Here is a 72089-nt window from a genome sequence, read left to right as displayed (position 1 = left end):
CACTTAGCTTGGGCTCCCGCAAAAACATTCACACACACACAGACACACAGACACACACATTCATGCACATACACACAGACAAAACAACCGCATACAATAATGGCATGGCCATGTGGTTTTCATTAACAGGCACTGTCACCACCATGCGGCAATGGAACAGCCACATATCCAGCACCTACACAGTCAAAATTACACACACGACCCACAGGGCCACCTCTGAAGCAGCATTTCCTCCATATTCATTTATGCGTACATCTAAATTCACATCATAAAGCAAAACATGTGGACCACACTGTGCGTGGAATTTCCCTCTGCCCATATGCACACTTGTGTGTGCGTGTGTGTGTATGCATGCATCTGTACTTGTGCATCTTCTCATATTTGGCAGGTATATTTGCAGGCTACAATGTGCCAAGTGTGCATGGATCTGCATTATATTTTGATGTGAGTCTGAGAAATGTTATATGCAGCTTGCTAGTGTTAGTGTATGAAGCCACTCCCACCTCCGAAGCACCCCACCTCCGAAGCCTATATTCTAGGTTAGAAAGGGTTTTATGCAAGAATATAGACAATTTATGTAAATCAAGTAGCAACGTAGGCTCATCGTCTTGGTCAAGATATCCACAACATGACTTCATCAGCATGTACAATGTATGGCAGTAACTGTTCCTGCTGGTTAATCCATCACAGTATGGCGTTAGCATGTTCAGCTCATAGCACCAAGGTCACACTGGGCACAGCCAAATGGCGGTGAAGGACGGGACAGAATGTCAATATTGTCAACTCATGACAGGGATTAGCCAATCAATAGTCAAGACACCAAGGCACAAGCTTCCACTGAGCGAAGACACAGAGTCAGATCTGTTTTCATCACTCAGCAGCCAGTAATGGCACTTGGGTAATCTGATCTTCGAGGCGCTTCTTAACCATAAACTCATTCCAAATTTGTCTCCCTTTCATTATGAGGAGCAAGTTTTAGGAACAAACTAACAATAAGAACAATGCAGTCCACATAATTTAAAGATTATGATGTAGTCAGCAGTACCTAACCGGCAGTCAGCATAATGGTGGTTTACCAAAACATATATACAAGCACGCAGACGCACAAATGCACACATGTGCACAGCTGGTATCAATATTATCCATGTGAGATGGTATTTTATTCCTGAACAGGCAATTACATAGACCACAGCAACCCATAGAGACTTGGAGTATTGTGTCTGAGTATCTGTTGAAATTTTTGTTTTGTACTTTGGCAATATCAGTGTTTATTTTTTTCCTTTTTTTTTTTTCAATATATGATCAACAGCTCTATGTCCTCCCAGAACTTGGATGAAATGATCAATCAAATGCTGTACATCTGCATTAGCAATTCAATACTTTCAGATGAATGAAATGTTCAATGAAGTGTGTGTGTGAGTGTGTGTGAGTGTGTGTGTGAGTGTGTGTAGGGGGTTGGCGTTGGAATGGGTGTCTGTCCTGGTCCCTGTCCCAGGCTGTGCTCGCTAGGGCCGTAAAGTTATGTCGCCACAGGACTATTGGACGGCTGTCAGCACGCTAAATTAAAAACCACAAGCACGCAGCGTTTAATTTCTGTGTTTTTACCCCAAATGGAGTGGGACTGCCTGCCGCCGTGGTGCTGGGAGGGGTGTGTGTGTGTGTGTACATGGGTGCGCGCATGTTTACGTGTGTGTGTGTTCCTGCTTACCTTTACAAAGCCCCTCTGTACTAAGTGTTCTGCTGTCTCTCCTGACTGTCCTCCCAGAGCCAGACAGAGCCGTCCACTCTAATAGAGTTATGTAAAACAACATGGTCAAATCATTTGTTTTGTTATCAAAGTGATTATTTTTATTATAATAACATAAACTGGATGATGAATGGTTGAACTGAGGCATGACCCGTTCCATCAGCAAAATCTCATCTAAATCAAATTAGTCTAAATGACAAGACAATTTACCCCGACCAAAAGTTGTGAGTCAAATGAAATTTAGGGGAAAGAACAGCCAAGAAACAGTAAGAAATCTTTAGAGATAATTATGTGTCGGTACAGATTAGCATACTGTTGGTGAACTTGGTAAACAACAGTTATTCAAGACTCCAATGTGATTAGTGGCTTAACAACAGAAAAGTAAGTTAGACTGTTTACAAGCTTGATATAAAACTTAATAGCCCAAATTGGAAACTGTAAAGCAGTTTAACTTGGAAGCACGGATTTTCATTAAAAGTCAGTGAATAGAGCCTTACTGAAAAACGAAGAGCTTCCAAAACTCAATTGATATGATTGGTGTTTTTTGAATGAGTGCAATGTTCTGTTTTCACAAGAAGCAAATGTGAGCTATTCTGCAGCCCGGTTTGTGAACCATAACAAACCCTTCACCAGTCATCAGGCATGGTAGCGTTCAGCCATTTCAAATAAATCACATTTCTCTGACCTCCACTGTAGAGAGCACTGTACAATTAGAGACACTGCAAATGACCTTTAATTACCTGCACCGTGGTAATGGAGAAGTGAAGAGAGAAATGAATGTGACCAGACAGTGATTAAAATAACGGGAATAAAATTCTGATGACAAATTCTGACCTTGTATTAGATTAAACCCAAGTGGGATGGGGTATGCAGTCTGGGGTCATCCTGTTTATATAGAAGAACAGCAGCTCCGAAAGGAAAATTCCACACACTGTAATATACCATCAAGCTCAACCTGCCTTGTCTACTTCTACTTCAATTAGTGGTTTCCTACATTTCCCAAAATTACATTTCAACAACCCCAAGACTTGCCTGGACTTGTTGCATCCAGTCGTTGGTTTTACATGGAGGAGAGAGCGATAGTGATAGCGATAATCACACAAGAGAGTGAGTTTTTCCAGTCGTGAAAAAACAACAGTTGCGTCCCTTATTCAAAACACAACATGTCTTGCAGCTGCGTTGCTTTATGAACTATTGAGGCTACTGTCAGTGAAGAAATCGGTATCTCCTCCTCTTCTACGATGGATTTCTTCCTGGGTGATTGTTGAACTTTGGTAAAAAAAAAAAAAAAAAGGTCTGTCTGGAAAGGAGTCCTTTGTCTTCACTTCTGAGGGACACAAGAACCTGGCATTCACCAATGTTTTAGATCGTTGAAAAAAAAATAGATATTGGAAATATCTCAACATGACATCACATCGTCTACATTTGGTCAGCTATCCATGGCAAGTGAGAAAAATACACCACCAAACAACAAAATGGACCCAGGAATGTGAGGAACATCACCAACGGCTGTTTTTAGTGTTTTAGGGTGGATTTTTCCCTTAAGGTGTCCAAGCAAGGCGACACTTACAGCACAGACAATCTTATGTAATGAAAAAATGATCAACATCTACTTCTCGTTGATGATTTCAGTATATTTCCAACAGCTTGAGTCAATGAGATATCCTGAATACACACTGCAGACTATGGCAGGCGGATTATTATCCAACATGGTAAATCTCTGACGAATTGCTGTATAATATATCCTGTATAATATATCCTCCCAAAATGTCTACACAGACATATCGGGAGTAGAGTCGGGCTTCAGCACATCAAACAGCCAGGGAGGAGATAGGGTTAGTCCTGTAGTTGACTAAAGTGAGTGGAACCATCTGTAAGGCATTAGAGCCTTAGTGCGGGGCCCCAGTCTTCTGCTGTAGGAAAATACACACGGGTCTGTCTGATCTGACCTGCCCAGCCTCGCCGTTTATTATTCCAACCTGAGAGGGAAATGTTTGGAAACCGGACCTGGACCGGACTGACGACTGCTGTCACAGTTATGCTGCATGGACTGACGGAGACGGTGTTGTGAAGAGCTTTAGCTAGGCTTTGTGTCTATAGGGTCTTTATTTATTCATCATCACTATATCATCCTCCTCTTCACCCTCTCCTCCTTCTTTTTGGTTCTGAATCTTCTCTGTGTTTGTGTGCGATTGCATATGATTAAGATGTCGTGCGTGCCTGCGGCTATGTGTGCCCATGTGTGATGTGTGTGACCCTGAATGTGGGAATGTGATTGATCAGGTGAATGTGTGTGGCTGGCAGACAATGGGAAAAGCAGCTGGACCACAGAGGGAGTGAGTGAGAGGGAGAGTGTCTTCGATTTGTCACAGCGCTACTGAGAAAGTGTCAGAAGGTGTCGAGGAGGCTGGTCAGCGGGTCACACACACCACACACACACACACATTCAAACACAATCTCACACAGGCGAAATTCAACAAAAAGGCGAATTTGCCTTCTGTTAAAAAAAACAACACTTTTTTCTGTTGTTTTCTCTGCACTCACTCTTGTTTCTCTTTCCCCCCTCAGTGTTGCTCTTACTCTGTTGCTATACACTTCTTTCCTTTTTTATTTCAAGTGTGGTGGCTGGTGGGGCAGCAGCTGTTTGTGACACTGCAGGCCAGGCACAGCTCAAACAGTGGAAATGTGCATGTGTGAGTGTGTGTGTACCTCTCACACGCACACACGCACACACACACACACACGTGATATGGAAAGTGTCTGAAGGCTCAGTCCCCTGGCACTGTTATTGTTATTCAGTCACTGATGAGTCACATGATGAGTGAGCAGCAAAACAAAAATGAAGAACATGGAATATTCTTGCTCTCCAGAAACCCCAACAAAATCTCTCTCTCTCTCTCTCTCTCTCTCTCTCTCTCTCTCTCTCTCTCTCTCTCTCTCTCTCTCTCTCTCTCTCACCAATGAGACCATTGTCACTAATGTCATATCTCTCTCTTTCTTTTGTACCTTTACTTTTTACCCCGTCAGTCTCTCTCCTTGAGACTTTTGTCACAGGTGGCCGTGCTGCACTTGTGTGAGCGACAAGGTGCTGATTTACACACACAGCAGGAGCTCCACATGGTAATCAAGACCAACCAGGAATGAGCAATAAAAACAGCACCTCAGGAGTGGCAATTGAATTAACTCTGTAGAGGAGATAGAGAGAGAGAGAGAGAGAGAGAGAGAGAGAGAGAGCATGATGGAATAACGAAAATATAGGGAGAAAGTTAAATAGAGTAAACATTTTCTTAGGAATTGGGGGGTGATTGGCACTCAGTGGGAATCTTAGCTGTCAACATACACATACACACACACACACACACACACACGCACACGCACACAGACTGACTTCAGGTCATCTGTCTGGCCTCAGCACCTGGTCAGTGAGAGGAAATGAGTGGTCAGCCATCTCAGGACAATGGCCACAGTGTCCAGCTCTGACCTCTCACACACACTCACAGCCAGCAGGGAGAAAACACTCAGAGCGCCATGGGAGGCCTGGACCAATCCCACAATGCACCGGCCTCTGTGACATTGTCCATGCATCCTGTTGCTGTCAGCACTCTCTCTCTCTCTCTCTCTCTCTCTCTTTCTGTGTCTGTCTCTCTTTCTCTCTCTCTCTCTCTCTCTCTCTCTTTCTGTGTCTGTCTCTCTCTCTCTCACCCCTCCCTTTTCTCTCACCCTCTTTCTTTTCCTCTCTCTCTCTCTCTCTGTACTTGCAAGCATGGGTGCATGTGTTTAACCCTCACTAGGAACAAGTCAGCACAATGAAAGACCTTCTGAGGAGAAACATACATTCCCAAGGACCCACCTTTGTCCACTATAGCACATTCTGCTTCACGAAAAAAAAAAAAAAAGTCCTGAAACCTCATCTTACATGGAATCAATCGCTTGCATGCACCTGTGCGTGTGTGTGCGTGTGTGTGTGTGTGTGTTTGACCGCTAACAGTTTCTGCTTAGGTTTAAAATACATAAAATAGAAAGACCAGTGCGAATGGTCTTTTTCCTGTGCAAATAAATACAAATAGAAGCAAACAATAGCGGCAGGGTCTGAGTTCATAATGGCATGCCCCCCCTAAATTGCTTTGTGCTTTTGATTTTCCCTTGAACCACATGCTCCGCCAAACCACATATATTTTGTTTTTCTAACCAAAGAGGGTGGGAGGTAAGAGAGAAGGGGGGGAGGGGGGGGGGGGGGGGGGGGGGGGGATGAGCAGGAGAAGAGGAAAGCAGAGGCAGGGAGTTGGGTGTGAAAACAGGTCATGTATGCTGTAGTGTGTATTTGCTTACAGCCCATTCACCTCTAGTGCAGGGCGGGGGTGAGCAGGCTCTATATATAACTGCAGAGAGGGTGCTTTGGTGTGGCTGCTCATCTCTCTGCCCTATAACTGACTCCCTCTTTACGGACTACAGAGGTGCTAATATGCAACCATGTCTTCCTGTGTGCTTTCATGAAATCCAAACTAAATAGAGATGGAAAGCTTTGCTCTTTTTTCAGACTAATTTATTAAAGGAGAAAAAAAAACAACATTTGATTCATTCTCTTAATTTGCTGCCCAGTGCTTAGAGTATTTGAGTAGGCAAGAGTGAGATTTACTGTGTAATACAAATATACCTTGACTTGAAACATATTACACCAAATATCCCATACACATGGCAATGAAAAATGTATGAACCTTGAAGGGCAAAACCACAACCTGAATGGCAGAGAAGCTGAAATAATACCTGAACCTGGAATATCTTCTGAGATGAATGGATGTGAACCTGACCCTGAACTTGATGGTGGACCTCCATGCTCTGGGGCACAAGGACGCTGCATACGAAGACCGGTAAAAAATACACACACACACACACACACACGGGGGCCTGTGATATGAATAGCTCATGTGAGGGTGGTGAGTGTGTGTGTACAGCCTGAGTCTCATTTCTACTTTCAGAGGGAGACGACTGCATTGTGATAGCGCTGGGTAAGTGCTTTAGACCATTTAGCTGGAAAATCTACCCATTTATCTGGGAGTAATCTTACTTGGCTTCAATACAAAACTGCAAACAAATGTTACACTGTCACTTTTGTTTGTTTCTCTTTTCTGGATGTTGTTATTCATGTTCAATTTAGTCTTGGTATTTTGGGATGGATGATTTATTGATACTTTGCATGAATGCAAACTATCCGTCCACGTAGATGCGGTGAGTGAGTGAGCAGTCTGTGGCTGCAGTAAAGCAGTTTGTCAGACTTCTCCTGCTGACCAGCCCATCCATCAGCAGCAGCCAGCCTGGCTCCAGGGCTCTGGGTCACCTTACACCACAATCCCTGTCCCCCTCTACCTTTTTACCTCTGTCAACTTCTTTCTTCCCTTCTCATTTTCACTGCTCCATTCCTCCTCCCTCCTTTCATCCTCTCAATCTCTCCCTCTCCTTGCTTCTTTTTTTTTTTTTCCCTTTCCTCTCTCCGGGCTTCTGTACTTCTTTTTCCTCCAGGCGCTATCACTCTTTCCCTTCCTCCCTCCCACAGGCTGGGCAGTAAAACAGGAGCAGGCTCATGGGAGGCCATTAACCACCAGAAACGCAGCATTACAGCTCTGCTGCAGAGCAGACGACTGCTGACTCTCTTACACACCCGCTGAACCCAGTCTGGTAGACCAGCTCTGTGCAACAAATGGGACTTGTGGCCCTGAAGTCATCCACTGTGAGAAGTGACGAGCAACAGATCAAATACAGATTCTGTACACTCCCACAGTACATTTGTGGTGATGACATATAGACCTGATTAATTATTAATTTATTTGAATGTGATCTCAGCCCTCTGGCTCCCCAGTTGATCAGCTACCTTCATTTTTTCTATGGAGAATACACATAAATTAGGCTTACAGTCACTAAATTTGATGCTAGTCGCTTTTAAGACGTCACCACAGGGGTCTGAAAAGTCACTAAATCTAGCAAAGATAAGTTGGTAACAGTTCCCAGAAGTAAGGCAATAGTATTTGAAGAGATTGTGGGAGATTAAAATTGTAACTAAGGGGTGAAGATACAGAAAAAGTAACATTTTCAAAATAATTAAGTTTTTACATTGTTGTATTAACCATATAACTCTCAAAAAAGACACACACACTATGCTCAGTGATGACACATAGGCTCCCTTCAGGATCCTCATGGTTTTGGTTTTACAAAGAACTCAAAATTTGCAAACATGCCTTCATCCTGCCATCCAGCCAAGACCTGTAGCTCATAAAGTACAGTATTTGTGTCAGGGTTTTCATGTGTGTAATGTGTGTGAAGGTGTCTGGGTGAGTGCAGTATTGGGTGGCCCTGGCCTGGGTCAGGACAGCTGCATTGAGGACCAAACCAGACTTCTGTCCCCTCCTCTGCCACAGAGACACATTGGAGGGATTTTCTACCCTCTGCAGGGCTTTAGCAGGGTGCCTGTCTTACGTGTGGTCTGTAAGGCAATGCCCTCGTTATGCTGTGCGACGTGCTCAAGTCGCTTACTTCAGGATTTACATGAGAGGGAAGTCTCGCCTGTAACACTGATGCAGACACATGCACACTCACACACACTCACAACTGCCACCCTGTCAAAAGCCAGGTGGTAATGCCTCGCTAACGAACACACGCAGGCTTATTCTCATGTAGCGTGCGGTGGGAATAATAAATTTGTCATAGAAAGTGGATTAAAGCCATGCACATCCTGTCTAAAAGGAGGATTGAGTTACCGCTATTAAGCAAGGAGAAGGAGAGGCTAGAGTTACCAGTGTTGTGCAAAGGTGATAGCATCGGTTTTTGTGTTGATGTGGCACAGGGAGAGTCGGCTGGGGACAGTTCCATATGAAGCTAGCTTAGATTACCCTTAACAGCAGAGACTAGTTGTGAAGAAAGAGCAAACATGTACGGACACATACATGCACACAGACACATTCACATACACACAGACACAGACACACACACACCACACACACATACAATTTAAGTTTGCAAGCTGAAACAACAGGGGAATGTGATCTGTTGTTCTCCAATGCTAGATGTAGGGTCTGCTTTCCCACCGCAAGACAGAAAAATCCTCAGAGACATGAACATGTGCTACCAAAATTTTAACAGACCTTCCAAAACATTTGTTTTCCAGTAAAACTAAAATCTGCAACATTGTTAGCATATAAAATATGTTGCCACTGCTAATTCACGCAAATGCTATTGATATTACTTTTGGATTTGAACCTGTTGGGTCTGTAATTCAACATGAATGTCAGCTCTCTCCATGAAAAAACATACATGCAAGAGATACATCAACTCCACATTGCTTGCTCTCTGTATGCTGTCAGAGAGGAGGCAGTCTACAGTAACATGTCAAGTGCAGGCGGCCTGCTAACGCAACCCAATCTGCACACCACTCAATTAATTGAGTTTTCAGTAGTGGAACATGAGCTCCGACTTAGAGGGCTGTTCTGCGAATTGGTTTCAGAGTTACAACGCTTAATAAAGATCAAATAGAGATGTCTCAAGAAACCTGTGTGTGCATGTGTGTGTGCATGTAGGTGTGTGTGTGTGTGTGTGTGTGTGTAACAGAGACACTTTGACTGCTCCCTGGAGACAGGCTTGACACAGAAGCTAAGAATAGGCCTGGCTGTATTACCACCAGTGAGGGGGAGAGAGGGGGTAAGTGGGGAGAAGAGGCAAGAAGGGGGCCAAGTGACACTATGCCTCATGGGAGATAACCAGTAGACACACTGCCTTCGACCTTGCTTCGACATCTCTATTACCTGACACACGTGTGTATCTTTACATACACACGCATGCACTCACCATGCACATACACACACACACATGCACACCTACACAAACACAGACCACTGTTGTAACTTCCATCTCAGGCATGCGAGGCATATGGCGTTTGGAGCCTAACCTCTTATTTTTAGACCGAGTAAACAGCGGTCTGTGCTTGAGATGTCCATCATCGCTGGGTGTGATGCCAGGGATCGGAGGAGGTGGGCGGGGAAGATGAAGTGGAGGTGGGGAAGGGGAAGAGCGGGCGGCAGAAGGAGGGAGAGGGAGGAGGAGATGGGTAATCATCAGGAAGTCAGACTGCTTAGACACATTCTTGACTCTTTTATGAAGACCTAGGGCCATTATCACTGATTACAGGACAGGGTTGCACTCCATATTACTGTATGGTTACCGCTGTCATTGCAAAGACCTTTTTATTTAGATGATGGCCAGACAGAGTTCCAGGCTTGTGCGGCTTGGATTTGAGGACAGACTGACGGACGGAGAGAGAAAGAGGAGCTACAAAAACAACATATGAGTGGATGTCGAACAATGTGACCTGCGCTGCTCACATGACACACACAAACACACACACACACACACACACACACACAAGCTCACCCACACAGTCTACTCACATGTCAGGTGAGAGGTTGTGACCCTGCGCTAACAGCTCTATTTCCTCTGCCATTGAATATGAGGTGCTTCGTCCAGGATCCCTGAATGGTGCAGAAAAGGAAACACTGCATTGAATGAGCTGCTGAAATAGGCCTGTGGCAGCAGCAGCACAGCAGGCTAGGGACTAACGTGTGTGTGTGTGTGTTCGTGTGTGTCTGTGTGTGTGTGCGCGTGTGTGTCTGTGTTGACACCAAGAAAATGGAGACATGAATAGCTATATTCAGGCCAGCAAAACAGCTATTCAAGAGTCTACGCTGCAGCAGCATTGGTGGTGATGTCTGATAATCACCCGTCATTTGACATAATTGGGTAATTGGGGTAATGGGTTTCACCGTGGCCCAATCTCATCATTACAAACAGGTATGGACTACTATATTATGCCATCCACACCACCACTGTATAATGGCAAAATAGGATGAACCAGAGGTAATTGGCTCCTTGTGTCTGTATTTTTATTTCAACTGGGAGGATGTTTCAGGTTTTCTGACAGTATGCAAGACAGAGAGAGCGAACTAAGAAAGAGAAAGAAGGGAACGAGAGAGAGAGAGAGAGAGAGAGAGAGAGAGAGAGGAAGAGGGAGAGAGAAAATGAGAGAAAAAAGCAGAGAGACAGAGTGAGCATGAAGCCAGGAAGAAAAACAAAAAAAAAAAAAACAGAGAGAGACAGATAGTTCTGGCAGGTGGTTAATGGTGGTTCAGGGTTGTTCAATGTAGAACAGGGGGACAGACATGGACTGCATTACAATAGCAGCCTAACATTATGGTCCCGCTGCCATTATAGATTTAATGACACACTGGGCAGTGTCCAACTACATTTAACCTGCTCATCTGCATAATAGGGCTGCCCTGACAACACTCGCACTTCCCTCTGATCAATCTCTCTCGCTTTATCCCTTTCTCTTTCATACACACACACACACACACACCTACACACACACACACACACACAAAGTAGAATAAGCATTAGCATGTACTTAGCATTAATGAAGCCAGTAAAAAGGGGACTGAGGACGTTTGTGAACGGAATGTAAAATATGATCCAGCCAAATGACCAGTTATGAATTACACCTCCACCATTAAATAGCTTGTCTTCTATATTACTTATTAATGTAATCAGCAATTACCTTACAGCATTTTTCCATTTAAACTGATGCTGACTAAAACGCCACGGAAATAGTGCAATGAAAATATGATAAATCTTTAATTCAAAAGTGTCCAAAGCGACATGATTACAGTACATACAGTAGTAAATGCTATTCTAATAAGGGGGGGAAAAAGCCCAGTTGAATGAAGTTCAAGTCCGTAGTCTTTTAAACTGTCTAGCGCTCTCCAGATATCGGACGCCACTGACAGGAACAGTCGAGCCTTGAATGCGGTGAGCAGACCTGAACAGCTGGAAGGGCTGAGTCTCATGAATCTTATGAAATGACACTTTCCACTGAGACTGTTTTACCATTCATCAAGCAAATCGTGACTTTTATTTCTTCTCTCTCTCTCTAACACACACACACGTACACACACACACACACACACTGAATGTGTAGGAAACTGAACCACCATAAAATTCATAGCAGTTTTGATGTGACCTCCGTGTCTGGTGTGAAATATATTCTATGCTTATTCTTTCACATATTTCAACTTTAAGCATGGCTGAAGGAGCCATAAAATGGCAGTGAGTGCGGTCATCTGTCACTGGCAGAAGGCTACTGAACATCTTCTGCTCTGATGATAGCAGTGCCCTTCATGCTTGGCAAAACTTGATGCCTTGGTGCCTCTCTCTATGCAAGCACTTTGCATCACAATCTTGTTTTTCATCAAACATAGTTATGAAAATGAAAAGGCAGGCACTGGACTATGCTGATCATGTCACACTGTCCCTATCTGTCATGAAAAAGACTGAAAAACTAATAATGGGTTCAAATTATAATGAAGTAAAAAGTTAATACTCTTTCAAAGGTCAAATATCTTATGCAGAAAAAAAAATTCTTTGCTTTAATGCCATGTGGAAAAGAGTATTTCCTCCTGAATATGTATTCTTCAAACTGACAAGTATTTCATACATTTTTCATCACACATCTGAGGCTTTTCTCATATATCAAATATTTCATGTTTAGTCATATCATACATCTGACTTCACTCTTTAGTTGAAAAGAGTTTGCTACACAGTGGGCATGAGTGTGTGAGTGTGTGAGTGTATGTGTGTGTGTGTGTGTGTGTGTGTGTGTTGGGAGGCTATCACACTCAGGTGGAAGACAGGAGTGACTGCCGTGAGGCACCATGACAACCAACATGCACATGGATCTGGGAAAGACATCAAAGACCCAGCCATATGGGTAAGGTTACCAAAACCATAGGGGGCAGCATGGTTCGAATGAGAAAGAGAGAGAGACAGAGAGAGAGAGAGAGAGAGAGAGGGAGAGAGGGAGAGAGAGAAAGAAAGAAAGAAAGAAAGAAAGAAAGAAGAGTGACAACATTAACATTAAAAATGCAGTCAGTTGCACAGTTTGACACAGATAATAACAATAATAGAGCGCCATGTGTCTGGTGACGATTAAGGAAAGTAATTAGCCAGCAATGAATGTAGAATGAGTTCATTAAGACAAAATGCTTCGGGACGCTGGGGCTTATCACAGGCAAAAAAGCACAGGCGGCTTCTCCTTTATGAAAGCACTGACTCATCCGTCATATAAATCAGTCTGAAATACAAGGAAGCTGCGTGAAGGTCTGCTGCCATCACCAGACCATGACATCAATTTTATGAATGATGATGTAATGTGTGGGATGTAGTGTTGCCGATGTCATTTTTCATTTCTAGAGGTATAATATATGGCCTGCAAACTGGTCCCCTTCTCCTCTGACTGGCATTCATTATTGGGACAGTTGAATGGGCCTTCATCTGAAAAGGAATTTCACGAGCATGTCCAATGCTTTCAATCCATCTTCAAATCTGATACTGATTAACACTGTGAATGTCAATACTCACTGACTTCACACTGCTGCAGCGTTGTTTCTTACTGGGGTGTCAGCACTGACTCTCCTTAGCAATCGTAAATCGAAATGTGACACCTGAAAATCCCATCTTAATATATCTCAGCCGGGTGATGACTCAGCTCTCCTCCGCTTTGCACGCAGTGTTTAGTGGGTAACCCTAAAGGTCATTATAGATCTGTCTGCTGACCTGAATAGTTGAATTTATGTCATTAATCAACCTCTTGAAATAGTTTCCACTTTCATTGCCTCCTCTGGTGGTAAACTTTCTGTGTTATATAATGGGACCTGGAGACTTCCACCGAATACCCCTGGTCTTAATAAACAGTTCTGTTTGGAGCCCATCCACATTAAAACAGAAAAGAACATTGTGTGTGTTGTTGTGAAAGAACAATAGATTGTTTGCAAAACAGCCAGTGTGGACCTTGTAAAATGAAAGTGACGAACAAAGGTAAGTATGAGGAAATTTCCAAATAGGATCTTACTCTTCCATTTTTTTTCTTTTGTGTGTGTGTGTGTGTGTGTGTGTGTGTGTCTGTGTGTGTTTGTCAAAGAAACCAACTGCAAATGCTTATTCATTCACCAGCGACTTAAGAATAGAGGCGTCTGAAGTCTTGACTGTGCTTAACAGTATCAAGTGGAAATCCACATTGCTGCAGCTGTTATAGCGACAAGCATTTCATCTAAGACTTTGATCTCCCAATGCTGGCCACTCATCACCCTTCACACCTCTCAAAAAAATACTTAGAACATACCAAGCATGACCAAACACACAGATACACACCCTCACACACACACGCACACACACACACACACATACACACATACACATTCTTAAAAACACCCATGACTGTCTATGCCACCTTGTTCGCTGATGTGTTAAATAGGCCTATGATACATTTCTACACAGCTAAAGTCACTCTCTGAGGGAGCCACAAACATTTGAACACTGTCACACCTTCTTATATGATTTGATATATTTTTAGAAATGTGAAGATCTCTTTATCTCATTACCTCTGCAATGTTTACTGCAGTGTATTGGTCCACAAGCTGGTAATGTTACATGGTAAACAATACTGAATTTACACAGTAAAAAAGGATGATATTCACCAAGAAATCCCACTTTCAAAGCCATTGTCACTAGTCATAATGGTTCACCAATGGGCCTTCAAGAGAGAAGGAATTTTTCTCACCTCGGAGTCAAGCAGAAGGAGCCGAGACTGAGGCCAGTGTCAGAGGGTGTTCTGATACCGGCGGGTATCAGCTGGCAAATCCTCAGCGGTATGACGTGACGTGGTACGACTGAGGGAGGAGGTAGTTTCCAAACACATGCCGTCGCATTCCATCAGGCTGCAGAAAGATACTAATCCCATTCAAGTATCCACTTTTCTCTCTCACCTCGCTCCCTCTCTCCCTCTCTCCCCCCTCCTTCCTCTCCTCGCCTAACATCTGATACCCTCTGACCACTTGCCAAGTATTCCACTTAGTCTCCCAAGATCAATATGATGAAAACCTCTCACGCTTTATCTCCGTCTCTTTTTCTGTCGCCTTATCTCTGTCCTACTGTTCTGTTATTTGTCCCTGCATCTGTCAGACCAGGGGCCTCGTTTGTAAAACTGTTCATTGACTTTATCCTACTGTAAACTCAATTGTACGATAATTTCAAAGAACAAACAAAGAAAAAAAAAAAATGATATCAATATATATCAAATATCAGTATTTATACCTTGGGTAATGGTAGAAATGTGCAGGAAAAACCAAGATCAGTTTGTCAAAAATTACAACTCAGGCTTGGATTTTGGTTGTAAGCGCAAATGTGTGCAATAACCTTTTCTAAATAAAGCCCCGCAAACCTTTGTCTGTGTGCAAAGGTCATAGATTGCTGCTAGCTTACCCTATGCTCCCTACCACCTCCCTCCAGTTCCCAAGAGCCTGGAGGGTCCCAACACTGAGGCTTCTTTCCCAGCTGAGGCAGGCCCTAGCTGGGGTGGAGCGGAGCGGGGACGGGGGGAACAGATGGAGGCTCTGAGGGTGTAATCTCTCTCTGGTGGGAGAACTGCTTCAGGACTCCTAATAGAGTCCAGCAGTGTCAATGTGCCAGAGTCTTAAAGGACACAAAAAACAGCGATTAACACAGATGAACTCTCAATGCACTAATTTTGACTATGAATAGACTAGCTATGAATAGACTAATTGACATAATTCAGTTTAGTATGATCTGATTTTAGTCCATCTGTTCCCAATCATATGAGTGTCTGTGTCTGACAGTCACTCTGTCACCACAGTCAGGACGGCAAAAGTCCTATGCCCTATCCTATCCTTCCTTATTCACAGTTGATATCTATTACATAAGTGAGGATAATATTTTCCAAATGAGATTAGTATATTCCATGTGGTTGCAGGGCGCAGTAAGGATAAAGTAACAATATGTGACCAATTGGAAAAACCGATTAAAAGGCTAAAGGTCAATGAGGTGTGGCATCAAACTGTACTGAAAGCCATATCCATTACATGGGTATGCACACAGCGCTTGCCCCTGGGATCTGTGGATGCCAGCAGCAATATGAGACACACATGCATGCATGTGCATGGACACACACACACAACGAGGCTTCTGCTCTGGCTCTGCATACACACACCCAGCTATTTCAACACAGTGTAATCCTTAATACAATAATCAAAAAACACTCCTTGTATAATTTGCATATGTTCTCTTAGACCTATCACGTGAGTAGAGGTAATACTTTATTTATGATGTCTCCTCTCTTTACTGATCTATGAAACTCTATGCTATACCTGTAGTAGCATTTGCATGGTATATAACTGAGACTAAGAAGTGTGAAACAACCATCTGGACATCAGCACACACAGTCAGTGTCTTTCACTGTTTCTCAGAATGTTGCCTCCATATCCAGGGAGTGATCCTCATACAATCTAAAGTAATCTACATTCCCACATTGAGCAAACACAATAATCCTTCAGATTGTTTTGAGAATGGACATTGAAATGACCATTCAGTCATATCTAATCCTTCATTTATTTTCAGACCTGAGTGCGAACTCTACGCAGCTCAAGGTTAAGCCAACACAGCACTGAAAGCTATACATACAACATACTGTAGGAATGGTCTATATGTGAATGTATGTCCATTGGAAAAACTTGCCAAGAATGTAGTGCTGTGTAATATATGCTTTCTATATTTTGATAGAACTGAACCCATTACACTGATGATCTGCCTGCAAATTGGCCTAACCTCAGACTGTTTTCAGAGGGATATTTTAATAAGGGAAAATAAGGGAAACAAAATCATGCTTGAAATTTCAGTATTTTCTTCACACCCAAGAATGGAAAATAGTTGAAAATCCTCTGTGGCCCACAATGTTCTGGAAGATTTCCATGTTTGCTGAGTCCATTAACCTTGATGTGGCCAAAGGTATTCTCCTGTGGGTTTGGGTTTCCACAACGCAGTGCAGACACGGGACAGCCAGCCAGGCAGGGTCACAGGCATGTAACCAAAACAGAAGCACTTCATATGAGATTGTTGCCAACTATGCAAGACACCTTGGCCACCCTCTCTCTTACCCCCCCTCTCTCTCTCTCTCTCTCTCTCTCTCTCTCTCCTTTATCCTTGCTCACTTTCCCATATCTTTCATCCACCTTGAGGATAGGAGAGAAGAGGAGAGAAGAGGAGAGGAGAGGAGAGGAGTGGAGAGGAGGGCTGTTTCTCTAGGCCAACAAGCCTTATTGAGGAGCAGAGTTCATCTGTGGAACATTGGCAGCCAGCAGACCTTATATAAACTAGACCACCTGGGGATGTAAGGCCACCAACTGCTAGAAGAAACAGAGTACCTGCCCCTCCTAGCATGACAGTGCAGCCACAAAGCCATCAAATCAGCCCAATCTGTGTTGTGTATAATACCTCACCATGGAAACCAGGTGTTGAGAGATGATAATGACTCTCTTTGAACATTTGGATTCTGAGAGGTAATATTTGACACTGCTTTTGTTTGGCATCTCAGTGCAAGTTACAATGCAGAAAAATATACTGTATATATTAGCTGAAAGGTATTATTCAATATCTCTAAAATATATATGATACAGCCAGGTAAAGTGTTATCTTTCTGTCGGCATGAACTCCAGTAATCTACTTTACCCCAATACTATACAGTACCCCAATAGGGTTTGTGTACATATATAGCCTATATTTTGGTTCCAGATGATTTTCTCACTTTTTTCAAATGGTGGATATCTAATTTTGCAAATAAACTCTTCATATATAATACAAACACACATACAAACATCATAATACAACATAATTATTGATAGTTATTAAAAAGTTTGTTGAACACAGCATGTAGCATGGAGCATGTATTTGCACTTTGAGACATCGTGCTCATTTCAAGGAAATTAAAGAAATTAGTCCCTAACCCTAACCCTATAAAACAGTGTAAAGACACACATTTTCCCAAAACCAACCGTGCGATGGGACTAATAGGTTTCTTCGAAGAGGGTCAAAGGAACATTAACACAAACATAGGATTTTCAGAAAATAATCTCCATGCTGTTATGATTAACTAGCCCAGCAGGAAAACCGGTCACTGTATATTGTTGCGGTCAGCTCTTCTGTAATCCATTTCACGCCTGTAGCATGTGAATTTTACAGATGACCTCCTCCATGACTAAATGGAAAATAATACAGTAAATTAGCAATAATGGCAAGATAATAGCATTTTAGTGAAATTATATATTTTTTCTTTATCAAAACAAATATAATTCAAATGTAGAGGAGGAAACCAAGGCCATTTCCCCTCAGGACTCTATATTATATACATGAAATATCACAAGTGTGACACACTAGTGACAAAGTACTACATCCTAATAGTGGCTGTTTCACTACTAACATAGATCCTGACATGACTAAAGAGATATCTGTCTCTATGGGATAAGAAACTTCTTTTCTTATCCCATAGAGACAGATATCGCAGCTCAGCCATGACACACAATCATCACAATCAGCCACAGTTTTTTTGCAAAGGATTTGTTAAGTTAAAATGAACTTGTATCAAATTATTGGGCGTCTTCATCAACCAATGAAGGATGTCATCATGTATGTTCTTGATGCCAACCCCATCCATCAGTGAGAAATGTCTTCATTCTTTACTACACTTATTAGTGTAGTAAGTTATTATTTTATAAAGTTATTATTGTAGTAATTGAAACATACCCTACACTTCTTCAAACACTCATTAAACACACAGTTTAAAGCTGTAGGGCTGAAACACCTCTTGAGATTTATGCATCAGGGATATATCTTCCTGATGCATCTCTTCGCCACAACTGTTTCCTGTTCGGAGAAAGTGAGAGAAGTAATTGATAGACTTTGACAGAGAAGGTAAATCATCACTAGGAATGTATTTACAGGCCATAAACTGTACCTTCAGTGGTTATATAATCAGACAGCTTTCTCGCTTATGAAATCCTCTTGCTAGGTTTGCGTCATTGACATTTCAATGTAATATAAAATAAGGAAATTTCCCACTTCCCCATGTCCCTGTAACCTTTAAAAAGAGTATTTCCTAATATCTGAGCCTGACGGTGTGTGATCCCTGCTGTACGCCAGGCAATCAGACACAGCTTTGACACCGGAGACATCTGAGCCGTTCCCAGCAGCCTCTCCTGTGACCCCTGACCTCTAATGAGAAGAACATGGGCATGATCAGAACCTGTGTGAAAGCAGATATGCATGGAAGCACAATGCCCCGTGACACCCGATATCCAATCAGCATTACTGCACTCGCATCCCAAGTCAGTCGCATACCACCACAGCTACAGACCGTTGACCACAGCAGGGGAGAACGACAAGGGAGGGAGCATTTAGAGTGGAAAGCAAGATCTCCTCTTCATCTGCCTTCATCCCATTCACCAATACATCTCCTACTCCTCCCAATACGCTTTAAAAAAAAATGTGCCAGATGTATAAAAATAAATGTGTCAGACGATTACGATCTTACTACTGGCAACCGCATAATGATGGTGTCATGTAATGAAAACTGTTACTAAACCATGACTCCAACACATCTTTCAGGTGAGTTACAAAGCAATTCTGAACATTTCACAAATGAAATCATCATCCATCAGACAGTGTGTGTGTGTGTGTGTGTGTGTTTGTGTTGTAGCCAGGCACCTGTGTGTGTGTGTTTAGGATATTCACTGCATCCTGCTTGTCCCGACACACATCCTCCAGCGAGGAGAGATCATGTGCGTCAGTAAATCAGGCAGAGGGAGCACAGGTAGTCATTACTCCTGGGGAACAACTGTTTCTAGCTCACACACACATACCTCCAGCCTTCCAATACCCCCGGGCAACCATCAATACCGCCCAACCCCGACAGCTCCCACACAACACTTTTGCTGTCTCTACCTGGGCCCAGAAGTTCACTGTCAACGCCTGACAAACACACACATCTGCACAGCTGTAAATACCCTGTAATATAGAAGCAGAAACACCTTGGCAGGCTGACATCTCAATTCCGCTCTCTTCCCCCTTTCCTCTCTTTTCTCCCCTCTCTAGTCTTCTTGTCATGTGGTTGTTTGATATCTTGATTCTGGCTTTGGGAGCTTTTGGAGTTCTGCTCTGGGACAGAGTGTTTATTGGAAAACACCTTTGCTTTGAATCCTTGCACCTGGGCACACTTGTATAAACTGACAAATATGTGCAAGCTGATGTCAAGATAATGGAAGCAAACAGATTGATGTATTTAGGTCACCGGATATTGGAATTTAACAATCTGTAAGATAATTTGTAAGTGTCAAGGTTGTTATTAAATTTAAAGACTGGAATGCTACATCTTTTCAAGGTAATTATCGACTTTAATGTGCCAAATTCAAATAAGATTGTGATCCATTAAACTAGTCAAAACAATGATTTTGTAATCAAAAATGTCCTCATCAATAATAGCAGATGTTTCTTGTGTCTGACCCCCTATGTGTGCCTTTGTCTATGTATGAATATCCTGTCAGACCTCTACGGGGGTCCAGACCAGACTCTCTTGCTCATTACACCAATCACATCAAATTAAGTACTTCCTTCCCCAAAATTTGGTCTCTTTCCCCGAACTTGTTTTCCTTTTTTGACCCCCGCTGCTTCAGTCTGCCTGTCTCTCTCACGGCAAGTCATCCTTACTCATTGGCTCCTATGCAGCCAAATGTGAAGGCCAAGTTGACTCTCTGGGTCAAATTAACAGGTTTTAAAGCTGCTTTTAGTCAAGCATAGAGTAAAGGTGCACAGTGGCATGCTGAGCAACGGCCTGACGCAGATCTGAATCTTCACTGTGAAGAGCACCCTGTGTGGAAGGAGAACATCTGACAATGGGCCTTTTATGTAGGGAAAGTACATTTGGGTCAAAGCGTACATGCAGATATGTGATTCCTGGAAGAGTAATAACCTTGTTGGTGAAAGTGCGCAGTTTAGGGCGATGGCATCACCAGCAGCAACACTGGAAGGTGGAGAAGTTCTTTCTTTTTCCGGTACCCACCCCCAGCTCTGCATGTGGTCTGCTGCCTGCTCACCAGTGCTGAATAGAACCATTCAGGAGTTCAGTGATGCGGCAACTGTTGACTTCAGGTAGGCCATATCTGGGATTTATGCAGGACCTCATGCTGCAGCGGGGCACACAGTTCTGTGGAGCCCTGCCTCACTGACTGTGCCCCATAAATGAAACTCCTATCAGCGAACCCGCTTTTCTCCCTGTCTCACATATCCATGTTCTCACTCCTTCCATTCACTCTGAGGTTTTTGCTCCATCTCTCAAACTCTCTCCAGCATCCTCCTTTTGTCTCAGCATCTTTTCATTCCCTCTCGTTTCACCACTCCACGTCTGGATTGCCCTCAAATCTCTTTTTTTTTAGCCCTCTCGCCCCATTTTCCCCACTCTCTCCTCTCACCTCAGTGAACTAATCGCCTAATAGCGTTTTGGACACATGAAAGTGGTGGGCAGTGGGAAAAGTTATTGAGGGGCAGGACTGGAAGAATGACTGGTATAAATAGACATTCAAGATCAACAGAGTGTTAACAGATTTAGAAACAAAGCCATGTGAAATGTTTCCAGCACTGATTTCTGCCCTAAGATTCTTCTATACCACCAATGCATAAAAATATATATATAGTTGCAGCTCTACCTCTCTGATGACACATTATATTGTGTTTTTTGCCAATGTGTGGATAATGCAAATGAGTGGGATAAAGCTAGTCACTTATGCTTTGTGATTTCTATGATAAAACCTGGTCTTGTCTTCTCCCTTTGCTGTTTCCTTTTTTGGGGAGATGTAGTTTGTTCTTTGCAGCTGTCTGATAAATAAACAATAGACATGGAAGAACTGCTTGAAATATTCATCGTCTTTGTTACAAGACAGCCAGAGAAATCACTGTGGAGATGAACAAAATGGAGATTTCCTGACTTTGAATAAAGTGCCAGTGTAACAAAAGGAAATAAATGAAAAAATAAATAATCAGTCAAGCAGAAAAAGACTGTTTTGCCAGTCAGGAAAAGGAGGTTAAAGTTTGTCTATATCTATATAGTGGTACCAGACACACATATAACCCAGTCTTACCTGAGGTACTGTATTTCACTAGTCTCACAAAAATCTAATTTGAGACATCAGCATTAAATCAGTTAAAACAGTGAAAACTCATGACTCTGATAAAACCTTGCCTGGGGGGGGGGACACAGAGAGATCCTTGTCATATTATTGTCAACGTTAGTCCTGACGTAGGCACTGTGCATCATATTACCTACATAGCTATGTAAGACTACAAATATGGTTCAGGCCAGCTGCATGGGGTTGCATAATGCCGGCATTCACAAGATGTCTAAAAGCACATTTTCATAATAAATATAGCATTGATGTGGCTGTCTTTAGAGTGTATCACTGTATTCTATAAACCTACAACTGAGTTTGAACACAAGCTTCTCCTGCAGTCACCCTCTCTCGTTCTCTCTCCCTCCCTCTCTCTCTCTCTCTCTCTCTCTCTCACACACACACACACACACACACACACACACACACAGACCAGGTGGACCTGAATCATCCTGACATCTGCATACAGTGCACAGGGACTACTGTTGCTATATCAGGATAGACTCAGCTGAACTCACCCTAACTCATTCTCAACCCGTCTCTCTCTGAGTCTGCTGTATGTTGGAGACTGTCTATAACACGATCCTCTATTTTCTATAGATTTATTGCATACTGTTTTGTTCTTTGACTCTCAACAGAAATTCAGCAAGCGGCAATTAAGGGCACACAGGCTCTTAGAAAATTTATTTAAATAATTTTCAAACAAGACAATAAAGAAACACAGACTGAACCTACTAAATACTGAAATTACTTTTGTACAAAAATATGTCACTTTTTCTGCCCACACATAATACATGGTTATCATTATAGTCATATAGAACAATAAGTAGCCAAAGTTGAGCATGCTGCATCTCCTGTACACGTTATATAAATATTTACAGTCTAACATGAATGCATCTCTCCTTATTACAAGCAACAACAACTTTCTGTTTTTCTTTTTTTTTTATATATATATATATGTTTCTAATATCACCAATATAACCATAGGTTTCAATATCATCAAATCATCACCTCTATTTGTCCTCTGTCTTATCAGCAGTGTCGTGAAACAACTTGTCAGAAGTGTCAGGTTTGAGTCTGATGACCTGATGGTTAGAGTGGCATCCTTACCAGTTTGCCTTTGTGTTCAACAAAAAAATGTCCATCCTAATAAGCCATTTAGTCTCATATTCAGACTTAAAATGTGTTAGTAGCTGCCAACTGAGTGGGATAATTTCACGTTTCCAGTGCAGTTTCATTTGTTTCAAGAATTTGAATATCTTGAAATAAGGCAGATAACTCCTGTCGTATGTATTCAAGGTAATGTTCTGTGATTGAAGAAAATCATTGAACAAGTTGTTTTTCATTGGAAACAATTGACATTTTCTCATCCCACTGGCAGATTTAGAAAAATATGATGAAACAATCTAATACTAAATTACTTGTTAAAATGGATATTTTTTTCAGTGAGCTCTTGCACTGTATATTTCAGCCAGTCTGTCATGTTCCATCAACTCTGTGCTGGTTCCTGATATCTGTGGCTTGAGGATTGATGCCAATGCATTTTCCACAGTTCTCTGTAACGTCTATCTCATCATCCAACCTCAGGATACACACCATATCGTCCCTAAAAACAACCTCTTAATGTATCCTTACTATCTCCCTCTCTCCTCTGCTGGCCTCTCCACCCTCCCTCGCTCCCGCCTCTCTCTGTGGTGTCTCCTGTTCCTACTCTTCTTCATTTCCTGGATGTGTTTCCATTTCCCCGCCCCCGTGCCTCTTCCTCGCCCTCTTGACGGCCTCTTCTCCAGCCACAGTGAATCGCAGTACTCCTCCAGAGAGCCGATGGGAGAGCTCATCACTCTCAGGTAGTCTTTGTAGCGCTGGCGAGTCTCCCCTCCGTGGCGTAGCTCCACCGCGGGGTCCTCGCTGGGCTTCGGTCGTCCGTCCAGGTGCCCGTGTGTGACGAGGCGCAGCGTGAGGCGGAGGAGCGTGTGGGTGAAGCGTGTGTGCTCCTGAGCTACACACACATACACACCGGCATCAGAGGAGTGGAGGGAGCGAATAAGGAGACCTCGGTCAGTGTGGACGACGCGGTCGTCTAGCCTGACCTGGAACAAAATAGAGAATTGCAATACGTTCACATACAATACAGAGAAGTCACCAACCTCAACACAAAGGAGATGGGTAGCTATATATGTATAGGATATAACACAAAAGCACACATGAAATATTACTATCCAAAGTGGCCCTTGCAAAATCCCATTGTATATCAACATTCAAAGCTTTGCAACAAGACTATAAGAAATTCTACGTGTATCATGATCCCTGACCAATCAATCAGTTTGATTGCCTTTCACAAAACACCTGCCTGATGCCTCCCAGCTGTTCACACACATATATTTTCACGTCTGATTTGTATCCAAGGTGAGCCAAGCACGGTAATGACCCTTGAAACAGGATGCATCCTGAATTGGGTGTGGAGAGTGTCACCCACAGGGTGGGGGGCCAGAGGTCGTTATGTGGTGCTGAGAGATCTTTAGATGCACGTTGAGTATCAGCATTAAGCACAGGCAAAGGAAGGAGTTTGGCTAAAGGTTAATGTGTGTGTATATTGGTATGTGTATGTGTGTTGGTGCATGTGTCTGTAGGTCCTGGGGTGAGCAGAGTACTAATGTTTATGGCCCTCTCTTTCCATGCAGACTAGCATCTCCCATGATTCATCAGGTGGCATGGCTGCTGTCAGGGCCTAAAACAACACAGCTGTGTTCAGAGAAGAGGGAGAGAGAGAATGTGTGTGTGTGTGTGTGTGTGTGTATGCCGTATGTCCATGCATGCATGCGGATGCTTCAAAAGCATACCTCCCAGGGCCTTGCTCTGACCCCCTAGTCAGAGGTGAAACTGATAAGCGAAAAAGCAAGGGAGCTCAGTCAAGGAGGAGAGTATCTGGCCCATGCATTAACTCCAGGTAGAAAACCATGTGTGTTTGCCTGTGTGAGTATTGTGGGTTTCTTCTCCTATATCCTTCTACATGTGAGTCTCTGTGTATGCATGTGTGTGTGTGTATGTGTGTGTGTGTGTGGCTCTGTGGTGGTTTTTAGGTCTGACACTGATGATGTGTTGTCCAGCCAGAGGCAGACCCTAAGGCACAGAGGCTGTTTGGACCTTGACCCTGACTCACATTAGACTTCCTCGTCTGTCTCCCATCACATTCTTCTTCACTGACACACTCTAACCAATGGACTGACTTGACAAATGACATGGGATCTGTGTTGAAGACACACATAAAATCACACTTATGTAATGTCTCTGCGGGAAACAAGGGCAATTTCTAAAATCATTTTATCTGTATTTGTGTATTTATTTGTGCGCCTTTGAAGCCGCTCTCTCTTTGCAGTCCAAAATCAAGGCATCTGTGACTAAACTGCAATGCCAAACATTTAAACTCACCCAGATGGTGTGCATTTATTTGTATGCATATGTGTGTGTGCGTGTGTGCCTTTGTGTCTTTGTGTATATGTCTGTGTGTGCATTTGAGCAAACAAAGTCCTGCATGGAAGATAGCAAGGAATAGCAAGGAAGCTTATGGGTGTATGTATGGAAGCCTGGGTGTGTAGGGACACTTATGTGTGTATGTGTGAGCAAGTGTGCATGTATGGGAACAGACCCAATGAAAGGCAGAGTTTAATGGTCTTTTAAACACATCACAGCTCTATAAAATAGAGCGGTTACGTATTTCTCAGGCTTTCAGGAAGACTGTGTGATCTTGAAGCTTGAGTTCAGGCTTTTGGAATGAGGGAATACATCTTATCTTACCTTATCTTATCTTATCTGTTATCTTACAGTCTTTTCTTACAGTCTTATCTTATCGTACTGTAGCGTAAAGTATCATAGCACATCGTAATGTATCGTATTATCATATCGTATCATATCGTATTGTATCGTATCATTTCGTATCCTTATCTTATCTTATCTTATCTTATTTCATAGTATCTCATCTTATCTTATCTTATATTATCTTGCAGGCATCTTGTTCTTTTCAGCTGTTTTCTGTCAGTGAGGCTTTGTTCTAATGAACACCGAGGACGAAATTCAATGTCATCCATGTTTTTCTCATTACTGATTTTGTAATGGGCCAGCGTTCCAGGCTCCAGGAGGTGCATGCACACACAGGAACAAACAAACACACACACACACACACACACACACACACACACACAGACACTGTGAGTGCAAAAAAGAGATCTCTCCCAGCTCACATCTTTAATAGCTGAGTTTTATGAGGGGATAAGAGGAGGGAATGTGTGTATGAGCGGATGAGGAGAATTGTATTGGAGTGGGCTGCAGGTGCTGTGAGCAGCTGGCCGGGGGTGCTTCTATCCAAGCCAGTCAGGGGGCAGAAAGGATGGAGAGAAAGACGGGGAAGGAGAGGAAAGGAAGGGAAGCTGGGAAGTCGGGGAGACAACAGAGGAAACAAAGCAAGAGGAGGAGGAGGAGGAGGGCATGGAGGCAGGACGTGAGGAGAGATCAAGGGACGATAAGGTGGGGCTGATGAGGGAGGCTGAGAGACAGGATGGGAGACGGGATGACAGACAGGAGGAAACAGGGTGGGAAGGAAAAGGACAGGGAGGGAGATGTTGAAACAAACCAGACGTTTCAGACGTCACCTGCTCTAACACCACGGGCCCAGCTGTGAGACCAGTTGGACCACCGTGGCCGAAGTGAACATAAAAACAAAAACCTACATCAACCTCATAACAAATAATCCAAACCCACCTGCGAGATGGAAGCCGCAGTAAATCAATAAACATTTTGTTCACAAATCACAATAAGCACAAGTGAGAGGCATTGCTCTGGGATGGGCATTCATCTCCTGAATGTGAGACAACAAGTATTTTTTCTCGGTGTGCTGTCACGGCCTCCGAAATAACATTTTCTGGACATTCAGCCCATACAAACCCTGCTGAATTCACCACTGATCCATCGAGTAACGCACATTCTGCTGTATTTTTTTAGCTTCCATTTCATAATAATCCTAAGGGAGGGAGAGCTCCTGCGTTCACTCCCTCATCACTTTGTCTAGAGTACAATAGGTCACATATTATTGCATGCCTAGACACACAAACACAGAAAACACCCCATTGTGTTCATTACCCCGAAAACACATGGCTGTCCCTAGGGAGCGCTATGTTATGATTTCCGCTGTAGGGGATCATAAAGAAACACACACATATACGCACGCACACACACACACACACACACACAGAGGGAAACACTGTGCTTTCTGCTGTTCGGGCCTATAAAGGAACACATGGGTCTTTAGTGGCCCCTGCACCTGTCAGTCTGTTTACATTCACCCCTGACAGGCAGGACAGGGGACCGAGAGTGGGAGTAAATAAGTGTAGTGGGAAGCGGGGAGGGGAGGAGAGGAGTGAGTGGGTGGAGTGGCAAGCCGGCCTGGTCGGAGTGGGTGCAGGACAAGGGGGGTGCAAGTATGTTTGGATAGGGGAGGGGTGGGCGCTGAGGTGCTGACTAAGCGAGTCTCTGTTGTCTCATTCAGGAGATGAGTGTCATCGTCAATGAGTTCCTTTCCACACCTCCAACACAAACACATTACCTCTCCGTCCCTCCCTTCATCCTGTCTGCAGGGTAAGAAATTATCTTTTTTGCCCCCTTGATCTGATTTGTAGGGGCATTTTGGTCCTTTTCAGGCCAAAATACTTTGCATATTTGCAAATGAATACGCAATTTGTACAACTAAGTTTTGTTTTAACTTTCTGACTGCTGGAAACTCACAGTAGGCCGTACATGACAGGATGGTTTCCCCCATTCTCTGTCCCCAACCAGTCCCTCTTCCACCCCTCGGGTTCTTTACAGTATTGGTTGGTTTATTTTTTGTTGACGCAGTGGTTTGTGTGGGGTCGGCATTTTCTCCTACTGCCGGCTGCCAAACTTTTCTGCTGGTTTGGGGTGTGTTTACTCAATCGGTTTCAGATCAAAAACCGCTCCGTTTTTCTCGCCCAAAACACACTAGAAGGAATCCCTGGTCGTTCGCTCCCACAAATCACTGATGGTGGCCTGAAGTTGCATTCATGCATGAATACTTGGCAGTTCAATGAAAAAAATATAAACAGGATGAAATGGAAAATAAATTATACTCCTAGTTATTGGGGGTATTTTTTTGCCCCCATTTTACGGGCATTTTAGGAACTTTAAAGGGCTTTTTTGCCCCTAACCGCCGTTAATTTTTCCCCATATTCTTTCACAAGCACACTCATGTCTCTCTCTCTACATCCCAAAAACCCTCACACAGTATATCTCCTTGCAGATCACCAAAAGATGTCTTTTTCTATGTTTTATCTGTAATACTCATTTTCCCATCTTTCATGTGAGATAGAAGCCATTCCATCCCTGTTTCCCAGCTTGTGTCTGGTCTCAGTCACTCCTCACCTTTCTCCAAGACAGAGGAGCTGTAGAAGATTTTAAGGAGCCCTGGATACTCATAAACATCAGTAATGACTTCATTCAAGGAACCGGTGAGACCCTGCGCTGCTCCTTCATTTCCTATGATTCCACAATGAATGTGACCTTTGGGTACTGACCCCACTGATCAGCTGTTAACGGTATCCCCACGCTCCAAACATTGTTTTTATCTTCCCTAAGACAAGCAGGACTAGCAACATTGTGATTTGCGGCAAAACGGTGGCTGAGGTTGAAGCAAGTCAAACATGATGGATGGAGAACCCCGTTTTAAGATGCTTTGAAGTTCTTATGTAAGGGAGGATTGCGATAATGGTGAACGTCTGTTTTTGGCCGTATAACATCCATGCCTTGTGACCTGCCCTGAGAAACATCTAACCCCTAAGGTATAGTAATCCCATGGAAAATAAAAATAAGGCCCACCTTCAGGCTTCAGAGAGAGCAGAGAGAGGAAGGAAAGGTGGGTAGAGACAGAGAGAGAGAGAGAGAAAGAGAAAGAGAGAGCTTTCGAAAAAATGATATTTTTTGTGTTACATAAGTATATGCGCATGTGTGGAGACGAGTGCACTCACTGACCTCCTCCCTGTGTTCAGATCCAGGTCTCTGTATGTACCAGCGGATCTGGGCCTGTTGAGATTTGGGGATGCACTCCAGGAAGGTGGAGTTGCTCTGCACCCCAAAGAGAACCCTCTCCTCCACCCGTCCTCCACCAACACCTGAAGAAGAGTAGAATCTCTTGTTATTGTACCAATAGTGGGCATCATTGTACTCTGCAAAGGTATGTCATGCAGGTTTCCCCTTGATTAGTGACTCTGGAAGTGCTCATTTCCCCCAGCTGACCAGACATCTGTTTTGAGCTTTCAAAACAAGCCCCTCTGAACTTCTGAAGGGATTAAAGTCTACGTACTGTCTTCTGAGTCCCAGCACTGACTGGCAGGGTCTCCGTGCTTAATGTCCTGTCTCCTGGCTCGCCTGGAGAGCAAACACACATGCGTGCACACACACACACACACACACACACACACACACACACACAGACACACATTTGAGTTCAAAGTTCAATGAGGTAACAAGTTCATGTCCTGTTGGTGTGGGTTTTGGTGTGCACATAAGAGAGAGTTGCCTGGTTACCGCCTGTGGGCGACCGTTTTTCAGCGTTGTTAAGCGCAGCATTTAAAATGTGATTTAAGCTGCCCTTCCATTATTGATAACCCACAATGTCTATGTCTTGTTGACACACATGAAGCAAACTACATTCCTCCAGAAATGTAATTGCGGAAATGTATTCAAAAGTTTGTTTGGACTCTGGCTTGGTTTTGTTCACTTGAACTCCTTCACTTCGTATCCATTTCACCTCCTCCTCCTTATCTGTCAGTCCTGTTGCGGGGGGTCATCTGTACCCTACACCCACTGACACTGTGAAGATCAGCTTTCAAAGAGCCCTCTAGACTAAAAGCAGGGCTTCCACTATCCCGCAAACCATAACAGCATCCACACTGGCCCATAATGTAGCAGTGTGACCCCCATCTGTAGGGCACAGCATGCTAGCTGTAGCCTAGATTCATGCAAGCAAGCAAACAAAACACACACGCACACACACACACACTTTTGCACCTCTAGAGATGTGAAATGACAGTAGCATTAATCATCTGAGGAACAGCATTTCTAATCAATGCCTCAGCACTCAAATGGACTAACACCCTCTGGCATGGAAAAATGCTGAAGAGGTGAAAAGAACCAAAATAGAAAACATATTTAGCAAGAACTATGAACTCCTTCTGACAGCCCCAGAATAAAGGACCAGGAGGCCTTGGAAACACACACACACACACACACACACACACACACACACACACACACATACAAGCCCTGGAGAAGTAGGCCGACAGACGGTCAGATTAAAGAACCACTTTTTTTCTTTAATTTTTTTTTCTTTCTTTGACACCAATATTCTCCAGGTTCATTACTGTAAATCAAACCACTGGACATCTCAATATTCCAAAACAGCCCAATGACAATGAGTAATGAATGTGCCTGGGAGTACCTGGGAGAAAAGTAATTAAAAGAGAGTGAAAGAGAGAGGGAGAGCTTTCGAACATCTCATGGTTTTTGTGCTTACGCATGTACGTCCATGTGATTGTGTGTGTGTGTGTGTGTGTGTGTGTGAGTGAGAGAGAGAGAGAGAGAGAGAGAGAGAGAGAGAGAGAGAATTGAATACAGCAAGTTTTTGGGAGATTGGCCCGTTGTTCAACCTGTTAAGTGATGAGAACAGACACCAAAATCACACAGCACATGTCCCTGGTAGATCACTGTGCTGCTTGCTAACACTCATGCAGACACTATGTTGAGTGAAAGTAGGCGACTAGCTTTATCTCAAAAATGAGAAATGAGAACAGCTTGTAGCAGCTCTAAAGCTAAAGGCTGAGTAATCTTAAATCATATGTGCCGAAGTCTGGCAGTTTTGAGTAGTTTGGTCAAATTCAAACAAAATATGAGAAATATGATGTATGAAAAATAACATACTCTTTTCAACTACCAGGAACGACTGTCTGTTTCCATAGGAAGCGATAAAAGCTACAGCTAAAAATCACTGTGCAGCAGATGAATATTGGCAAACTTGGCTACATCAGCTGTATTGAGTTAATGATATTTCATTTTTAAAAATCATGAATCTACAGAATGTATATTAAAAACCACTAACAACTTTTTATTAGTAAAAGGGCAGTCTTCAAACTTTGGATAATGCTAGTCGCCTACTACTATCACTAAACATAGTTTATGCTAAAGAGTTAGCATGGAGACAGGAGAGAATCATCTACTGGGGTCGCATGGGTGGTTTTAGTTGTCTATGTTCTCATGATTTACCAGGTAGGTTGACCAACAAATCAATCTCCCAAAAACTTTAACTTTTTAAAGTGGTGTTGGTAGTACCTTGGGTTGAGTAGCTTCCTGGACATGATATAACCCCAAAATCGTGATTTTCTGTTGCTCCAGTAGAGATGATTGGAGAATTGCATTTTTTTTCTTTCTGCATTCACTGCCATTATATGGCAAAACATGTCTCAAAATCATGCTTCCAGCACATAAACGAACATGAACAAAACAGATTCTGACAATATATAAAAAAAACTAGTCATTCTGCTTAATTTTTTTAAGTGAATCACTTTCTTTATGTTATTAAACCAACAAATGTAACACCGAAACCCGGTCTGAAGAATTTCAGTGTTACACTTATTCAAATTGAAAGCTCCTTCAAACTGAAAGACCTGTTTCACCATATAATGGCAGTGAATGGAGACAGAAAAAAATGCAATTCTCCAATCGTCTCTACCGGAGCAACAGATAACAGAGAATCGCCAGTTTTGGGGTTATATCATGTCCAGGAAGCCACACAACCGAAGGTACTACCAAAGCTCACCACCACTTTATGGGAGAACAAGAGCTTCACATACATACTGTACCTCTTGGATGCAGGGATGTATCGTGAGCATGTTTGTCCATCCCAGGCGCAGTAGGGGTCCCGTGCCAGGCAGCACTCAGCACACGCCTGGCCATACAGGTGACACCTACTGAGTGACACCTGGGCCAGCCCCTCACTGGAACCCACATACAGCTGTTGCTATGGAGAAACACACAACACTCAGCTTCAAAGGCGGTAACTACGGTTATATAAACAGCACTTTAATTAGCTGGCTTGGGTAAAAGATAAAATGTTTGTTTTGTATTGCCACTGTTACAATGAGACGGTTTGTTCTTGTGGAAAAATGCAGATTTTGTTTTGACATTTGCTTTTTTCCCCCCCTTTGCACACATCCAGGAAAATTTCCTCAGGGTCCCAACTTTGAATAAAGCTCAGTCAAAGAGGCATGACTGGGAGTCAAGGCATCATAACTCTAAGACTCATTTAAATGTCAAAACTTTAAACAAACATTTAAGTCCCTACAGACTGAGAAAGACTGAAGGAATTCTCAACGGGAGGAATTTTTAGGAAGGTAGTTCTAAGGATCTGCTCCGACTCGTCTGAAGTGAAGGAGATTCCAAAACAAAACTTCCAAACAAGCGCTGGAAATGCTAGCAAACATGCACACACACACACACACACACACACACACACATACACACACATAGGTCAGATGCTGCTGAAGATAAAGGGAGGCTGTGATTGGGGGTGAAGTGTCTACTGACACCCCTGACCCTCAGATAATGAGGAAGAAGGGGGAGAGAGCGCTAGATGGAAGAGGGGAAGGCTGAAGAGAGAGAGGAAAATCGATTAAACAAATGAAATGGGGATAAAAACTGTAGTTTCCATGCCTTGTGCCTCATACCGCATGTGCACACAGCTCGGTGCATGTGGCAAAAAAGAAGGCACGGAGGTGAAGAAGAGAGACAGGAATACGGAAGAGCGTGGGAATGAGGAGGATGGGAATGAGGTCTAACCTGTTTAGAGGACATCTCCATACTCAGGATGGGAGTGGGAACCTGCAAGAAGAAAGACAAACAACAATTAACCGACCTTTCACTTTCTGAGTGAAAACGACAGATGAGTCTGTTGATGAATGGCTCACATAAATCCATCAGCAGCTCTGCACAGTTTTTAGGATAGAGACATGATGAATATTTCACTGTTTGATGAGTCAACTGGCCCACCGTGGACCACTGGAGAACAGTTGGCTTTGTCTATCAAAAAGCAATGTTGGCTGTGTGTGTGTGTGTGTGTGTGTGTGTGTGTGTGTGTGTGTGTGTGTGTGTGTATACGCGTGGGTGTGGGTGTGGGTGGTTGTGTTCTGTACAAAACCTGGAACACTTGAAGCTCTTCTAGCACCACTTCCTCTGTGGACCAATTCTCTTGAGTGATGCTCACCACCTTCAGAATTGAGCCGGCATCTGACAGAGAGAGAGAGAGAGAGAGAGAGAAGGAGAGAGAGACACAAAAATGAAAGAGAGGAGAATATGATAAATCAAGCAAACCACAAGACATGTATTTTTCATCATGAGGTGAATAATGCAAATCAGCCAGGTATGAGCACTGTTTTCAAATTCAGTAAAGATGAGGCTTCCTAGTCCATGGACTCACTCCCTCCTCTAGGGCAGTCACAAAAGTTCAGCGTTGGACCATTCTCAAGCTCTTAACAATTTCAGTTCTTTAATTAAGTGTTGAAAATGCATGAGCGAGTCAGTGCTGAGGTTGTGTGTGTGTGTTTGAGAGTGTGTGTGTGTGTGACAGGTAGAAGAACTAAAACAGGATACTGGACGGAAAAAAAGAAATGTTCCGAGTGAAACCTTCCATTCACACTTTCCTCCAGCACCAATGTGAAGACCAATACATAGACAGCAAAATCATTTAGGACTGTTTGGCTGAGAACAATTTATGATGATCTAGTGCCCTCTGCTGGTCAAATTTAGAATTGCAGCAGACAGTTGGGCAGAGGTGTGTGTGAGTGTGTGTGAGTGAGTGTGTGTCTCTCATTCTCACCAGTTCCCAGGAACATGACCTCATACTGTCCATCCTCTGCTATGACTCTGTCCACCACTATCTGAGTCAGGGTGTAGTCCACCCGGACGCGGGTGAACACCGGCCGGCCAGTCAGAGGGACGACAGTGCGATGCATCAGGGGGTGGAAGCGAATGAAACTGACCACCTCATCTGGAAAGTCTTTGGTGGTCTTGATCCTTGGGTCATATGTCTTGCTGGGGCACTAATAGGGGACAGAAATAGCAAAATTTTAAATAAATGTACAGATCATTTTTTATCTCCTTTATATGTTTGCTGACATTTTTTCTATATCACTTTCTGACAGCAAGCTTATACTGCATTGACTGCTGCTTTCTGTTCTCTTTTTGTTTTTTTACTGGGGTATGTCTCCCTCTGGTGGTGTCTGGAAGAACTGCAGGAGGTAAAGAACATCTGGGACATCCGCCTTGGTCCTGCTCTCCCTCTCTATATCGGCTCAAACAGCGGTCAACTGTAAACCTGAACCCCAAAAGTTCTCCATACATCAGTACTGCCCTCTTGATTAACTTTTCAAACAAAGCGAAACAAAAATCTGATTAACATGTCAACCTATACTTACCTCATCAAATCCCAGGTCATATCATACATCATGAAGTTGCATGTGCAGATGTGAGCATGCATACCCTGCAGCATTTGACGCAGGAAAAAAAGTTTAACCCTTGAAACCACTTAGGTGAAATTAAATGTTTATTATTTTTAATTAGCAACAAAGCTGAGGATTGTGTTGATGTTATCTGTGGAAAAAACGACTTCATCCTTAGCTAGTAAAAAATCAGTGTGAGCTGCTAGTGTTTCTGTCTGCCTCTGTGTCCCTGTGTGTGGTGGCCAACGCACCGTTCCAGGACGGGGGTACGGGATCCTCCCCTCGTACTCCACCCAGCGGTGGTCGGGCCCCTCCTTGTGAGCGTAAGGTCCGTTAAACACAGCCCTTATGTCCGCCATGCTGTACACACACACGGCTGAGCCGCGGAAGATGGAGCTGGAAGAGAGGAGCAAATAAGAGACAAGGTAAGTAGACTCAGGGAAGAAGGAGATGACCGCAGGCGGGATCGATGATGGTGTGATGAATACTGAACATACCTGGAGGTGGTGAAGACGGCATACACTACAGGGTTCTTCTCATCTCTGGTGGGAAGCAGAAAGATGTCCTCTACAACACACAGAGGAAAGTAATACTTTTTTTTTACTGTTATCTATCCAGAGAACATGCTATTTTTCAGCAACCCCCTCTTTCATATTTATTCATATGGTGACACATATTCACACTTGGGAGCCAGTGCAATAGTCTACTACTTTGACTGTAATTATGGAGGGCTGGAACAGCATTACTATACTTTTGTGGCCTACATTTTCCCAGCTGGTCCAGAGTCTTGGTCCATTAAAACCAGTAACATTCCCACTCAACTAGTAACAGAGAGAGAGAGAGAGAGAAAGAGAGAGAGAGAGAGAGAGAGAGAGAGAGAGAGAGAGAGAGAGAGAGAGAGAGAGAGAGAGAGTATGTGTGTATGTAACAGTTACTTACGGAGCTCGTCAAAGTGTGTGTCCACCCCGTCCGGTCCGGGGATGGAACACACCAGTCTGGCTTTGAGGAAAGTGGTCCACTTGTTGGTCAGACTCCTCAGCCCACCCACATCATTCTGAAACACAACCACACACTCTGTGACGAATCCACAGTCAGCAGATCGCAGCTGTCTAACATGGCCAAAAGACAGCCGCAGTTCATTTTACAGACTTTGTTCTAAACCGCAGTCCAACTGTAATCGATCTAATAGACTTACACAGCTTGAAGACAATACACACGGTTCCAGTCTGACTCCTATTTCCCGGACTAATTAGGAAAATAAACAGGTGAACCACATGCCCCTAGTATGGATGTGCTTATTTAACTAGCACAAAGGAGACCCTCTTGTTACTATAATGACAGTCAGGACCAACTGAAACAGAGAGAGAAAGAGAGGGAAACAGAAAGAGAGAGTAGAAAGAGTATAAAAGGAGAAGAGAAAAAATTGAAGGGCAGATTGATGGAAGAGAGTTTTAACATCAAATGGGGTTGCTCATTAATTATGCAGGTTTCATGTTAGCATATGAATAGCTGTTTCAAGTAGTAACCTTTGATTGAGCTATGGCAAGAGTCCTCAAGTATACTTCTTTGTCCTGCAGAAAACTCTTAGAAAAACTTCCCCATTTAACTTGGCCTGGGCACTTACCAAACAATACAGAAAAAGACCAGTATGGGTCAACACACACAAAAACACACTTGTACTCGAGAGACGGAATAAATGAAAGCACTTAATGAGGATGTTTTCCAATGGCGATAAACTTCAAAGATGATAGAAGTGAAGTGCTGCTATTCTCATTGACCAGAAAGGAATCTAACTCCATTCTTTTCACATGCAGGCAGACACACTCAAACACCCACCCACCTGCAAACTCACACACACAGACAGACAGAAAGAAAGTGAAAGAAAAACACAAAGAGCAAGATAGATAGATAGATAGATAGTGTGAGAGAGAGAGAGAGAGAGAGAGAGAGAGAGAGAGATGTAATCTAGAGGAATCTCCTTCCAGTCTGCCTTACAGCTTACTCCTAAGTCATAAATACTCTGAAAGCTTTTCTCTAAGAATGTAGCAATAGACCTCTGAATGCTAATACAGCACTGCTGCGTGGGCGAGTCCCACGAGGAACCACTAATGATACTAACTATGATACATACAGTAGGCTATATAACATAAAATGGCGGCCCCTGTAAAGGTCCCCGATCATAAATCTATCAGATCCGCACTGCAGTGGCCAGCCCAGCCTATTATATTGTTGTTAAGTGCTGTAAAATGGGCGCTGTGTGGGCACTGTAACACATGACTTGTGCTTCTCAAATGTCTTGCACCTTCTTACTGCTGAAAAGCAAAGATTTGGGAATTTTCCCAAACAACTCATTTCAGGTATGAGCAAATTTGTGGCAGAAATTCACTGGTGTAAAAAGTAAAAAGTGGGACTTCGGTGATGGCACATGTACAAACTCACCAAATTAAATTTTAATTAAAGCCAAAGAAAATGAAAACGTCTCTGGCCATTATTTAACCGATGGAATCAGACAGGAGGACAGATTTGTTTCTTCATTTAACTCAAAAATATTATTTTTATTATTTCAATCTCACACTGTTAACACAGAAAACATGCAATCCCTCTGGGGAAGGAAATTAGCTGGGAACTGGTGCAGAGCTCTTTTGACTACATCTATCTCATGACTGTCCAGGGAGCAGCACTTGAATTGCCCTGTCAGCAGAGCACAAAGGGGTTAAACCATGATTTACCTCTCCTGACAGTAGCGGCCCGCTACTCTTTCAGCACACTACAAAAGAGGAATGTACCAGGAAGGCCTCTCCCCGGGGGGCATGAAGCACATCTGTGGTGGCCGACACTGAGATCTATCCGATCAGATCACTCTAAGAGATATGACTCCCCCAAACCCTGTAAGGGATCTTGCAGTCCTGCTGCCTCTCTCTCCTAGTCCCACTATGTCTCACCTACTCTCTCTATCTTCCCATCCCATCCTCATTTGTCTCACTGCTTGCTGGGTCTCAATATCCATATTTCCTGGTTGAGGCTTGCCTTGTTCCATCCTCTTCTTCCTCTCCTCCCTGTCTGCCCCTCTGTCATTTATTCACCTCTCCTTCCTGCCTCTGTATGCCTCCCTCTCTCCTCACGTCTCTCCCCTCCCTGTGTAATATCTCACCTTGCAGACACGGGCCACACGGGACAGGATGCTCTTGTCGTTCCCCTCCCGCGACACCTCACGGAAGAAAAAGTATATCTTATCATCGTCTGGATTGTAGGTGTCTGCAATGGGATGAGCAGCTATGAACCTGGCCTCTAAAGACAGAGAGAGAAAGAGAGAGAGCGGTGGGGAGTGTTAAAATAGAACTGAGTAATATTTACAGCCTTACCATGCGCTGCATCCGCAAGGCGGGATTAACACTCTTCAGCATCTACACTTAGCACACGTGTGTTTACAATCTTAGTCTCTCTCAACAGAACGGTCTGATTTATTACCATTTCCAGGTGCTACGCTAAAACTTCACATAAGGGAGGTGAGAGAAGAAGAAAAAAGTATTTACAAATAATAAGTCTTACCATTTTTTTAACCTGCTTGGATTACCAGATGGCAGCCCAGTTTGCTACATAGGATAATACAGTGATTGCCAGAATGTTTAAATAATTTTAAAGCCAATTTAGTCTACTTTTCTTAACTTTTTTTTATAGCTGACCTTGTGCTGTGACCTCCCTGTTGAAGGTTGAATCAAAGAGAGAACATTCCTTTGGAGATCAATAAAGTATCACATTATTATTTTTACTGTCCTGAGACAGTCCGTCACAACCATCTGTTCCTCCAAGTAGGTTACAAATTCCAAGAATTACTTGCAATTACTATTTTAAGACGTTACAGAGTGATAAAGATAGTGTTAGAGGCGAGTTGAAGAACACTGAGTAAAATAAATAAGGTAGGAAAAAGCAGAGGGTAACGACCTCTGGAGAAACTATCTACAGCATGTTGCCATTAGTGTCCTGAGTCAGGGGGAAACTAGTCCAAAGGCTTAAGTGTTGCAGTGGCATTACATCAACATTAGCTCAACCCCTGGAAGCCAAGCCAACCACCCCCGGGTGATTCCCTGACTGGAGCAGCTTAGTGTGCGGCTGCTCACACACTTCACAGAGGGGCCTTGTTATTCCTGCAGCACTGGAAAGACGTTCCGCAGGGAAAGACACAGAAAAGAAATGATGTGCTCTCTCTCTCTGTGACTGTCACACTCAAACGCGTGCGCATATACGCACACTGGCATCAACATTCGCTCAGTCATGCACACACCCAGACAGACAGAGAGAGAGAGAGAGAAAGAGAGACAGAGAGAGAAGGGTAGACATAATTACTCCAAACATCTCCGACACACTTTGACTCGGTGGTTGTGAAATGTGGAGACTATGTGTAAGGATTTAGATCCTGGTGACAACTGTTGATACACGACAACCCATCAGTGGCTGTAAAACCGTCTAGACTGGAGACATATACACAGAGAGAGGAGACTCCATCCCATTGATAACTGTGTGTGTGACTGTGTGCGTGTGTGTGTGTGTGTCTGCGTGTGTGTGTGTGTGCGTACATCAGTGTGTGCATGTGTGTGGCAGCATGCGGCTGTGTGACTAAGACCGTGAACTTTGTGGCACACTGTAAATTCCCCAGTAGGTGTGGTCCCTGTTCAGCTATGGCATTCATATAAAAGTTCCAGCTAAATGAATAAGTGGGCTGTTTCCTCGGGACTGGAATGCCAATAACCACCCCGGGGGCACAGAGAGCCTCTTTGTATCAATGGAGAGGCTGGAAATGTAAAGATTAGAGAAGAAGCAATAACAAGTTATGACAGCACTCAGAAAGTTTGTGTGCACACGGGTCGAGCGTGTGTGTACCGTTGATCCAGTAGTCTTCTGATATGTCAGTGCGTATGTAGTGCTGGTCAGGCGGCGGGCCAAGGGAGCGTGTGAACGTTGTGTCTTTACCCAGGAAGTCTGAGGCTGTGCCGGCATACAGGTACTGGTCTGGACCAATCAGAAGAGAGGAAGATCAATCAGTCGTTGAACATCGCTGGATGGGTTATAATGAACGGATCTGAATTGTTGGTTAAAACTCGGTCAAGGCATAAAATGGAAAAATGTGATGCTGACAATAGAATGTTAATCCTCAAATAAAAACCCCACATTTGTCAGATATTTGGAACTGAAGAGTGAAACAGTAAGGCATTCTTTGGTATGAGTTATGTTTTTACAATCCGTTTCAGTATATGTTCTCTATAAAAATGAATGAGAAAATAGATTTGACATTGTTTACATTATTATTTTGCTTTTATGATTTCACTGGCTTACCTCATCAAACCCATACACAAAAACACAGACGGAGAAATATTTCAAGAAACAAACACATGAAGGAGAAATAATGGTAAAAAACATTTCTATGTCTCAATATTTACAATTCCCTGCCAAGTAATTTTGTTGATTTCATTTTATTGGACAGAGAAATGCCTGCTCGCCTCTGGTTTGACCAAATAAGGTCATAATAAGATAGAGACAAGTGCTGCGAAAAGCACATCTTTGGATACAAATTCACTCACACAACGGGAGACATGGAGACGCATGAAGAGCAATATCGTGTATTCTTGGGGGAATGGTGCTGGTATTGCAATAAAATCCTGGTGTATGAGAGATAAGATTAAGTAGGACAGATGAAGTATTGTGTGATGGCTTTTCTTACCTGTGAGGACTGAGGTGAACGGCTGCCAGGGATCAAAGGGACATTTCAACCTGCCGGACTCCACTGTAGCAGACAGCAGCTGGAACACCCCATCCTGACACAAGAAAGGAAGGAGGGGAAGATGATTTTACACCAAGGACTTCCAAAAATTCCAAATGCAACTCTTTTGAACTTGTGCCGAAATCATTCTTGCTCAGATTCATTGACTCCTATATACCTTACCTCTCTCTGCCCTGTGATTTCGATGAAAGCGCAGCTGGGGTGGAAGGCTCCTGTGCCACAGGCATAGACATGTGTTCGATTGTAGTTGTGGAGCAGCCTGACGAAGTTAGCACACTCCAACTGGGAGAGCGGGTCAGGGACGAGCAGGGACAGAAGGAGAGCCGAGATTTACCAGGCATTCACTCACAACACAACAGCGTTTGAACTGCTAAGAATGCATATGATTTATTGTCAAGGTTGTTTCGGATGTGATTTTCTCCGGGAGCACTTACATTTGCATTTTTGCCTGCCAGTTTGCACATTTCCACTCTGTCTCGGGGAGCAGGCCAGCTGATCTGAGAACAGATAAATAAAGGGAGTAACATCTCAAAACCCGAATGTGAGCCTTTGAACATCAGGTCTGAAAGCAATGAGAAGCTGCATAAGCTAGAACCTATTTTTCCTTGCTCTACTTTCTGCAGTACTTTGTGGATTATTCTTCGACTGATCTCAGTTGTACAACAATTAACACCTGCAGGCAGTCGTATTAGAGAGCAATGGAGGGATAACGTCCAGTGTCCCTTGTATGTACCCCGCCATGTTCACACATGTATTATAACAGGCTTATGTGCTTAGCGTGTTCGACCCCTAAATCCTACCAAGGGGCGCTATCGCCAAACTTTTTCATGGGTCGATAGAGCCTCAACACGCATGCAAACACACCGGCACACATATTCCATTATCCCATGATTCCATATGATTGCACGCTACTGAGGACTTCAGAGAAAACCAGAAAACCTTTAGCTGGATTTGCAACATATTTCTACAATATGAAATTGTCAGTGGCCTAGTTTCACAACAGCCTATGGCGGCATTGTAAAGACTGTGGTATGACATGTTATAACACAGCATCTATCCATTATCTAGCTATCTATTGAAATCTAGGTAGACATAACTGGAATGTTTGCTAAGAGAATACTAATTGGCTGCTAAATTTAGTGCCTGAGGGTCTCTTACCAGGTATGCCTCTCCATTAAGTGATAAACTCCATGTTTGTGTCTCTGCATGGCTATCATATTCACTGTCACGACACAAAAGTCTCAGAGAACTGGACTTTATGGTGTCTATCTCCCTAGCATCAGTATCAGTGACCAGAGAGGCAACAGAAAGGCAACACTTTGAGAGCAGGACTAAGAGTTAAAACAACGAGATAAAGATCAAATAAACACAATGTCGTCTCGCTCGCGGATCAACCGCAGCTGCATAAACACACACTCACATCTACAAACTTTACCATATGGCATCCCTCCAAATGCATTTGTGTGTTTGTGTATATGTGTAAGTGTGCGCACGCATACCCATACGTGTATATCTGTATGCACTTTTATGCTTGTGTGTGTGTGTGTGTGCCTGTGCTTGTGCATGTAACAGGGGTGAGGAGCAGGTTGAAGATCAAGTTCAAGATTATGACCCAGACCACAACAGGCAGACAGTTTCAGAAAGCTGTCGACTGAATGAACTATTACTTCTCTAAAACAATACGCGACCGCATTCTGCATTCCAGCTTAGCAGAAACAGCACCGGAAAGATACTATGCATTACCACTAGTGACGGCCAGACAGGTATAAGTGTCACGAGGCGAAGCTAAATGATTGTCTCTACAATAATGAGCCATTCACAGCACATAGCTGAGGTTATTGGGATGTCTCAAGTGACTCCATGCGTGAGTCTGCATGTCTGAGGATTGGGACAGTTACTCCACCTCAGCTGTTCAGACTTGAATCTCTTCCAGCACTTTCCCTCTGTCAGCGAGTGCGCGGACTCTCCAAACGGCTCCAAACATTTCTGAGTCTACCTAAACAACCTCTCAACTTCAGCAAATGGCCTGAACGGCTATGAAACCAAAAGCTGCCTTTTATTTATTGCGCTATATCTATTTTTGGCCATGTTTTGTGCTAAAACACAGTCCTAAGAGTTGGAGCCCTGTTGAAGCGATATTATATCTCATTCCCATTCTGCCCTGTCACCGGCATACTGTACCTTTCTGGGACCTCTGGCCAGGTTGTCAGGGTCGAGCAAGAAGACGTGATCCCTGGCTCCCAGCAGAAGACGACCCCTCTCCTCATCCAACAGCAGAGTGTGGGAGTGGAGGCCTTCAGAGGGCCCCAAGAACAGAGATACACTGCCACCTTGCACCAGTTCTGAGAGAGAGAGAGAGAGAGAGAGAGAGAGAGAGAGAGAGAGACAGACAGAGAGGGAGAGAAAGGGGAGAGAGATTAATGAACCCCTGCAGTACAGTATATGCAAACAGCTTACATTTGAAAATGCACCATATAGTATTGATTTATATTGCAAAGGCTTTTCAGCAGGATCACGCTGTCAAAGTTGACCTCGCTTGATGCGGTTCACCCATACCGAAATCCTTAAGACAAGCACATGCTTTCCTCCACTAGGAGAGGCAGCGTGTCTTGGCTTGACTTGAAACTGTCTAATCCTCTGTGGTTCAACACCTTAACTACACACAGTGACAGATGAGAGATACAGTAGGAGAGGCTGACAGCACACTGTTTCAATGGGGGCATTATCAGGTATCATCATCAAGGTATTTTTTATCGCTTTATCCCTTCTCAGCTTGGCAGCTGTTGAAAAGCAAATGAGGAAAATGTTGGGTTTTTGAGTTGATATTGTTTCTAAAGCTGCCAGTCTCAATATCAATATTGTCCTGTCTAGAGCTCATCTGCAGATGACTGAACATCATCAGAAACATTAGCTGTAGCTATAGCACCTGTCATGGCCAATATAAGATTAGATCATGATCAGAGATCCAGCTCTGAACAGGTGGAATGCCTGTTGCTCACCCATAAGTCAAGACTAAATAGTTCCTTTAAACTACGTTGTGAATCTATGGTATCCTCTTAATCTATGGTATGATTTATACTGGAACAAAACTGACAAAATATAGTTGATATTATAAGGTGAAATTATATTTAGGTAGGCCATGTTTCCATTTATACCCTGAGGAAGACAGTGTTGCTGTCGAAACAATAAAGAATTCTGCATCGGAGCTGGGAGTGCGGCTACATTTTTTTACTCTGAATCTTTGTTCCTGTGGGCCAGCACCCCACTAATACGCTATGTGTGTTTCAATCTATCTTCATGTTTCCATTCCAAACAGTAACAGTTGGTCTTTGGACTCCCCAACCTCCATTATAGAGGGAGTTTTCTGGGAGCTGAGTGCTGACTACATTCTCAGCGCAGACCCTGTGTCCTTGATCTGAGGAAATCTCTGCAATCACCAGGCTCTTTTCACTCCGCCAGTATAGCAACATGCCTAGAGTAAACACTGGCTCAATGTGGGGGAGTCCAGTGGGAGTCACTTTGAAAGGATTGACATTGTGATTACCCTCTGGGTGTGAAGGATTGAGGAGGTTACTAACCTTCAATATTTGAACTTCTAGGACCCCCCACCCCACGCAGCCCTGCTTAATACCTCCTCCTATACACATGCTCACACACAACACCCCCACATGCTCATATCTTTCACCTCTACACAAACACACACACACACACACACACACACACCACACACCACACTCACAGCCCCTGTGCCTTCACCAGCTAAACCTCACAGAGAGATTAGCCAAGCTAGCCTTTGGCTAACGCTAATCTGTTCTGTAAACACACAGCACTGTGAGCCCATTGAAAGAGCCTGCTTAGCTGTTGCTGCTTAGCATAGCGCTCCACACCTTCCTCCGGGAGGAGAGCCCTCGGCCCCTCGGCCCCTCTCAACAGCTCTTGATGAGCTTCTCCGCCGGAGCTCTGAAGCGCTCTCACCCACACGTTTATTTGAGTAAGAGACCACTGAGTTGGCCCGCAGCCAGTGGGTTTAGGTCCTGCTGATAAACTAGACTTAAGCTCTATAATGCTATAATGTCTACTATTGTACAGATGTAGACAGCCTGACACAGAAAACTTAATGAGGAGATACTTCACCAGCCTCTCAGCTGTGCCTTGTGTCTGAAGTTGAAATTAAAGCATGAAGTAACGATGCTGTATATGAATCTGCCATGCGTGCCATGGCAACAGTCACATTATTTAAGCATGAATGAGCATAATATTCATTAGGGTTGTGCTTTCAGAGTATTCTGCATTCTGGCTAGTTGAGATGAGACCCCTGTTTTCATGTTGCATGATCACAGCCTAGGTCTGTGATTAATATGCAGTGTAAGATGTTCAATCCATGGTTTCAGAATATACTGTATAAAGTCACAGCCAGTGTCCAGTGATGGGTCCTGATGTCAAACAATGATGCTGATAAGATGTTAAGGAAGATGAGTTTAAGAATCGTGATCATTCTGTTTTAGAAAAAAAAATGTAATGGTAATTCACTGAGACATAATTTAGAGAGAATATCAGTCCTTCCCTTTTACTCACGTTTATTCAAGTTTTGTTTTGTGGGTTATGAGACGGCAACAAAAACAGGATTTGCTGTTCATGTAATTCATAGCTATAAAGCAAACTTGCACACTGAATGGAGGTCAACTCATGAGCAACTGTTTAAAATTAGTTAATGGAAAAAAAAGCGGTCTCCTATATGATCCATAAGATGTGGTTTATGACTAATATAAGCCACAAGACTGCAGATACATTAGCATGCATGTGGTCTAACTTCATTCTTCTGATCACACGTCAAGAACAAAGGCATAATAACAATTGAAATGAACAGCATAATGCAAATATTTACATCGTGACCAGATGATTTTACTTTCCATTTGGCAGAGAGCCACATTGTCTATGCTGTGTGTCTCATGATAAATCCTGAACTTCAAGCTCTCAAAACACCACACAGGGAACGTCAACTGAGGGGTTATTCAGAGGAAAGTTCATGAGTCTGCGGTTAAGGACGGTTGTTTTGGAGATGTTCATTCAATCAGGGATGATTTCACTTTGATCGTTTCACCCTTCACTCATTGAAGCTGTGTGATGTGATGTTTGAAGAGTGTGATCACTGCTGGATGGTGCTGCTTTTGAAGAGTGTGTCTAGCAACTCATAATGATCATGACAAGATGTGTGCATGATGTGTGCATTGGGCTGGAGATGATTTTGCTTTTGATGGATTCTTTTGTGCTTCAGTCATTCTGAGAGAGCCAAACATGGACATTGTTGTATCGTCCTCGTTCTGAGGTCCAAGAGAGATCATTGCATACTCAGATGGCCATTTTCACAAATTAGTGGACATAAAGAGCAGTTAGTTATACTCATAACAACGCAATCTCCAGAGAATCAAACTCAAGAAACACACCGTGATAGAATATTGAAAAATGCAGTTGTCTTAGAACATTGGCCCCATTAAAATGCAATCATATGTGAAATGAATGTGCAACTTCATTTTATCAACTGCTGTGCTTTGAACTAACATGAAATAAGACAAACTGTGGAGCTAAATGCCGGCCTAACTGCTGAGTAAACACTGTTCCTAGCAATCATTATTCCTGCTGCTACTTACATGTATTTATGTTGGACACACAGGACATAAATGTGCATCTATTTCCAGCCATACTGGGTTTTGGAAGCCTTTGACCAGAGGAGAGGTTTTGGAGGTTGAAGTCAGAGCGAGTTTACTTTTAGGTCACAGTGGGGATTCAGTTTTATGGAGCAAGACTTAAGTTCATTTGGGTGGTTTCTTGAAGAGTTGTATAGCGGACAGCATGGAGGATGGAGAGTTTGGAGTAAAGTTTGTACTGGAGTTTAGAATGGGTTTTAAGGGAGCAATAACTTAGGTTTCCCATGGTGGCACAAAGCAAACAGACTTAGTTGACTTAACACTAAACACATGAACAGAGTGCACACCGCCATAGCAGAAAGACAAGCTGATATACACACATGACGGACTGAACAACAGTCTCCTATGGACAAGGAGCCATGAAATGCACGTTGTGTATGTTACTTAGAAATATATGGCTGCTCTACAGCAGCAGTGTATTTCATTAAAAACAAATATTTGCCATTTTGCCATTGCTATCATAAATATTCCAAAACATAAACCTGACTGCAGGTTTATGCAATAAAGATTTACATCACCATAGAGGATTAAGAGATTATGCATGTTGTACAAAAGAAAGCACAGAGAACATTCTCGGGTCCATCAAAAGTGTGAGAAATGGGGAATTAGGAAGTGGGTTAATGCATCAATCTACCCACCACCAGTCTTAAATCTCTCATTCTGTTTTACAGTGATCTTTCAAACACCATTTACTTTAACAGTGCCACTAAGTGTGTGTTAATCTCTCACTTCTTCACTTTTGCCTCTTTTCTGTATGCACAAAGCACACAGAGAAATAGAGAGAAAAAAAGAGAGACATAGAGAAACAGAAAGCAACAGAGAGAGAGGAATAGAGAGAGCTAGTCATGACCTCAGAAGGTGAAATTTGCACAACAGTTGAAAAGGAAAAACTGATGAAGAGACGAGAGAAGAAAGGAGAAGCAGAAGAGTGAGTAACAAGTAATGAGTAATGAGCATTTTCTCTCCACATGAGATAAAATAGACAAATGACCTCAAATCACCCAAGCTAGCACAGAGACGTATACAGTACAGTGTTTTTTTCCTGAGGATATAAAGTGAAATCTAAATACATGGAAGTTTTTTTTTTTTTTTTTAATACAACAATAAAATTAACAATAAAATCAACAACATACCTTTGTGGCTGAGTGTGACCCTGGGGACACTCTGTTTGATGCTTGCTCCAGCAGGGAGGGTGGCCAGCAACATCACCCCCACTAACAGGAGCCCAGGGTGGGATAGCACCTTACTGCCAGACACCCAAGGCAGAGCCCCGACCTGCATCCTAACTTGACCAGGACAGCGGCGTCTCTCTCCCTCAGCCAGACTCTGGTTACCGGACTCCTCTGTCTTCATGGTGTGAGAGAAGGTCTTACTCAGTTTTCACTCTGTTCTTCTTTTCTGCTGCCCTGGAAGGAGGAGATCGACGTAAGGAGTCAAGCTAGGGAGGAGCTCAGTGTGATCATGTGTGTGTGTGTGCGTGTGTGTGTCTGTGTGTGTGTGTGTGTGCGCACATGTAGAGTGCAGCCTATCCTAACCCTTAGCAGGATATGTACACACATTTCTGTTGGGACTATTCAGCTGTTTCACCATGGAGCCCTGCAGGCATGTCCCCTCTCTTTACCAGTCCTACATCAGCTGTTGCCCGTCACTAGCTTTCCTTTTGTGTCCCCTTTAAATCTGTTTGCCCAAAACAAAAGGTCAGGCCAACAAAACAGTCACATTCTGCCATCTTTCAGCCAATTGCGCCTCTTTCACCAGTGTCTCTCTCTCTCTCTCTTTCTCTCATTCTCCTTCTTTTCACATGGAAAACTCATTTAATTCTTTACCTAAATGATTCTTGCTAATAGTTTTAACATTGGCTGATGACCCTGTCAGCTCCTCCTTTATGTCCTGTAATAAATGGGCAATGTCCTGTCTGGGACTTCACGCCGCATTAGACATTAGTCCGCATTCACTGAAAAGTGAGCAGTAGGGCTGGAGCAAACAGCACAGCCAAAGGAGCAGCCGCTGACTTTTTTGTCATTAATAAGGAAGGAGAACTTGAAGGATGGGCACTAAATGTATGTAGGACAAAGTGGTTTCATTGAGGCTGAAGCTGGAAGTTTGGTCTTGGTTATTTTCAACAGAGAACATCAAACTTTATAATATAGAAACATACAAACGACAAAGGACACTGATTTGGAGGCCATTCAACTGACAATATGAATTATCATACAGCATACAGCAGTTTGTCTTCTTTCTTAGAGCTGGGTCTCTGCACATTCCACATACGGTCAAGCTACTTATTAACCAGCCAATCAAGGCTGAAGAAATTAATGAATGAATCAAAAGAATGCATGTCCTCCCCCTCTGCCCTTGCTACCTCTCCCTCTCTCCTCTCCTTCCACCCCCGACATAGATAACATACATCAACCTGTCCGTGGACACCATAAACAATGTCAAAATGAATTAATGGATCTGATGTAGCACACACACTCACATATTTCAAATGCTGCAATTGTGAAACCAATCATGTTCCTTCCAGTTGGAAGAATTTGGCATGTAGGCCAGAGATGACAAACACACCACTTAAGCCATAGTAGGTGATCATTCAATTACCGCGTTCAAACTTTGTCTACAACTCGTCTACGCACATACATTCATTTGTGCAAACCCACACACACTCAGGAACTTGCAGTGTGTGATAAAATGTACATTGGCATGTTGTCAGACAGACACCAGCTGTAAAAGTACAACTCATTTCACTTAATTTATTTCCATTGTCCAGTTTTGTCATCCAATGTTTGAAACTTGAGTTCATTATGGAGAATCAGGCCAGTGTGACAGATTGACACCAATCCAGACACCCTGCAGTTTTAAATTGGAGAGGATTAGACTCTGATAAACAGACTGTTGTTTATTCAAGTTGACAAATTGAGACACCCTCGGGGCTGGAGATACAGATATAGAGCTGTGTCTGATGGATGGTCAATCAGCAACAATTTAACATTAGTGTTTTGTGTGTGTGTGTGTATGTGTGTGTGTGTTGTGTGTGTGTGTGTGTGTGTGTGTGTGTGTGTGTGTGTGTGTGTGTGTGTGTGTGTGTGTGTGTGTGTGAGATAGAGAGAGGGAGAGAGAGAGAGAGAGAGAGAGAGAGAGAGAGAGAGAGAGAGAGAGCAAGAGATGCACATTTCAAAAACTTCAATAAATTCATGAGTGTTCCAGAGTGTGTGTGTGAGTGTGTGTGTGTGAGTGTTGGTGCATATGTGCGTGCACCTATAGGTTTAAATCTGTTCCTCCACGAGTCTTTGCAAGCAGGCATTTGTGAGTGAGAGACTGATAGCAGCAGTGGGGGTCGTCCTCCCTGACATCAGGGGAGCAGTGACACGATTTCACCCAAGTGAGAGTTCATGTAATGTATCTCTCTTCACCGCTCGAGTGCACACATCTATCAGCAGTACAGGCCTGTGCGGCACCCCTCCAGAAGAATGGCCCCCAAACAAAGGAGAAAGCTCAAGTGTTAGAAGAGGAGCATTAACAAAACACTCCATCTGCTGTGAGGAGGATGACAACAGGAGATCAACAGGCGATATAGGAGGGAAAGACATGGTATACACTTTCAGTCAGCTACGCCTTTGGAAAGAGTGAATAGTAATAGAGATGGAGAGAGAAAGAGAGATAGAGAGGGAGAGAGGTGAGAGAGAGAGGATAAACAGTTAGGCAGCTTGTGCCATGTGGGTTAAGCTAACATCCCTGTTTCCTGGCGGGCTACAGTCCCTGTTGTGTTTGGCAGCACGGCCGGCACACTGCGCAGGGGGTGATGGGAAACAATCCTGATGGCGATGGTGACAGATTTAGAGCTAGCAGCCAATACGGTGCTGCTGGCTTCTGATCCCAAACCAACGGATAGTATCTTATAGCTGACAACTCTTGAAATTTACTGCCTTTCCTCAGTTTTGGCTCAGCATCAAGCAAACATAAGTGCCATACAGTAACCATTCACCAGCAGTTATCAATTAACAATGATCCGAGAGTCAGAAGTCAGGATGCAAACTGTCATGCATCAGAACTTGAAATGCGCTTAACTTTTAGACGCCACTATATTCCCAGCAGAAGTTGTCAGCAGTCATGAGGAAGGAGCAGATGGAGGAGAAGTGTACTAGCCATGGGCATACTCACAGAGGGACCACCCCTAATGAGGCATTTAGCAACACCGAGGTGCCCAGTAGAGTGTACCATTATCAAATCCCTCCATCTCCATGGGACAGAGTGCATTAGCCCTGCTATTTGTCTTTATTCCCTGACCACAGGCACTGGTCTGGCATAATAACATAGGTAATTGTTTCTAACTCTCAGGACATTAGTTGTTTTTCTTGGCAACAGTCAATCATTTTTTTTATTTTTTTTTGTTTTTTACCTTGGGTTTAAGCAAGCATGCTGACTCCCCTGTGAGTCTGTGTGAGTTCATGTCTAGTAGGGAAAATACAGAACGGCCACTAGACCACACTGTTTGTGTTTTCACTAAACACAAACTAAAGTACAAGGAGCATTAACTTTTCTCTATTAGCTATAACTCCAGTTATAGACAGCAGTAAAGAAGGAAACACTGCAATTCTGAACTATAGAATAATGCCACTCTAATATTTAGTTATGTATTCTAACAGTCTTGGTGTTGTAATGTTGTATATTCTAGAGGAACGGTAATTTGTTCTTTCTCCCTCCATAAAAAGCTAAAAATGACTTACATAAAGAAAGTCAAAAAGTCAGCTCTGGACCACAAGGTGTCCAACAGCCAGTCATAAACACAAGTTATACTATCTAACTAATATTTGTCTTAAATGTCCAATGTCAATGTCTTCTACCTCTCACCTCGAAACTCTCTTGCCTAACCTAACAGCGATAACATAACGCAGACCTCCCTGTGTTTTACTGTATGTTGAGATTTAACTGTTGCCAGAGAGCAAGTAAATATGAAATATGCAATCCTTGTGGCAATGGAACATTATTCTGGACACAGATCAGAAAGCTAAACTTTAATACTATGATGCAAAAGCTTTTTGGCAACTTCAGCTGTCGCAGTCGCTCACAAGTCTGAGTCTTGTTTACTCAAATCATAAAGTAAACATAACAGCAAGAGGCTGTGATTTATTTTAGATTTGAATCAGAAACATTACCCAGGCTTATCTGAACGAGCAGCACACCTATCAGAACAGCATGTGTATCTCTTGAGAAATTACACATCAGTCTAAAATTGAATGCTAAATGGATTGCCAAAATATCCCCTTACATGAAAAAACTTTAATCATCAAAATATGGCGATTGAGACAGTGATGGGCTTTGAAGTTGAAAATGTTGTACTACATTACCCAAAATAATGAATATCACAAAACATGTTAGGCAAAGATATCCAATACCTATGGACTGATCGTCTGCCATAGGAAAAGTTGTATTCCCTGCAGTCATTTACCTCCTAATAAATCCTATAAATCATAAACCCACAGGATGTCTGCTCAAAGAATGCTCCTCTCACACTGCAACACAGCAGTGGAGTCCCGACAGTTAACTGGACTTGGCTGGTGAAAGGGTGTGTGGGGGGATTTCTCAAAGAAAATAATTCAGGCCCTGTTCAGCATCAGAGAAACACAGCACACATGCATACAAAAACCTCAATCCACACACATTAACTTTGCTTGAAATCTCAATGCATCCAATCAATGAACGGTAAAGTTACGACGAGAGGACATTCCAGTGGAATTCCTTCCGTTTTGGAAGAGAAGAGAAAGTCTTTGGGGGAAAACCAAAGGAGATGGATAAGATTCCAACCCCGAGGTCGGCCTGTCTGTCCACATTTTGTCCATGCCCTGCGCTGTTATCTGAAAACAGTGGTAAGAGAATACTGTGGGCGACTGCTGGTATGGTAACAGAATACTCCGAAGCCAGATAATAGTCTTGTGCTGCCTTTGTTAAAGACCTGCTTGATGTTTAATGTTGTGGTTTAATCCGCCCAGCTCTGTCAGTGGAAGAGCGAGCCCTCAGCTCTCCTACTCAAGCGTATGTAACTGAGACAGTGCCAGCTTAGGTCTGCTGTCACACACAAGTTTTAAAGAAGGGGGAGTGGGAAATGATACCGGGTCTGCGGTTCAACTCTTCTCAATACAGCAGAGTGTTCAGATGGAAACGGGGGGGGGGGGGGGGGGGAGGGGAGGGGGGGGGGGACAAAGTGGAAACAAAGTTGAATGGCTATTCAAAATACAGAATGTTCTGTGCTCTCTGGTAACCAAGACAACACCTAATAGATAAACATGTGGATGGGTTTGTTAATAATAACAACAAAACAAGTAACTCTACACACATCCTGACCAGGGTAGCAGCAGGCCAAGCAACTCTGCATGTGTATGTGTGTGTGTGTATCTATGTGTGTATCTGTGTGCATGTGCATATGTGTGTGTAACCTAATACCATCCTGAGGTAGGCAGATGGGAGCAATAGGGCATGAAAAAAGTGACTGACAGTTGGAAGTGCTCTCACTTGCCTCCTTATGGCCTGGGGATAGAAGGATACACCCATGTGTGCTATGCAACAACACTTCTCAAGAGCGCTCCTGTCTTTTACAGATACGGGAAGTAACTCGAGTGTTATTTCTCAGTCCTGGAGAGGCTCATGCTGCTAACTTAGCAGAGTTATGTTCCACACCAGCTCCAGGGCAGCTCAGTTCCACAAAGACGGAGGAAACACACCGTCAAACCCAGCCCAGCTGTCTGTCTGCAAGTCATTGGCACCTAGCCGTTGTAGACTCTAAACACACTAACATCACCAGCCCAGTAAAGGTGCCCCTTCTTTGTCTGTCCACTCTCTGGGAATCTGGAAACCTCACCATATAAGGGCAGGCTAGCGTGCAGCATACAAGACTGTTTCAATAACACTTTCCACCCAAAACCTGTAGAGTTTTGAGAAAGCACTCATTCACTTTTCGGGTTTTCATCGCTGTCCAGGAAAAAGCCTCGGCACAAACTCCGTGCCGCTGTCGCAGAGCTCAGGAATGGAGTTGTAGGCCATTCAAAACACAGCAGAAATACAGATGCTATGATTTTTATGGTAATGCTGGATCAGTCTAGGCACGCCATACGGCAGGCAGAACAGGAGTGAGCACACTGGAGGATCACGGTTAGCACGGCATGGGTTTGGACTGATTGATACAGCAAAGGCAGGAACCCTCGCCATGTGCCCTCCCAAAACCCCACCACCATTCCCACATAATAACTTCTTATTATCAAATCCGCTTTCCAAGTCATACCGGAGCTCTCACGGAGGCGAGATCAAGGGACCGTTTCCCGCTGCAAAGCATGTTGTCACTTCTCAAGAGCCTTTCAAGAGTCCTCCAAGGCTCACAAGTGTGGATCTCCGGCTGTGATTTCATCAGCAGTCCACGGCCTGCCCCATCCCTGCGTCTGCCTGTGCATACAGCAGGCGGTATTAAGCACGTCTGGCTGACGCCGCCTCGGTGACGTAATGATTGGATGGTGTTTAAAGAAGAAAAATCAGAGGAGGTTTTTCTGAGTTGTCTTTCTGAGGCCAGAAGGCAGAAATTAGCCAATCATTTATTTACCTATGTCACGCTGATCGAAAGCACTGGTAACCCCGCCAGAAAAAAATCAAAATCCACACAACTGCAATCTCTCCCCCCTCTCTGCCTTTCTGCAACACTTTCTTCGCCTCTCTCCCAGCACCCCCTCAAACCCAAAGCTCCTTGTAGGGAGTTAGATAAACCTTTAGCGCAGTAAGTGGAGAGTGGGTCCTTGAGACTGTTAGATATACTCGCAGGAGAAGGGTGGCGAAATAGCAACACTACTAAACCCTCATGACTGGCTCTTTCACTTTTCCTGCACTACTCTCTGACTGGCACACTAAAACCGTCGTGCGTGTGCACACACATTTGGGACGGACACACATACACACACAGCGAGCTCCATACGTACAGTATTTGCACAGTGACACATTGTTTAATCTTTTAGATCCACAGTGTTATTACTTTGGATGTGAAACGACAAAAAGGACTAGGATGTTTAAGTTTAGACTGTCACCTTTAATTTGAGGGTATATGCAGCCACAAACAGTTAAACACCCCCCCACACACACACACACACCACCCCACCCCCCATCCCCCCATCCACACACTTTTGGCATCCTGAAATGAGGACACACAAACAGAAAGTACTGTATCTTTAAATGTTCATCCAATTTCCATTAAAAGATGTCAGTCTGCACATTATCCTCAAAAGCTTTTGTCATTTCATTATCAAAGTAATACTAGTATGGAGCCAAATATAAATAAATAAATATTGGCATCTAAACACTTATGAGACTTGTTGCATCTGATTGCTCTCTCTCTCTCTCTCTCTCTCTCACTCCCTCTCCCTCTCTCTCTCTCTCTCTCTCTCTCTCTCTCTCTCCCTCTATCTCTCTCTCTCTCTCTCTCTCACACACACACACACACACACACACACACACACACACACACACACACACACACACAATAGCTCAGATCCTGGGATACTGGCACCTAGGTGAGAGAGCACAAAGAGAGGGGAAGGAGGATTACAACTGTCAGGAGACTAACAGTTTCTTCATTCCAAACTTATACCAATTTTCTACGTTCACAAATTTGGCCAGAATCTTAACATAATATAGCCTACGATGCAAAAAAGAAATATCAGTACAGACATCATGAGTTTTAATAAAAGTTTAAAAAAATAATAATAATAGGCTACTGTATGTATCTGTTATTTATAGGGCTAGTAGTCGCAATTTAATAATTTATATCAAACGGACCAAGTCAAACAGCCTAAATTAATCTCCATGATTTATTTGCAAAATGCATTATGCATATGGTGGTAGAACTGAATAAATGTCTGTACGAAAATCTACGAAATAAACTAATAATCTTGCGCTTTAATTAAAAAATCCACACCCATAGTGGCGTGCCTTGTTGTAAGCTAAGTTTCTGAGTAAATTACAGGCGAAAGGATAATTACCATTACCATCATCATTATCATCATTATTGCAAGTTGTGTCTTACCTGCGCACTCAACTTGGTCCTCTCTCACATGCAACACATGCCCACGCTCTGGACAGCCGAGTCACTCTCCTTAATTGCCTGACGCACAAACAAAAGTAAGCAAAAGTACCGCACTTGCGCAACCTCTCCCCAACCAAAAAAAGTGAATGGATAAACTCAATATTTTCCCCAATACTTCCACTGCCCTCAATTCTAGTGAGCCGCTCACCGACGCTCTTGAACTCTCGGTGCACTCTGTGTGTTGGATGGCTGGGACTCTGTGGCAGTTCGCCCCGGGAAAGACAGACGGCAAACTCCCAATTATGCTGCTGCCGGAGGGGAGGGGCCCTCAGCATCTGTACCGCTGCCAGCCGGGCTCTCTGTGGAGGGAACTGCCCCGTGGTCAGTACACAAGTATACTCCGCAGTATATAACCTAACCTAACCTTGGTGTAACCTAAACATTGTCCGTACCGCACGCCAACCCCTTTGTTTTTGTCGCTGTCCTCCTCCTTTCCTGTTGTTTCTGTCTTGTTTGATAGAGAAGCACTTTGTAAACTGATTTAGAAAAGTGCTATACAAATAAGTTTAATTTTATAAAAAAAAAATAAAAAAAAAACACCCAGTTCTTCAAGTCAGTATAACAGGATGCTCTATTTGAAATGTTAATGTTTTCCCGAAAATTAATAAATATTTACATGAATAAATGTAGCCTACATTAAAATAATACAAAGGGGAGAGTAGGCTACCTTAGGAAAAAATAACTATAGCCTGTTAATCCTGTAATAATTATTCTACTATAAGTATACAAGAAAAATAGGACAGCAAAATTAGAATATCCTATAGGATATAGCCTACATATATGTGTAATATCCTGTATTATAGGTACCACGGGAAATAAAAATACCATAAGGTATGATGGGGTCACTGTAGATTAACCATTGAGTACCACAGACACACTGTAAATCCCTATTGGAATATTAGTTAGGGTGGGGAGTTCAACTATTATTTTTCCAAGACTTCTGGAATATTCTCCAGTAAATGGGAGTGACAAATTGCTCTCTGGACGGATCCTGAACTTGCGCGTTTAATAGAATGTTTGGCTCAAAGTAATGCCACTGGTATAATGATAACTTTGATAATTGTTTTATTTGCGCTATGAGGCATGCACATCCAGTCCAAGCCTGTGCTGATGATCTGTCTGAACAGAGTGCATGCAGGCTCCTCTGGGTTTTCCTGAGTCGGTGCTGAGAGGAGAGGAACAAAACAGCTGTGTTTTTGGTTCAGACAGGAGATCCTGCAGGGCGGGATGCCTTGGCCGTGTGTCCTCCAGACACAGAGCGCGTTCCCAATCCCTTGGCTAGCTTTGAAGTAAACATGGATTTCTTTGGCACACTCACACATGTAGACACAGGCTTGAGGCAATTCAAACACATCTAGTTTTTTGGCAGAAGGTGTGGTGGCAGCGGGGTCACGGCCAAGTACGCACAGAGGTCACATTGAGTTAACTTGTGATGCTGGGCCCCACACTTGCCGTTGACAGAAAAGAGAGTTGCAGAGTGTCCCGCTCATAAAGTGAGATGGAATATGCTTTGTTATATGTGCCTTGGTGGTATTTTGTTGCTCCAGCTGTGGGTGTGTCTCTGTAGCAGATGTGACAGGGTCCCAGTCACCTAAGAGGATTAGGTTAGCAGGTTAAAGCAGTGTCCTCCCTCCGTGGCGGGAGGTTTTATGTCAGGGTGTGCCCTTCCTCAGGACAACTCCCACTCACACACACACACACACACACACACACACACACAATATTAACATAACTCTCTGGGGAATGGGCAGGGATGGAATGGACATACGGATATCATACGCCAATGTCTGTGTTTGTTTTATACAATTATGTCATCAATGCTGCTCATCCCTATTAGTCACACTGTGTGCCTGTTTGTGTGTGTGTGTGTGTGTGTGTGTGTGTGTGAGAGAGAGAGAGAGAGAGAGAGAGAGAGAGAGAGAGAGAGGGAGTGAGAGAGACACACACACACACACACATGCAAATACATACAGTGCATAAACATGCACCCACATAAATACACACACACACACACATGCCAAATGTAGGTGTTTCTCCTCACTCTAACTACTTAAACAATGCTGGTTTGTTTTTGTTTTTTTTCCTACCCCTATCCCTTGATATATGGAGTGTGAATGAACTGAGAGGATTTGGCAACACAGGACATGATAAAGCAAACCAAAGAATAGCCCACTAATCCCCAGTCATTTCTACACAGTGGTTATCCTTCATAAAGGAGGATCAACTGTTCACTCTGGATGAGGTGGGAAGCAGCAGAAATGTGAGATCAGTGGTTTGTGGTTTTCAGAGGAATATACCATCTTGGCAAGTGCTGATCATTATCTCCACCCGCAAAGTTTAGATGGTATCACTAAAATGTAAACAGGAGAAAATCCTGGGCATCGGAGGAGGAAGAATAACTTATCTGAAGTCAGAAAGGAGCAGAAATGTCTCTACAGCAGAGCCAAATCATCTCTCCTTCAGAAGGATTAACTCTTTATGAATTAGATCCACTTTCACCAGTATATTATGTGTTTGGGATACGTAAGTGACCAATGTATTACTTCACAGTGTTTGGTCCGTACTCCCTCTGTCTCCCTCTGTAACCATCACTGGATGGCATAACGATGAAGGTTAAATGATGGTCTCCAGTAGGTTAAATATTCTGTGGAATGAGGTGAGAGTGCAGAAACTGTTATAAACTTGGGCATTAACGCACCATTAGTAGGTTCGCAGTCCTCAGTTGTTTAGAGAAGGAAACAGCTTTTCTTAGTACATGCTTGTGGCATTCCAGTGGGAGACAGACCTGTGCACAAACACACACATTAGTGTGTATTAGGGTACATTAGGATGCAATGCAATCTGTGAGTAATTTTTGACGGTAATCGTGAAGTTGATCTCCAGCGAGAGGAGGCAGTCAGCCAGGCCTGGCCACCCGCCGGGGACTCTTACTCTCTATCTGGGAGACACACACACACACACACACACACACACACACACACACACACACACACACACACACACACAGGCCTCCAAACATTAGCTCCAATAGTACTGATTAACTAATCATAGTAAGACTTGATTATGTGAGCCACCAGCAGGCTCCTTGTGCTCTGAAACAGCCAGAGCAGAGCTAATTATCAGTGATTGTCACTTATCGATGATTAGGGATAAGGATCATTAATTAGATCTCAACTAGACATGTCAACAGGGTTGTGAGTAGTTGGACTAATGTTGAGCCTGCCCAGATAATTGAAACATACTGCAGCAGGCTACAAACACGCACAAACCACCCACTTTGACAGATCAGTCCAGAATAGGTGGAATTGGATTAAGTTATAAGGAGATCATGCATTTTTTGATTTGCAGGTATTACCCCAATTGTACTTGAGTGCTAACCTAAATGAAATGGACCATTGATTGTGACCGGATATCCATGAAAACGTATGGCAGCTGTCTGCCTCATCGCCTGAGGATACCTACAGTACACACACACACACACACACATACACACACACACACACACACACTGCACTATTGGCTTATTTATAGCCAGTCTACCTTAAGCCTCTCTTTCCAGTATCCCAGGACAGGTAACCATAAAAGTCTTTAATATATTGTGAAAGCAGTGACAGGGAACACAATGAAGCTATATGGCCGACATTCAAACAGTTGTCAAAGTGCTTCCAGGTTATGGTTGTGTGAGGATGGTGTCGACAGTGCAGCTCCTTATATATGATGGGGAACGGCTAGTTTATCACACTATGAGTGTTTCCTTATAACTTATAGATCCAACTGTAACTCCCTGTCAACGATGTGTGGCTGCGTAAGAGGGAGACCGATGGAGAGGGTTCACCCACCCCACAGTATGAATTTAGGGCCGCTCTGCCTAACACCTCATCTTCGCTGCAGGTGTAAAAAATGACTGAATTCACAGATGCACACCATACACCTACTGTGCATGCAAAAGGCAGGCTTACGTGCTGCATTGTCCAGCTACACATCGCCCATTCTCTGCCTCTTTTCTCCCTGTAACTTCCCATAAAGCTTTAGTTACATCTCTGTAGTTTTATAACCTTAAAACAAATAATGGTTCATTTCAGGCATAAAAAATCAGTCGCTGTGTGTAGGCACCATGCCGAGCGTTCTCTCTCTTTCGCTCTTATACACACACTCGCCTTACCAAAACTCCACCAGACCGCATATCCCTCACTAAATAGGAGGTAAACAAACATTGCTTCAAGCGTCACAGTCATGCAGCCTAAACAATAAACCCACAGCCGATTTTATGCATTTACAAACACAAACACGCACACACACTTCAACACACACATTTCAGACTCCACCAAGCCACACTGATAAAGGTAAACAGCAAACACGCGGGCCCATTAGACAGCAACTGTAGCAAAAACACGCAATCAGAGAGGTAGAGAGTGAGCACACACAGAGAAAATGAGCTTCTCTCTGTGTGTCTGCATTCTGTTTGTTTATGTTCTGAGTTTGTTAGTGATTGGCAAGCGTCTGAGCGTGGGCTTATTTATTTGTTTCCAGCAGGAACGTGCAGCTTTGTGGCTTACTGAACGACCCGCTCTAGAAGTGAAGTGAAGTGAAGTGAAAGTGGAAACAGGTGGGATGTACAGCAGGCGCCCTTTTCACTGTTATCCTAAAGCTATATGGCTGAGAGAGGAGAGAGAGAGAGTGAGATACTGGGAATGATCTTGTATCGCTAATCAATCCATGTTCTCTCTGTTTATGGTCAGTTGGGCATGAAGAGAGAGAGAGCGTGGCTCGAAAGAGAGAGAGGGGGAAATAAAAAAAACTAAAGAAATAGATTAGGAATAGCACAAAAATGGGCAGGAAAATGGATTCCTTGATAACCTCACTGAACCCAGTTGTGTAAACTTTAAGGTTCATGCCAAGGATAGAGAGGAAGCGAGGGTGTGAGTGGTAAGGCGGTTAGACATACTTGGCCTGTAAAGCAAAGAATGGGACAGCGGAAAAAAGCTTCAAAAGATAAATTCCCATTAAATGCAGTTGTGAATCCTGATACCGGCGTTATTTTATTGGTGAAAGTGTTGGAAAGCGCACAGGGAGAGAAAGACACCTGTGACTTGTAGAGTATTTGCTTTGTTGTTCTTGTTGCATCTCCTCTTTCTGTGTATTTTGGAAGTCTCCGGCCTGCGCTGCATAGCTGAGAGGGAGAAAATGGTTTAATGGACCGTGCTTAAATTCTCTCAGAACTTACCTGTCCAGCAGAAATAACCAAAGGAAAACCGCAAATGTCTCTTGTCAGGTAGTAACAAATGTTTTCAATAAGAGCTGCCAATATCAATATCATTATCTCTCTAGCATTTTATCTTCTCTGGGCAGGAGAGAGGAGGAGGGAAGCAGCGATCATGAAGAAGAGCGAGAGAGAGAGGAAGGGAGGGATGATCAGAAGGAGGGAGTGCCTGTCCTAGGAAATGGATGGCTGTTATGCAGTCATGACCTGAAAAGATGAATGTTATTCTGAGGAAAATCATCAGCAGAAACGGGCTTAACAGACATCCAAACTGGCTTAACAGATATAAATTTTGAGCTTCATTTTCTACAGTATAGATATTGGAAATGTTTGGGAAATTGATGTACTGTATGTACATACATGATGTACATGACTGTATTACTGATTTATGTTATGTTTTGTTTATAGCAGGTAGCAGATTGCATGATTTTTGTTACCCTAACCCCAATAACTTTAACCTGTCAAAAAGGTACTTTCCCTCAAATCCAATCCAGACAAACACTGTAACACTGTCGGCTTTGGCTTGGCGTCCAGACTAAATAGCTGAGCCGACTTCTGTCTGAGATCTTGATAGGCCTTCACATTCCTCTCTAGTGAAATAAACATCTGCGGATCTGATCTGATTAGCCAATAGCACTCGTTAGGAGGAGGAGAAGGAGGCATGGAGGACAGACTGATAGAAGGATAGAGTGTAAATTAGACCTTCTGGGGAGGAGACTGACATGCGGCCTCAGATGGTCCGGGAGTCTTTGAACAAAACACACTAAATAACACCCTCCCTTGTGTAGTGTGTGTGTGTGTGTGTGTGTGTAGGTGTGTGTGTGTGTGTGTGTGTGTGTGTGTGTGTGTGTGTGTGTGTGTGTGTGATGCAGCACAGCTGTGTTCTGTGTCATGTTATCGGGGAGACCTCTCCTCCCTTGATCAGCTGCTCTCACTGAGTGCAATAAATCAAGATTTATACAGTAATAACATTCAAAACATTGTAAGGGCAGAACGTCTTTTATTGATCCTTCCGGGCTTTGAGCATAGATGGTGAACAGATGGGTGTAAAAGTGTCCCATGACTTTAAAACTCCTTTCTTCTTTGAGGTGGATAAACAGAAGGAGTAACAACACAAACGTGCCTTTTTATTAACTTAACTCAGAAATGGGTATAAAGCGACAACGCTCTGAGTTTAGAACCCATACGAATTTGTAATCACTGCGATCGCCTCCCAGAGCAACGCAGCCAGCAGGTTGTGACCCCACGATGTGATTCATCGGTCACAGAGGGGTTATGGCTTGTGTTGTCATCAGCGAGGGTCAGATGCTGGCAGCAGGGAGAGGAAGTGAAGGCGGGAGGCATGCGCGCTCTACTTCCCGTCAGCAGGCATAATTGTTGTGTGCCAGTGGGGACGGCAGGGTTACACAGATATGCAGATAAACTGCGCTCTATTTTTTTTCTCCCTTTCTCTGTCTCTGTCTTATTCACCTTCATTCACCTTCCCTCTTTCCATCTCCACCATCATTTCTCACTGCTACATTTTGTTGACATGTGATTCGTATCTACACTTTCAGGCCATCAGACAGGAGCGTGTGTGTGTGTGTGTGTGTGTGTGTGTGTAGCGTAGGGTAAGCCCAAGGAGAGAGAGAGGATTGGAGATAGAGACAGAGCAATGCCTGTGGCCCAGCTAGGCTGAATTTACTGCATAGTTCTCACGGCTTATCAACCATCACAATTCACTTAGAGAGGGCAGTGAGAGGGGGGCCGGTCCCCAGCGGTGGTCCCAAATTCACTAACACTGAAACAGGTCACCTTTAAAGATGGAGTTGCAGTTAGACGTGCCAGAGGAAACAGTGCTGTGCTCGTGTGTGGCGCTACAGGAGAAATAAAATAGATATACTGCACAATGAACCCACATATCATTGTTACTCAGACCTAAGAGGCTTCGTTTTAAAGATGGTTCTTTAAATAGGACATGTGTGTGTATTCACTCAATACCTGCAGGGAGAAGCGCTGTATACATATAGTGTAGCTGTACACTAAGTCTTGTGTATGTGGGTGGGATGTAGGGGAGTTGCAGTGGGGGTATGCATTTCAGTGTGTCAGCTCTCTGCATTCCCTAAATGAATCATTTTAAATCATTGCCGCATCCTGTGTTGGCTGCAGCTTGTAATTGTGGCCACTCAAGCATAAAGAGCAAGAGAGAGCAAAGGAGAGAGAGAGAGGGGGGGAGGGAGAAAGAGAGAGAGAAAGAAAGAACATGGAGGGAGAGAGGAGAAATAGCACAGAATAGACAGGGAGATGGATTCTGCGATAACCTCACTGCCCTCGCTTAAGTTAACTTTAAGGTTTTCGAGGCCGTCACGATGCCAGGGAGCTTTCTCTCTCCTCTGAAGGTTTCAGACGGCCTTTCTTTATCTCTGCGGTGCCCACTAATGAATCCTGTCAAACAAAAAGACATCAAGGCAAGAAACTAACGTATTTAATATCAACCGGCACCAAAGTTTCTCTGTTCCAACCTGCCATCCTTTCACTGGAAGTTAGGAAAGACATGCCAACATACCACAGCCAAAGTTGGCCTGTATGATCAAATTACTGATACAGCATCAACCCTGCTGTTATTGCTAATCTGCTTTACTGCACCACTGACTCCTACATTCACCCGGTTATTATTAGGCTTATATTTCCGCACCTATTCATTATAACAATGGAATGCATTTACATAGCTTTCACTGGGTCTCAGAGGAATGTATTGACGATAATGTGTGTACCAGTCAAGCATGACTTCCGTATCCCAATAGTCTAACTCAGGTGTGTTTCTAATCTGCTGCTTCTCATGGGGGGAAAGCTCAGTCTTGATGTCTAGTGCTAGGGCCTATAAATCATTCTATTACTGTATTTCACACAATTCAAAACAATTAGAAGCAGTTAGCCACCCAATTACCCACACATGCAGAAGATTGTGAAACCAATACCATTACAGAGAAGTTAAATTCTAATATGGTCGCAATCAATGCTGAGGTGATTCAGTGAGTCACTTACTTTGACTATAAAACTAAGCCTTAACTGACCAATTTGGACTAATTGGGAACAATTCGCAGCAGTTAGGAGTTTCAATAAAAGCAAGACCCCTTATAGAATGGTTTTGCAGGGGTTTCCACGCCTGGCCCGTGCTGGAGCCGAATAATAAGGTGCTGGGTGGAAAGGTGCAAAAACCCAGGGGCTCAGTAAGGTGGGAAATCTGAGTAATTACAGGAGTGTGTGTGTGTGCATCTGTGTGTGCATGCATGTGTGTAGGTACATTTGTAGTAAGGCCCTCAGAGGGTCTTGTGTGGCACCTGACCGTGACTGGGCCAGATTGAGCCATAAAAACACCTTCACCTCCATTAGGCCATAATGAGTGCTGTGTAAGGCTGCTGGATGCAGCTCCCTGGCTCCTACCACACAGCTCAAGCCTTCAGTGGAGAGGAAATGAGGAGTGATTGGTACAATGACTCTCTGTGAAGGGGAAGAGGTGCCGGTACAAGGCTGGGATAGGCTGGGGGGGGGCAGCAGGGTTTCCAGCCACCGTGGTGCTTATTAATCTGCAGGGTGTTGGCGTTCATGGCGTGAAACAGGAGGGAACTTGTGACCCTCTTTTGTGTGTACGTGTGTGTGTGTGTGTGTGTGTGTTAGGTGTGTACAACAAAAGTAGCAGGCCATGTTCAAATATGGTGTCAAGCACCGTTTTCTCCATTACTCCATGTTAATATACCTCCCTCTTTTACACTGTCACAGGCTGGTAACACCTAATTGTGTCATGCAACAATAATCTCTGACGGCTGATTGCATAAACACAGATGTGGTACAGTACGGTAGCGCACAGGAAAACATGCTTTGAATAAACCTAAACAGCCAAACCTTCACCACTGCCTACATGCAACATGATATACACAACTGCTCAGGAGAAGAATTTCTGCCATTTTTAAGCAAGTTTCAAATATTGCATCTGCAGGTATTCAACCTTATATACAGGGTTGGGATTGACATTTTCCATATGGAATCTGAGACACTGATTTCCAGATGAAGATTGATTTTAGTGCCATAATATATTGGACTACAGTGTTATCTGAATACTTTCACTTTCACAATTCTTTATTGTAATTTGAATCATGTTGTTCATGCATTGTAATGATGAAGCTATAACCAGGATTAACTGTTAAATCAGTTGAGTGAGAATTTTGTTCCAATAACCTGACAATTTATTTTGAATATGCTTCTCCAATTAATGAAAAATTGAGTTGTCACCTATTATTTTCAGAAAAAGCTACCTTTTTGTCAGAAACAGTTACCAATTATTGGGTTTGTAATAACATTACTGTAATCCTGCTACATGAATGTGTTATTCTCCAGCTTTGTTTACAGCACGTATCTGCTGTGGCTGTGGAGACTGCTTGTATGAAATGTAGTGGTAGCACCTGGGGAGTCTGGGGCACTCAGCCGCCTGACTCTCTGACACCCATAACCTGAGTAAGGGACCATAAATCTAGAGGAGAGAAAGCGGAGGAGAGGAGGGGAAGAGAGGGAAAGGGGTAAAGCAGTGGTAAAGTTCGGAAAATGAAACCCCTTATCTGCTTTTCATCTGCGGTAATGGTCATTAGCTAAGTTTGTGCAAGCTTGCAGTAAATTTTTAAACGTTCAAACCATGGGGTCATTCATTAGAATCATTGGAAGGAGTTGGTTGTAAATCTAAAGTATTTTTTTTTTTTCCACATGGGATAGCTCATTAGATTGGAGCAGGAATAGTGAAACTGAAACCAATACCATATGGTTGTTAACGGAAGAAACTCAATTAGCGAGCTAACGGGGTCAAACGAGGGCAGAGAGAGATGGACAGACAGACGGAGAAGGTGGAGAGAGAGCGAGAGCTACACGTGGCGGCGCAGAGAAACAAAAGGAGAGATAGTTTCCATGTGTGTTTATTTGAGTGGGGACAGAGCATGGATTCTCCTGAGTCGATGTCCTGATGGATGAGGTTCACTGCGGGCCAATTAGTAATGTAAACCCGAATGTATATATATTTATTAGGATTACTGTATTTAGCTTAGATTGTATCCCAGATTCTTAGACTGTTTCACAATGTCTACCGGTTAAATTTGCATACCAAAGTACATCCTCTCATCTGGGTTAGGGAATTAGTGGGTTAGCGATCCTTTGCCCCCTCATCCCCAAAACCGCCCTTCCCCTTCTCTGGCCTCAACCCAGACCCTAACCTTAAACCCTGACACACCACCAATGGCTTTCCAGCATGCCCTACAAAGCTGTCTCTAGTCTCTAAGCTCTACCTGTTTGAAGAACCCACCATGAATCATGACCTCATTCTAGTGAGTTAATCACATCACAAAATGCAATGATCCTCACAGGAAACACGCCTTAAAAAGCAGGAAGTTCAGACAGAGCGGGTCGCCCTAGGGTGGTGATCAATCATGAAGTGTCTGGCGTGAGGTCGCCTGCGTGTGTGTGTGTGTGCATGTCTATGTGTGGGTGTGTGTGTGTGTGTGTTGAAACCATTCATTATATCAAAAGTATTGTAGCGTATCTAAGGTATCGAGGTGGATCACATACACTTTTACTCGGTCTAGCCTCAGTGAAAGACAGAGCAGAAACAATGTGACAGGAGGTTTGGATCGGAGTTGCCATATGTACCGCTGCCTTACCGCTAATTTTGACTTCACTTCTAAAATTCGGATCCAAGCTGAATGGAAACCTCATTACGCCTGACATGAATGGAACAATCCCTTTGTGAGAGGTGTGTTTTTCAGTGACCCTCCTTGCCGCGATTGTGATTGTCGGATGACCTTCACCGCCGGGGTTTGTGAATGCCGTGCGACCCCTTGTTTCCAAACTTACGACATGGCACCGGCCAATTAGCGGCAGCGCTCTGACTGACAGGTAGGCACAGTAATAGGGCCGATATTCTCCCACAGCTTCACAACCTTTTCCTCCTTTGACAGAGGAACAGAGGCAACCGGGGATGAAATGTTTTGTCTTTCAGCCTCTCTCTCTCTCTCGTTTCTCTTATCACACTCGCTTCATGCAGCAAACAGGTATACTTTTCGGTTCTACTTGCCTAATCTTTTCTCCTGTCTGTTTCAAATTCAGTGTTGTTCCCCTCTGTCATTTTTTGAGGATAATTCCCTCTCACCTTAAAGCATCACAGCCCTGTTGAGGATATTGAGCTAATATTCCTGAAGCCAACCATGGAGGGATTATGTGATAGAGAGAGAGGCCTCTGTGTTGACTCTGGCCTAGTTAGTTCATGCTCAGCGAGAAACTCAATGCCTTTGCATGAAGACATACAGATTGTGCTATTTAATGTCTGCTCGCTCTCTGTTTTGTCGAAGCATTACTTGGCCTCACTTATTTTATTCTAATGAGAGACTGTGTGTTCACCCTTATCGTTCGCAGCGAAACTATACGGCAGAGTTCTACAATCCCACAACCCCCTGGGGCTGACAGAAGAACAGAGGAACACAGGCTGTCAGCAAACAGGAAAGCAGCACATCCTGGGGCCTGTGGCATGTGTCGTTAGTTAGGATTGAAATAGATTCATTCCCTTTGCTGACGGCCTGCGAGATCAGATTTTGGCCACGCTGCAGTAATAAATCACATTAATATGGAGTGTATTTCATTTGATTAGCTTCCTGCCTTCACGCACGCACACACAAACACACACACAGATGCATGCTCTCACACACATCACATATACAGGGAAAGATACTTGCATTTTTCAGGAAATAGCTCTGGAAATGATTATAGTGCGCATGTTAAGTGATTACAAAAAAAGTCATATGCCGGCTTGATACATCACACCTGTTCCACTTGCATGTTGGCTGATGCAGGAAGGGTCCTGGTAAACACACGCTCTCCCTTTGATTTTACCTTTTCTCCCGAGTCCCCCCCCCAACCCCCTCCCACCTTTCCTCTCTCCCTCCCTTCCAAGCCGTTTCTGTCAGTGCAGAGATCTTTCTAATATCTACGGCTGATAACTGCAGTTAATGCACCATATCATCACATGTGACAGAGCCTCTTTCATCATACCACTCGATTGTATTACAAATGTGTGTACATTACATGTTTTAGCATGAGTCCAAGTCATGGAGGAGATCGTTTTAGTTTCGTCTCCAACTCCTTCATCCTATAACGTGTGGGATACGCTCTCAGTTCAACTAACCAGACAGAATGTACACTGAAAATATTAGGGACATTTACTCTTTTCATGATGTGCACTGATGAGGTGAATTCAGGTAAAAGCCCATTATCCCTTATTTTCTTATTAAATCTATACCAATCACATAGGAGGAGATGTAGATAAAGAGAAGCAGATGAGTTAGAGAAGGATTTTTAAGCTTTGAGACAATTGACATGTGGATTGTGCAAAAGGGGCTGCAACTCAATATCAGGAAGATGTCCCTAATATTTTGTACATAACTCACATGTTTTAACTTTACGTTTGCAACACAGTGTATCTTGGTCCATTTTTATCACAGTTTACAGAGCTGCAGTATAAACATATAGCCACCTGGCTGTCCATATGGCCAGAGTCTGTATTTCACAGCTGTTCTGCTTGCATAGAATTGAACTATTAAGAATAAATATTGCTTATATGATAAAACAATTGTGGTGGTTGCGGTGTGTAACCTCATCTCCCTAATAACGGCTGTCAACACAGCTATCAGTTGAATCTCTTGTAATGTGCCACAACTAGATCTGGTACAGTAAGTGTGAAGACATAGATAGTGATGGTTGATTATTGACTTTAGCTGCAGCCCTTTCGGAGACTCTGCCAATTAAGTTGTAAACCTGTTTTCATGGACTCACTCTCCATTGAGGCCAGTGAATTTTTATTATTACCTTTATAAGGAAATGCTCTGTTGAATGCCTAACCCAAAGAGCTGATACAATCCCTCTGCGCCTGGGGAGTGACTGGAAGGAATGAAAGGAGGGATGGAGCGAGAGAGAACTGAGACCTTTGATGTGTGGCTAGTGATAGAGCTTGTATAGACTAGCTGCCGGTCACTGAGGTTGATGTGTTTGATGTGTGTGAGCTGGGCTGAGCATGGGAGGTCAAATAGTCAAACCAATAGCAGACACCTGGAACAGTCTAAAAAAGACATTTTTATCAAAGTAAACCGTAAATCCCTTTTTCTGGAAAGATATCAAGGTTTTTCTTCATATTAAATCAAGTCTTTTTAATGAATACATTATGTGTTGATAGGCTTGTTGAAACTAAACAAGAGGAGTGCATGAGATGAGAGGTTGCTCAAAGACCAAGGACTGCATGTGTGAACCACAGTACCTGGATTACTGACCCAATAAAATTCACTAGGACTTTAACGGCAAACTGCCTCAACTCAGCACTCCTATTCAAAAATGCTTTATAAATGCAGATCCTGCACTCTGATACCCTTTCTCATCCTGAGATGGAACAAAATGTTGACACCTAACGCTCCATAAACACTGACAACGGATTCAAAGAAAACAGAAGCGGCAGCACCAAAGTCAACTATCCTCTCCCTTTGTTGTCTGTTCCAGGGAAACCAGAATCCTCTCTGTGGTTTTCTCAAGGAGGGACACAGAAATTCAATCATTTGAATCAGAGATGGGAAATGTTGGTGGAGGGGGGTTCTGTGTAGTCTTTCCATCTCACTGCCTCTGTAGTTTCACTGCAGGGTTATCTAGAGTCTCCCATTTTATTTCCATGGACTGTTGCATCCAGCACACAGATATACTGTAACATTCAATAGCACACAATACCGATCGTTTGGTTAGTTATTTGCTCGATATACTGTTTTTGATTAAGTTATGTCAGTGAACACATTAATCTAGATGACTCAAGACTATAAAGAAACCACAGTTAACGGCATGTTCTGTTGTTGTTGTTACTTCCAGATGTTTACTTCAGTATAGGGCTTTTCTGTTTTTGATATAAAAAGCCATTGATGTTGTTTTTTAAGAGCGTGTTAAGTGTGCTCGCTAAGGGTGAAGCACTGTAACAGAGCTGCTTTTATGGATGCTAAAGTCATAAAAGTGTTTTAGCAAAGCTTCTCTGACAGTAAAACAGTGGGACTCTGCATACAATACACACACACACACACACACACACACACACACACCTAAGCAAGCGTGCACACGCATAGAGATCCAAAGACTCCCCTGATGATGCCCCAATTACTCTCCACCACATGGAAGCCATTGAGTGTGAAATTGAAAACAGGGACAGAGACACCATTATAATGTCACTGCACTAACTTCATAATGGCCATTCAGCACAAGATCAGATAGGCTTCGTACAGACAGCCAGTGCCAACTCAAACTCCCTGACAATTGTTATGTATTGCTAAGTGTGTAACTGTGGCACTGACAGATGCCACATACAGTAAAGAAACGTCATCTTCTGCTCCAAGCTACAGTGCAAATGTGAAAAGGGTTCCAATTAGTTTTTAACAATCCTGTAATGTAATTGCGGAATTCATTTTTGGCACTTACAGTATGCAAAACAAAATGTGACGCTTGAGTGAAGAGGCAATTACTCTTAAAATGTTCAAAACAACGAGCTCATGCGGCTAGCGTTCGAGTGGTTAATGTATAAATAAGCAAAAGCAGCTGTTGCAGGGCCAGAACTGAAGTAGCAATTAACATAAACATCACAGCTTTGATAGAAGAGGGCCCTGAAATTAATTAGTCAAATAATTAAAAGTAGAGGAGAAAGAAAGACTTAAGACATTTTTGTAATGAGGTTTGGGACAAAATCACAGAAGGATTACAGAACTGTTTAAGAGAAGCAGAGAGAAAGAGAAATAAGAAGAAGGAGTGTGTCTCATGGATTTCAAAAGTCAGGGTCGGGTCATATCCTTGGATGTTGCCCCAGCGCAGCGCCCTAAAAGCCATAATCCCCTGAAAAGAACTGCATTTGTTTTTCCCCACTTGGTTTAATAGGAATTAAGCCCATGCAGGCGTATTGTCTGTGATCAAATAATAGTACTGTACTAATAATATTGTGCAGTACCAAATCTACATAATGAATACATAAAAATACATAATGAATGAATAGATTCCCGCCTCGTCTCGCTCTTTATATTTCCTTTTCCTACTGTTCTCCTACTGTTCTGCTAAGGGACTTGGCTCCAAAGATGTTATTTTTCTCTTCAGCTTCTAGGCGCCAAAAACAAGAGCTGCGACGAGCTCCTGTGCCCAGGTTACTGAGTGTCATGGAGGTGGAGGGGGGGCAGGCAGTTTGAGCTCCGGGGGTCAGACCCTCTCCTGGGTTTCACGCATCAAAGAACGCCCAGGAGAGCCGCAGCTTCCTCCCTCTTTTAACCTCCTTCCCCTCGTTTGTCACCGAGCCACTCCGCTGACAGCAGACCCACTGCAGCGCTCACACTGCCGTCTTCTGTGTGACCCCCTCCTTGACTGTACTCTACTGTACACTCACATCTCCGCACCACCATTTCGCAGGCACTATCTCTCTATCTGACCTGAGTTCACACTGTCATCGCAAAGTCACAAAAGTGTTGCCTATATCTGCCTTTTAGGATTACCGTGAAGCCGAAGGGAGCGAGCGAGGGAGTCGGCTGTCTGCTGGGATTCACGGGACCTCTGAGGCCAAAGCATTGATATACTGATCTGTCATCTCGTTCTGTCTCCTTCTATTCCATCTGTCTGTCTGTTCCCCAGGCAGCTCCGTAGGGGTTGGGATGCGTCTCCTAATGTGTATTTAACGTCTCCTCTGCCCTGTCATCACGTAGTTAGGAGGACGTCTGCCCCGCCGTTCCTCAGGACACACTGCGGGTTTGATGACAGTGGGACGGCTGCTGTACGCTCCGCTGGGGCCCGCAGGCTCTGCTTCTGTCTGCCTTTTCATCCCTCCGTCCGCCTATCGCTCCGTCCCTCCATCCGTCCTCTCCTGGGGTTTCTGTCTTCTTGTCCCCCCTTTGTCACAGCTTGTCCTGTCATAACTCACACTGGCCGTCCGATGACAGGGGAGCGCAGAAGACACAGCGACGTTCCTGTGAGTGTTTTATGTGTGCATCTGTGTGTGTGTGTGTGTGTGTGTGTGTGTGTGTGTGTGTGTGTGCACGCCTGTCTACACTCAGCATCTTATTACATCGTAATCAGTAGTGTAGCAGCCAACAGCAGGGAGCAAATCACATTAAGATAATTGGGAAACACTTCATGTTGGACAGCTGGGGTTGTGCCGGATTGATTAAATAAATTTGATGTCACAGAGGAAATTCAGCCTTCCTAGAGCTACAGACTGTGTGTGTGTGTGTGTGTGTGTGTGTGTGTGTGTGTGTGTGGTAAAAGGCGCAGAGAGAAAGATAGAGATAGAGAGAAGAGAGAGGAAGGTTCATTGAGTTGCCAGTGGAAAACACAAAACAAAGTAGAATCGAAGCTGAAGTATACAGTTAGTACACAGAAAGTCCTGTGCACTTTGTTCTTTAGGGAGCAATTCAAGAACCAAAAAGGGAAATCCGCACTCTCAAAAACATATCGTGATTGATTTAGCCTGTTTTACATGTTTCAAATAAAAAATTCACAGCTTAGCAAACAGAAAAGACATTGTTTCGCCCGTAGGCTTCCTCAGGTCCGAAATGTTGTCTTTTCAGTTTGCCAAGCTGTAGATTTTTCATTTGTAAGTGCAGAGAGTGCAGATTTCCCTTTCTTTCTTTTTTATTTTAATGTGATGCACCAGAGAAGCCTTATTATATATCAGTTTTCTTACCCAGCATATGGACTTCCTCAGTCATTTTCTTTAGGGAGCAAAAATGTGAAACTGAGGCATAAGCAGTTCTTGTATCTGTTACAGGCTCAG

At 43.5% G+C, this 72089-nt stretch overlaps 1 protein-coding gene across 1 annotated transcript; it reads right to left on the bottom strand.

Moving 5' to 3' along the window:
- Window positions 1-22499: 22499 nt before the first annotated feature.
- sema3d (sema domain, immunoglobulin domain (Ig), short basic domain, secreted, (semaphorin) 3D) lies at window positions 22500-55200 on the bottom strand. The gene is made up of 19 exons (XM_071927294.2): window positions 55142-55200; window positions 54934-55011; window positions 47012-47284; window positions 42355-42515; window positions 40608-40670; window positions 40336-40455; window positions 40114-40207; window positions 39276-39404; window positions 37549-37685; window positions 35337-35451; window positions 34895-34964; window positions 34649-34793; window positions 33776-33998; window positions 33098-33186; window positions 32740-32781; window positions 31764-31921; window positions 29210-29274; window positions 28879-29018; window positions 22500-23933 (listed from the first exon to the last, which is right to left on the bottom strand). The coding sequence occupies exons 3-19, from the start codon at window positions 47229-47231 to the stop codon at window positions 23478-23480; spliced, it is 2427 nt and encodes an 808-aa protein (XP_071783395.2). The 5' UTR covers window positions 47232-47284; window positions 54934-55011; window positions 55142-55200; the 3' UTR covers window positions 22500-23477.
- Window positions 55201-72089: the final 16889 nt, after the last annotated feature.

The sequence above is a fragment of the Centroberyx gerrardi genome, chromosome 4, assembly GCF_048128805.1.
Source record: "Centroberyx gerrardi isolate f3 chromosome 4, fCenGer3.hap1.cur.20231027, whole genome shotgun sequence".
NCBI classification, from domain to species: domain Eukaryota; kingdom Metazoa; phylum Chordata; class Actinopteri; order Beryciformes; family Berycidae; genus Centroberyx; species Centroberyx gerrardi.
Note: the sequence above shows the minus strand (reverse complement) of the source record. Positions and strands in the feature narration are given on the sequence as shown.

What these genes read in the sequence shown, in the direction of transcription:
- sema3d (XM_071927294.2), bottom strand. Translation starts at nt 47,231, where the DNA reads ATGAAGACAGAGGAGTCCGGTAACCAGAGTCTGGCTGAGGGAGAGAGA. An exon ending in TGGAGATGTCCTCTAAACAG is followed by an intron (nt 31,922 to 32,739) that starts GTTAGACCTCAT and finishes GTTTCTCCATAG; the next exon opens with CAACAGCTGTATGTGGGTTC. An exon ending in GATCTGAACACAGGGAGGAG is followed by an intron (nt 23,934 to 28,878) that starts GTCAGTGAGTGC and finishes ATTTTGTTCCAG; the next exon opens with GTCAGGCTAGACGACCGCGT.